At 45.2% G+C, this 72,089-nt stretch overlaps 1 protein-coding gene and 2 long non-coding RNA genes across 5 annotated transcripts; all 3 read left to right on the top strand.

Annotated features, from left to right (window-relative positions):
• The first annotated feature begins 17,258 nt into the window (after positions 1-17,258).
• On the top strand, positions 17,259-22,926 carry LOC146036648 (uncharacterized). 3 transcript variants are annotated; one of them, XR_014460899.1, is made up of 5 exons: positions 17,259-17,374; positions 18,592-18,708; positions 20,130-20,249; positions 21,471-21,590; positions 22,812-22,926. It is a non-coding gene; the product is annotated as an uncharacterized LOC146036648 (long non-coding RNA). The 3 variants fall into 3 exon arrangements; XR_014460898.1 differs by having other exon boundaries at positions 18,589-18,708; positions 21,474-21,590; XR_014460897.1 differs by having other exon boundaries at positions 18,589-18,708.
• A 1,500-nt stretch (positions 22,927-24,426) lies between these two features.
• Positions 24,427-38,126, top strand: LOC146036647 (uncharacterized). Its single transcript, XR_014460896.1, has 2 exons — positions 24,427-24,548; positions 37,887-38,126. It is a non-coding gene; the product is annotated as an uncharacterized LOC146036647 (long non-coding RNA).
• A 7,129-nt stretch (positions 38,127-45,255) lies between these two features.
• On the top strand, positions 45,256-71,815 carry RAB39B (RAB39B, member RAS oncogene family). The gene is made up of 2 exons (XM_083159351.1): positions 45,256-46,831; positions 66,174-71,815. Exons 1-2 carry the CDS (start codon positions 46,617-46,619, stop codon positions 66,598-66,600), a joined length of 642 nt encoding a protein of 213 aa, XP_083015477.1. The 5' UTR covers positions 45,256-46,616; the 3' UTR covers positions 66,601-71,815.
• The last annotated feature ends 274 nt before the right edge of the window (positions 71,816-72,089 follow it).

The raw sequence follows: 72,089 nt of genomic DNA, 5'->3' as shown, positions 1-72,089 counted from the left end.
GGTCCTGATGTCCTGTGTCGTCCTCCAGGTCCATGTCGGCTGTCTGCGTCGTCCTCCAGGTCCATGTCGACGGTCCGTGTCGTCCTCCAGGTCCATGGCGGTGTCCGGGTCCGAAGAAATCCATGTTGGAGCTGTGGAAGGAAATCCTACTCACCTGTTCCTGCGCTGAAGAAGTCTTCTCTTGATCCGACGTAGTCCAGGTAATCTTCAAAGCTGTCGGCGCTCCCCGCTGTCTCCGCTGTCTCAGCATCGCGCTGAGGAGAGATGCTGAAAAGTTTCATATTCGGCGCCTCTCCTCAGACTGAATTCTATTGGCCGCCTAGCAGGCCAATCAGGAGCCGACTTTCTCGGCTCCTGATTGGCCTGCTAGGCGGCCAATAGAATTCAGTCTGAGGAGAGGCGCCGAATATGAAACTTTTCAGCATCTCTCCTCAGCGCGATGCTGAGACAGCGGGGAGCGCCGACAGCTGTGAAGATTACCTGGATTACGTCGGATCAAGAGAAGACTTCTTCAGCGCAGGACCAGGTGAGTAGGATTTCCTTCCACAGCTCCAACATGGATTTCTTCGGACCCGGACACAGCCATGGACCTGGAGGACGACACGGACCGTCGACATGGACCTGGAGGACGACGCAGACAGCCGACATGGACCTGGAGGACGACACAGGACATCAGGACCAGAGCTACCTACGGGATCAAGAAAGGTAAGTATCAGTATGTATGTAATGTGTGTATTAAACTTTTATTTTCACGTGTGTCAGTGTGTTTTATTTAACTATTTTTTTTACTGTGGCACTATAGGACCCAGCGGGCCCTTTAATGCCCAGCAGGCTGGGACTTGTGGTTCTCCAAGTCCCAGCTTGCTGGGGAGGCTTGCTGGCACTTGTAGTGCCACAGTAAAAAACAATAGTTTAATCTATTTTTTTACACAACTATCAGCTCGATGCCCACCGCCCAGGGGCATCGAGGACAGCACCAGGCTTCAGCCTGGTCAGGTAAGTCCTGGAGGGGGGGGACCCCTTTATTGGGGGGGTCCCCACTCCCCCAGGGCCCCTGGCCAGGCTGACTGGTCGGTAGGGTTAATGCTTTGGCCGGGGGGACTTGCATAAAAAGTCTCCCCCCGGCTGTGGCATTAGCCTGCTGGCTGGTTCTTAAAATACGGGGGACCCCTACTCATTTTGTCCCCCGTATTTTGGGAACCAGCCCCAGAGCTGGAGCCTGGGGCTGGTTGTTAAAAATCAGGGAACCCCTATTTGTCGGGTTCCCTGATTTTTAATTACCGGCTCCAGCCTCTGTCAGCCTGGTGCTGGTTTCGGCTGTGGGGGGGACCCCACGCCGTTTTTTTTTTTATTTATTTATTTTTTCTATTTTTTTACACTGAAGCCTGCACGGATCTGACTGATCCGTGCAGGCTAAAACGCAAATACGACATGAAAATGGTGTTCTATTTTCCTGTCGTATTTGCGTGGGTGTTTTACACCACTAAGCAGCCGTATTATCAGTACGGCTGCTTAGTACATCAGAAACCACCATTCTTTTGAATGGTGATTTCTGTCGTATTCTATCGATGGTGTAGACATTCGTATTTGTAAATACAAATACGAATGTTCCATCTTTAGGACTACGAATTTTTGTATTTTTGGGATTGTAAATCCCAAAAATACAAATTCGTAAAAAAAAGGTGTATTTCTCCCTACGAATACACCTTTTTTCTACGAATCCATTTTGGTAAATGTCCCCCTTAGTATCTTGAAAGGTACTTGTGGAGTATCACGGCTCCCATCGCATGCCATCGCATGCCAAATGTAGTGGCATGAGATGGCATGAGATGAGATGCGATTTTTACCATTTTTGCGCTATTTTTAGCAAAAATCGCATGCAATCGCATCGCATGCAATCGCATCGCATGCAATCAAATCGCATGCGATCGCATGCTTTTTTGCACTGAAATGCATCCAAATGCATAGAAATGTGCAGCAAACATGTTAAATGCCCCAAATGTCATTTTTGAAAGTGTACCACCCCCACTATCAACGACAACCCGAAGCGTGGCGAGCGCAGCGGTACGCGTCCTACGACCTTTTCATACCCCCACTATCCACGTCGGCGTGGAGTTGACAATAGAATAGTGTGGCGAGCGCAGCGAGCCACCGAGCCCGAAGCGTGGCGAGCGCAGCGAGCCCCGCGAGGGGACGCGGACACCTGTGAAGCCCGCGAGGGGACGCGGATACCTGTGAAGGTATCCGCGTCCGCTCGCCACGCTTCGGGCTCGGTGGCTCGCTGCGCTCGCCACACTATTCTATTCTCAACTCCACGCCGACGTGGATAGTGGGGGTATGAAAAAGTCGTAGGACGCGTACCGCCGCCCCTCGCGGGCTCGCTGCGCTCGCCACGCTTCGGGTTGGCGTTGATAGTAGGGGTGGTACACTGTAAAAAATGACATTTGGGGGCATTTAACATGTTTGCTGCACATTTCAATGCATTTGGATGCATTTCAGTGCAAAAACGCATGCAATCGCATCGCTTGCGATTCGATTTTTTAGCTTGCGATGCACATCGGGGGAGCCGTGATACTCCACAAGTACCTCCCGAAAATACGGCAATTCGTATTGATAGCACATCAATACGAATACGAATTGCCGTATTTTCAGGATAGTAAATGTGAAAAATAAGTGTATTTCTGGATACAAATACACCTATTTTTTTTTTTCAAATTTCCTTTAGTAAATTCCCCCCGTCATGTCCGGATCCGCTCCCTACCTATTGCTCCTTGCGCCTGTCAGCTGTCAATCAAATGACGAACAGGCAGCAACGCCGCCTCCCCTTCCTTTCCTCTTCTCAGTGTGCTGTGCCAGTGCCACTGCCAGTCCGCCCCCTCTATCTCCTCCCCTCTTCTTCCATCTCCTCTTTCTCTCTCCTCCTTTCCCCCTCAGTCACGAGAGGGGTGTAATGGCGTCCTCAGCGTCCTGCCTAGGCAGATAGAAGAGGAGGGACTGCACAAGAGTTAAACAGCAAAAGAACAGTGAGTCTTTGATTATACATGTTTATAACAATTTTTTTAATAATTGTAGATTTTTTTATATTAATTTAGACACTTATTAAATAATGGGCTGGGTTATGTGCCTAAAGGTGGCCATACACGCTGCAATGCTTTCGGATCGCTTCGCACACACATTGCATGCATGCCTTGCGATGTGATCTAGCCCATAATGCATGCGATTCTCGCAGCGTGTATGGCCACCTTTAGTGCCTGCAACATATTGCGGACACAGCACTGAGATGGTGTATGCATACATGTACATGTACCCGAGATCCTCCATTGGATCGCATGTTGCATACACTCCCACAATCAGGCTGCAGCTTGTTGCAATGGCAATGTGAAAGGACGCAAAATGTATGGTTTGCAGGAGGGCGCCGGACACCCTAGCACCGGCCCTGTTTATACTAAAAGAACAGTCGCTGTGAGCGGTGCTGGCATTTTTAGTGGATATTCTGAGGATCGCTCTCAGCAACGTGAGGCCCTATACAGTTGTGCGAGGTATTGCCCCCACATGCGATATCTCCCCCCACAGTGGTAGAATCACAGATGCGCTCCTTTTGCATACTATGGGCAGCTTCTATCGATTATATTCTAAAAGGTACTTAATAAATAAGTACAGTAGGTGCTTATTGGTTGCTATGGGCATCCCATCTTCAGTAGAGGTTTATTTACTAAGATGGGAGTTCTAAGTGTGAACAAGAGCTACAGTGGGAGCCCACCCATGCCATGTATTAAAGTAAGGTGGTGACATTAGCAGTTCTGTAGCGGATGTGCCGGTGCATATATGCAGTCTGCTGACTTCTGACCATGCTGCCTCTTTTAGATCCCTCTCCCAGACAGATGCAGAAGGCAGCACATAGGGGGTTATTCTGGTTGTTCCGCAAGGCTGCGAATTCGCAGACTTGCAAATCCACCAAACCCCACCCGGTGAATGAACGCCCACCCGCCCCCCTCGCAGTGCAATTTCGCCCACACAGGCTGCGAATGGATGTTTAGCATAAACATCCATTCGTATGCCGCGGGTAACCTCACACATCTTTCGATGGTCACTGACCATCGAAAGTTGTGTAAGGTACTTGCATATAAAAGTGACTTTCAAGTTACTTCCATAAGCGTGCACGCCGGGGCGGATATAGGCGGGTAGCTGACATCCGGTGATGTCAGCTGCCTGCCCCCCGCACCTGCGTCATGGCGTCATGCCCAGTGTTCTTATGGGAATGCCCACATAACGCTGGGTGTTCCCATATAGTAATGGGGCAGCCTACCGCCCCCCCGCCCTTCTCCGCCCCCTGCTGGCCATGTAGGGTTCATGCACCCTACGTCTGCACATGCACAGAAACGCGCCTAATAGTTGGGAAAATTGGCTGTAATTGAATACCCCCCTATGTACCTATGCTGAGGTACTTGTATTTTTATATTCATCCTTTTATTAAGAAAGTACATTTATATTTACCTAACCGCAATCCATTGATTATAAAAGTATGTGTAATGCTGTGTACACACGGTGCGATTCACGGTCACTTTCTATCAGGGGCGGATTTAGGGAGGAGGGCGCCCCTAGGCACAACAATAATGTTTACTAAGTAGGACAGTTTATAGGGGCAGTATCTGCATGTCCTATCCATTTACACTCTATTTAAGATGGAATATGGTACAGTACAGTGGATATTTTGCAGTTATTGGTACATTTTGGGCTGACAGTACTATCACAGGCATCCAAGTGCCGCCCCCAAACATGTGCCGCCCCTAGGCCGGTGCCTCACGTGCCTAATGGAAAATTCGGCTCTGCTTTCTATCTGATTTGGACTATACAGAATTGAAAGTTATGTAGGGTACACACCAGGACGACCACCGTCGTCCACAACCGATAGACGACCATGGAACGATTTCCCTTGGACTTCCCGGGAGCTCCCAGGCAGTCCCCAGCAAACGATTAGCAAAAATTGTGTTTTTTTTGCGGAACGATCTAGATCCGATCCCGATTCGCCCGCGATGGTCGTTAAGACGGTCGGATCGCTGGTTTTTGTTTTTTTGCAAGAACACATGCGACCGTCGTCAGATTGGCCTTTGAAATTTGAATGAAGGGGCTGGACTAGCAGAGGGGGATAGGACTAGCAGAGGGGGATAGGAATAGCAGCAGCCATTTTAAACCAGTGTATTTCTGCTTTGTTACTAGTGAGGCTTGGTTTATACCTGCTGAACGCTGGACATAGCTATTTACACATTACTTTGTTTTGCCTGCCATTACAAAGTGTCTTTTAACCCTGCACTATGGAGAATGCAGTGATGGGTAGTCACCAGCAACAGTACCTGCTCTATTATGCAGTGTTGAAGCTCAGGCGTCAGAGAGCCCAGCGCAGGAGAGAAAGATCATGCTGGACAAAGCAGTGGCTACTTCAGACTCAGACTCGTTAGCACATGCCACTGCTCAGGGACATCAGGGAAAATAACCCAGACGATTTTCGTAACTTCTTGAGGATGGATGATGCCACATTCCAGGAATTGTTGCGTCTGGTGACTCCCCACATCGAGAAGCAGGATACCAAGTATCGCATGGCTATCCCTGCTGAGGAACGGCTGGTGGTGACCCTGAGGTTTCTGGCGACAGGACGGTCTCTTGCTGACCTAAAGTTTGGATCCCTCATCTCCCCGCAAGTTTTGGGCCTCATCATCCCGGAGACCTGCAAAGCCCTTGTGAAGGTGCTGCAGTACCAGTATTGCAAGGTAAGGATGAAATATACACCGTACACTTTATTGTGCAAACAAAATATTTTTATTTATAATTTAGGCCTAGGACAGAAACAGGTTTTTTAGGCCTTTCATAGGTAAAACATGTAAAATAGTAAATAGATTGTGTCAACACAAATATATTATAATACCATATATAAAAGATATTGTACAAAAACACACACTATATATAAACATTTAAGTATGTATGACCCAGTTTAAACTTTCCCAATAAGTACGGGCTACTGTGTGGCAGAGGATGTCTGCCGCAGATATGTAAAGGCTGCGGCCCACATGGCGCATGGCGCAGATGCAATGGCCCCGGCCCCATTAATGTGCGCCATACGCCAAGTGAGCAGTGGCCATCACATACCTGCAGCTGAGACCATGTCTGCCGTACAGTACCCCATACTATTGGCAAAGAAAAAAGGGCAATAAATGGAGTTTGCTCTCCAGATTGAGGAGAATCCTGTTCTCCCTCTGGTAATGCAGGTACAGGTAGCAGCATATAAAAAGAAAAAAAAAGACACTCTGGTAACTTCTGAAACAGGCCCTTACAACAGTAGGGATAAGGTACTGTGTGGCAGAGGATGTCTGCTGCAGATATGTAAAGGCTGTGGCCCACATGGCGCATGGCGCAGATGCAATGGCCCCGGCCCCATTGATGTGCGCCATACGCCATGTGAGCAGTGGCCATCACATACCTGCAGCTGAGACCATGTCTGCCGCACAGTACCCCATACTATTGGCAAAGACAAAAGGGCAATAAATGGAGTTTGCTCTCCAGATTGAGGAGAATCCTGTTCTCCCTCTGGTAATGCAGGTACAGGTAGCAGCATATAAAAAGAAAAAAAAAGACACTCTGGTAACTTCTGAAACAGGCCCTTAAGGTGCCCACAGACGCTACAATTGTACTGTGCTATGCGTTTTTGTCTGTACAATGGTTCTATACAATTTTTCTTCCAGCTTGCTATGAGATGTGCACTTGGATGCATGCGATGAGATGTGATGAACCCATGTTTGTAATGTTAAATTTCAGATGTAGTCTAAAATGTACGTGCAGCACGTACTTTTTTAGACATACAATATCGGGCCCCTGGGAACACGCATCGCATCGCACAAGCCCATAAACACCATCCAATAATTGTACATAAGATGCAATTTGTGCTTAAAAAGTACAAAACGCATTCGATAATTGATGCGTCTGTGGGCACCTTTACAACAGTAGGGATAAGGTACTGTGTGGCAGAGGATGTCTGCTGCAGATATGCAAAGGCTGCGGCCCACATGGCGCATGGCGCAGATTCAATGGCCCCGGCCCCATTGATGTGCGCCATACGCCATGTGAGCAGTGGCCATCACATACCTGCAGCTGAGACCATGTCTGCCGCACAGTACCCCATACTATTGGCAAAGACAAAAGGGCAATAAATGGAGTTTGCTCTCCAGATTGAGGAGAATCCTGTTCTCCCTCTGGTAATGCAGGTACAGGTAGCAGCATATAAAAAAAAACACACACACACTGTGGCCCTTGTGTGGCAGAGGATGTCTGCTGCAGATATGTAAAGGCTGCGGCCCACATGGCGCATGGCGCAGATGCAATGGTCCCGGCCCCATTGATGTGCGCCATACGCCATGTGAGCAGTGGCCATCACATACCTGCAGCTGAAACCATGTCGATGGTAAATGATAAAATAGCCTATTTTTTAAGACAGATCCTCAAAAACAGGAGACTCTGGATCTTCTATCAGTAAAGAACTGTAGAATTGACGGTACTGGGGGGGTTGAGAAGGCTGTGTAGTTGTTGACTGGGTATGTGTTGGAATTGTGCTCGACTGGCCTGGTACGGTGGTAGGTGGTAAGGTGGCAGGCGGAGTAGGCACTGGTGATTCTAATGACAGTGGTGTGTCTGGTGCACTACCCATGCCAACTATTTTAGTGCCACTGTTGAGATACCCTAAACTGCCATTATACACCAACTCCATGCATAACTTTTCAAAAGTAAGTTGCTGGTCCGGAGCCATGTTGCGAACACACTCTGCCACATAAGTGAAGTACAGTAGTTGTCATGTTTGTCCGGGTTTCTTTGCAGGACTTGCTGTGCCCGCATAATAAATTCTTCATGTGCTGCTGCTTCTCCTTTTTTTCCTTTGCCACGCATTTTTTGGGCACGGGGGAGTGGTGGAGTGGGTTCCAGGGTGGGTGGCGGAGTGCGTGCCGGAGTAGGAGCTTCGCTCGATGTGCATGCATTATCAGATAGGACAGATAGGTCTGGGGTTGCAGGTGGGTAGTCACCAAGCTGTAAAAAAATTGAACATGTTTACTAATCAATTCTATTTACTTCTAATTTCAGTTCCCTACCAGCGTGAATGAATGGAAAGTCATCGCAGAGGAGTTTGAACAGCGATGGAACTTTCCAAATTGCGGTGGAGCCATTGATGGCAAACATGTCCGCATAGCCCAGCCTATCAATAGTGGTTCCTACTACTTTAATTACAAGGGCTATTTTAGCATTGTACTAATGGCTGTTGTTAATGCGAACTATGAGTTTATCTTCCTGGATGTAGGAAGGAATGGCCGTGCATCGGATGGTGGCACTTTCAAGGACACAAAGTTCTAAGAAAGGCTCATAGCGAACACCCTTCACTTGCCGTCTGTCCAGGAAACTAAACAGGGGCTTAACTTTGTTTTTGTGGCAGACGAGGCTTTTGGCCTGCATGAGCATGTCATGAAACCATATGCGCAAAGGGGCCTGAACCATGACAAAAGGATCTTCAACTACAGGCTATCCAGGGCACGGCGTGTTGTGGAAAATGCTTTTGGCATCCTGGCTAGCCGGTTTCGCATTTTCCACACTGCCATTAACCTGAGGGTGGACAAAATTGACTGGGTTGTCACGGCGTGCTGTGTCCTGCACAATTTGCTCCGCAGAAAAGCCACACAGCAAAGTGCTACAGGCACAGCACTCCAAGAAGACCAAGATCTGCCAGAGGAGGTAGTGCAGATATCCTCCTTGCAAACCCCAATTCAACACTTCACAGGGAGTGCACGAGCCAAACAGGTGAGGGAAGAGTACATGGCCTACTTTAATGGGGAGGGGGCTGTGGATTGGCAGGAGGAATCAATTAGATAGCCCAACAAATAGACTCACCGATGCAGACTGCGAATTCTCCTCCTCCTGCGCCGTGACTTCTTGGTTTTCCTGTTCGACCATCAGGACTACTCCTGTCCTCATTGACTCCTGGCTGAGGGTGAACGTCAACCTATCATAGTACCAGAGCGATGTTTGATACATCTCGTCGACTCCAGCACCAGACTTCTTTGCAGCCTCCACCTTCTTGTGTTCCTTTAAGAACACTGTGCGCAGATTCTGGATGCGTTTCCGCACCCATTCAACATTGGCCTCTGGGTGAAATGGGAGACTGTAGCGAGACAAGTCCTCCAAGGCTTGGTTTCTTTTCATTTTGTTTGAATATTCTTTGGATTTTGTTCGCCACAGGCATTCATGTGAACGATATTTTTCTATAAACCCTTCTAAAAACTCATGTTCCTTTGCGTTGGACATTTGGACTGTAAAAAGATAAAACCATTTTAGTTGTTATAGTTACTGTATATCCATGTTTTGTTTCATATTTAATTTTTTTTAGTTATAGTTACCAGTTTACCTATGTTTGAAGTATTTAAAATGTTAATAAACTTTTATGAAAACCACTATACATTGTATTGTGCAGATTGCTATTCACACACACAGGTGAATGGGGCCTAGCAGAGAGGAGTGCATGGAATACTGCAATGGTGGACAATGGTTATATGTATATATACACAAACTAAACACACACACAGGTGAATGGGGCCTAGCAGAGAGGAGTGCATGGAATACTGCAATGGTGGACAATGGTTATATGTATATATACACAAACTAAACACACACACAGGTGAATGGGGCCTAGCAGAGAGGAGTGCATGGAATACTGCAATGGTGGACAATGGTTATATGTATATATACACAAACTAAACACACACACAGGTGAATGGGGCCTAGCAGAGAGGAGTGCATGGAATACTGCAATGGTGGACAATGATTATATGTATATATCAATATATACACAAACACACACACACAGGTGAATGTGGCCTAGCAGAGAGGAGTGCATGGAATACTGCACTGGTGGACAATGGTTATATGTATATATCAATATATACACAAACAAACACACACAGGTGAATGGGGCCTAGCAGAGAGGAGTGCATGGAATACTGCAATGGTGGACAATGGTTATATATATATATATATATACACACATGAGGCCCACCCGAGCAAACAGTGACATGGTCGGGTGCACGGTTGCCAAACCAGTGCTCTATACACACTATATACATTGGTGGCAACAGTGGGCATGCATAGGAGAGCATTGGGAGTGCAAACATACCAGGTTGTTGTTCTGGGAGATGAGACAAGAAGGAGAGTCCAACTGCTGCGCCAGCACTGTTTGCTATGTGGAAAAACATGGCGCAGGGGGAGTGTTTAGGAAATGCCACTCAAATAGGCTGGATCAAACGACGGACGCACCGACGGACGGACGACGGAGGCGGCAAAAAACACTCACGATCTGCATACGATTGACGGTCGGTCGGCCTGGGATTGCCGGATCCTACCTGCAGCACGTAGGACCAAAGATGCGACCAAACGAGTGGCGTGTACGCGCATTGGATCGGAATCGGATCAAATAAATGTCAAAAACACACGATAGTACATACAATCTGCATACAACCGGTCGGAATTGGATCTAAATTGACAGAATCGGGCCCTAGTCGTCCTGGTGTGTACCCAGCATTAGTCTGAATCGCACATGTACAACCACTTTCAATGGCGATTCGAGCCCAAAGCGTGTCCTCACTAGATTGGGATCGAATGGGCATATAGACTATTCAGTCAAAATCTAATGTGCTTTGCTTGCTGTCGGATCCGATCCAATCGGGATTGAATGGAAAGATAATCGCACCGTGTGTACACACTTTAAGACACAGAGTAATGGCAACAGAGTTTAGGAAATGCTGAAAACTACAATCTCAGATATACAAAGATGTAAAATGTTGTACCTTTGTCATGTGAAGTGGCAGCTAACTGTCATCTCTCCAGTAGGTTTCCCTATAATTCGGTTTCCCTCTTCAGTATTCCTGTGTTGGGGTACGGCTATATGGGGGGCCACTGTGACAAATACCTTTCTGATTAAAACAAACCTCTTCAGTTTCTGCTTCCTTCCAGGAGAGTGTAACCGACTGTCTGCGCCAAGCAATTACCCAGCATCTCAGGTGGCAGTTGGGGAAGTGGGCGGGGCTTATGTGCAAGTGTCCTATCACTGCAGTTGCCATGGTAAACAGACTGTCAACTATGAATCACTGCCAGAAGTTAACCTGGGGTTTTGGGGGGCATGTTGGAAACTGACAGATTTACTAAATATTTGATTACATAGTTTTACACTAACACCTGCACTGATAATACTGTGAGTGTCAGTGTTGCTGTGAGAGATCCTCAAGATATCCATAAAAAATGCCAGCGCCGCTCACAGCTTTTCTTTTTTGGGTGCAATATTTATCTAAACTTTAATGAATTTACTTGGCTGTATCTGTATTTATTTATACTAAAAGAACAGTCGCTGTGGCATTTTTAGTGGATATTCTGAGGATCGCACTCAGCAATGTGAGGCCTTATACAGTTGTGCGAGGTATTGCCCCCACATGCGATATCCCCCCACAGTGGCAAAATCACATACCGTACAGCGCATGCGCTCCTTTTGCATACTATGGGCAGCCAATCAGATTCTATCGATTATATTCTAAAAGGTACTAAATAAATAAGTAGGTGCTTATTGGTTGCTATGGGCATCCCATCTTCAGTAGAGGTTTATTTACTAAGATGGGAGTTCTAAGTGTGAACAAGAGCTACAGTGGGAGCCGACCCATGCCATGTATTAAAGTAAGGTGGTGACATTAGCAGTTCTGTAATAAACAGAAGTGTTTTAAATCCTGCACCTAAAGAACAGAGTGTAATGCATTGTTACTGAACTTACTGGAGCATTCAGTAAAGAGTTTGTTGGGCATTAGAAGACACATACAGATGGGGCATGGCTCATCTTTGCAGGGGATGGGGATGGCGACGCCAGCCGACATCTGTATAACGAGAAGGGGACGCGCGCGCGTCCCACTTCCAGCGCTTCCCCCGGGTCACCGCCGGCACCCCCCCCCCCCCCCCCCCTAACCCTGTCCGTCTCCCTGAAGCGGAGACGGACAGGGTTCCCGTCGCCTCGCCAATGGAGATTGAGACGCACGTGCCTGTTAGACGCACGCGCGTCTCAGTCATGGGCGAGCCGGGCTGCTGGCGGATCGCCAGCGGTGACGTTCTGGCAATTCGCCAGCAAAGAAGAAGAGCCCGGCCCCATCTGTAGGTGCACTATTCTAATAAAGGCAAACAAAAGGGATTTAACCTGCTTTTTTAACCAAGTTTCTTTTCTTGATCACATCAATTACTTCTTACCTATGTAAGTCCTATCACATATAATTTCCCCTATCCCTTTTACTATCACTTTAATTTCACACTAATGTGATGCCATGGGGTGGTTCTGCTGGGATGGCCTAGGGGGCCCTGTGCCCTGGACCTGTCCCAGAGTAGTGTTAGGGACTTGTCCTATTGAGGTAACCTGAACGCGGTGGACAAGCCGATACTAATGGCCATTACTATGCTAATAACCTCAAATGCAATATAGCAAGATATTAAAAGGTCTAGCATATATATTTAGTGTGCACCTGCAAACTCCTCCTCCTGCTTGCTGCACTACAAGTCTCAGCAGGTAGCACCTCATATGTCCAGGGTGTGCAGTTTAGGGCCCCTCCCCCTATGTACTATATATTGTGTATTCATACACACTGGAAGGAACTAGAGACGCCTTCCTCCTTAACTTGCACCCCACCCACCTGTCCCAAATTGATTTTAATTAGGTTGGAGTCCCAACATTCAAGACTGCACACCTCAGCTTGGCACTATGAGGGTAAGTCCTACTATACATATATGCTGAGTGTTAGTCTGTGGGACTGTGTTTGGGGCGCAGGGCTCTTTGGGCTGCTGTTGCTGGGCTGCTCCATGGCATCATATCGTATACTTTCAATCACCCCTTTAGTTTGTTTAATATATATGTAGCACCCTTCACATTTATTATTACTTCTTACCTATGTAAGTCCTATCACATATAATTTCCCCTATCCCTTTTACTATCACTTTAATTTCACACTAATGTGATGCCATGGGGTGGTTCTGCTGGGCTGGCCTGGGGGGCCCTGTGCCCTGGACCTGTCCCAGAGTAGTGTTCGGGACTTGTCCTATTGAGGTAACCTGGACGCGGTGGACAAGCCGATACTAATGGCCATTACTATGCTAATAACCTCAAATGCAATATAGCAAGATATTAAAAGGTCTAGCATATATATTTAGTGTGCACCTGCAAACTCCTCCTCCTGCTTGCTGCACTACAAGTCTCAGCAGGTAGCACCTCATATGTCCAGGGTGTGCAGTTTAGGGCCCCTCCCCCTATGTACTATATATTGTGTATTCATACACACTGGAAGGAACTAGAGACGCCTTCCTCCTTAACTTGCACCCCACCCACCTGTCCCAAATTGATTTTAATTAGGTTGGAGTCCCAACATTCAAGACTGCACACCTCAGCTTGGCACTATGAGGGTAAGTCCTACTATACATATATGCTGAGTGTTAGTCTGTGGGACTGTGTTTGGGGCGCAGGGCTCTTTGGGCTGCTGTTGCTGGGCTGCTCCATGGCATCATATTGTATACTTTCAATCACCCCTTTAGTTTGTTTAATATATATGTAGCACCCTTCACATTTATTATTACTTCTTACCTATGTAAGTCCTATCACATATAATTTCCCCTATCCCTTTTACTATCACTTTAATTTCACACTAATGTGATGCCATGGGGTGGTTCTGCTGGGCTGGCCTGGGGGGCCCTGTGCCCTGGACCTGTCCCAGAGTAGTGTTAGGGACTTGTCCTATTGAGGTAACCTGGACGCGGTGGACAAGCCGATACTAATGGCCATTACTATGCTAATAACCTCAAATGCAATATAGCAAGATATTAAAAGGTCTAGCATATATATTTAGTGTGCACCTGCAAACTCCTCCTCCTGCTTGCTGCACTACAAGTCTCAGCAGGTAGCACCTCATATGTCCAGGGTGTGCAGTTTAGGGCCCCTCCCCCTATGTACTATATATTGTGTATTCATACACACTGGAAGGAACTAGAGACGCCTTCCTCCTTAACTTGCACCCCACCCACCTGTCCCAAATTGATTTTAATTAGGTTGGAGTCCCAACATTCAAGACTGCACACCTCAGCTTGGCACTATGAGGGTAAGTCCTACTATACATATATGCTGAGTGTTAGTCTGTGGGACTGTGTTTGGGGCGCAGGGGTCTTTGGGCTGCTGTTGCTGGGCTGCTCCATGGCATCATATCGTATACTTTCAATCACCCCTTTAGTTTGTTTAATATATATGTAGCACCCTTCACATTTATTATTACTTCTTACCTATGTAAGTCCTATCACATATAATTTCCCCTATCCCTTTTACTATCACTTTAATTTCACACTAATGTGATGCCATGGGGTGGTTCTGCTGGGCTGGCCTGGGGGGCCCTGTGCCCTGGACCTGTCCCAGAGTAGTGTTAGGGACTTGTCCTATTGAGGTAACCTGGACGCGGTGAACAAGCCGATACTAATGGCCATTACTATGCTAATAATCTCAAATGCAATATAGCAAGATATTAAAAGGTCTAGCATATATATTTAGTGTGCACCTGCAAACTCCTCCTCCTGCTTGCTAAGCTGTTGAACAAACTGAAGCCTGTAGGGGCGTGGAGGAGGAGGAGCCTGGGCTGCACTCGAAGAACTCTATTCTACTTGGTGCCTGTAGCTGAAGCTCCACCCACACCCCACTGTCCCAGTGTCCACCATGGATTCAGAAAAAAGGATTTTACAGGTAGGACCAAAATCCCCTTTTTTCTGCTTATTTTGGCTGTACTAAACTTCCCCGTGATCCCAGATGTTTTGCCAGGTCATGGAAAGCGCTGAGATTGATTAAATATTTGGTTAGTAGTAAGAAAAATGCAATCTCAATGACGAAGATCCTGGACGTTCTTTGTCTTGATGATTGCAATCATTCTACACTTAAAGAACTGGAATAGTTTTGAACAAGATGGAGACGCAATCTCCGGCCTTGCTGTTAAACACTTACCCCCTGCATGTGTTCAAAGTTTAGGTCTTCATCTTCATAGAATCTGGGCCCATCTGTGAGTTGGTCTGATAACTTTTCACCCTGAAATAAGGATACAATGACATTAGTTTCCATTTCAGAAGAGAAAAACATTAGTAACAATATAGTCTTACTACATAGTGAGGTACAGGTAAACTTACGATGGCTTGGGTATTTCAGTAATCCTGTTAATCGTTGGCTTTTTAGATTGGGAGACAGTTTCCGATCTTGTAAAAAGTTCCCTGAGCTCTTCTGCTTGTTGTACGCTGCAGCCGATTTGGGACAGGTGCAGAGTGAGCGCTACACTAGTTTTCATAGTGTTAGCTGCGGGACATCACTCTGTCTTTGCATGACCCAAAAAGCAGGTGCATGCAGTTTAAGAGGTGCGATTGCCCTTTTTAAAATGTCCGCTGACCAGAACACAAAATAATACGCCTCTGAGAACGTATTTTTAGTTGGTGGTCAGCACCGAGTTGGAAAATTTTGGACAAATGATAACCATGGGCTTCATTTCCCAGCAACCAATTTGCAATTAATTTAGCAACGAATATTACGCCGGTGTTGAAGGTATTAGTCTTTGGCCGTATTTTATGTTTGTGTTTATGCAACAACAAAAAGTCATTTGTGCACGCAAGATCATTTGTTACCGGTGTATTGGAGAGGTTTTAGTGGATTTTGTGGCACTGTTATTACAAATTCTTTTTTAGGGAGTAACAAATAGTTAGCCCCTATAAAACTCCCATGGTTCCAGGAGCTTGCTCGTTTATGCATTCTAATAGTGTTTTGGTTGGAAACTAAATGAAATGTACCTCTTTCCAGCAGGAGGGTGTTTTCTGCCAGGCCAGAAAGGATACCGCGGCTTCCCCGGCACCTTTCTCTTCTCCCAGGGGGATACAGCAGGGCTTCGTTTACCTATTGGTTAAGAAGAAAAGTAAATAGGTAAGTGAATGCAATCAATTTTCCATTGCACAGAAGGAATAAGTTTAAAATATACTAAGTAAAAATGCACTTACATTCTTTTGGGACATTGTAACAGATATTTGATTTACTTACCAGAGTCAGCATGGTAGCTACATTTTTCTGCTTATTTTGGCTGTACTAAACTTCCCCGTGATCCCAGATGTTTTGCCAGGTCATGTAAAGCGATGAGATTGATTAAATATTTGGTTAGTAGTAAGAAAAATGCAAGAAAAATGCAATCTCAATGACGAAGATCCTGGACGTTCTTTGTCATGATGATTGCAATCATTCTACACTTAAAGAACTGGAATAGTTTTGAACAAGATGGAGACGCAATCTCCGGCCTTGCTGTTAAACACTTACCCCCTGCATGTGTTCAAAGTTTAGGTCTTCTTCTTCATAGAATCTGGGCCCATCTGTGCGTTGGTCTGATAACTTTTCACCCTGAAATAAGGATACAATGACATTAGTTTCCATTTCAGAAAAGAAAAACATTAGTAACAATATAGTCTTACTACATAGTGAGGTACAGGTAAACTTACGATGGCTTGGGTATTTCAGTAATCCTGTTAATCGTTTGCTTTTTAGATTGGGAGACAGTTTCCGATCTTGTAAGAAGTTCCCTGAGCTCTTCTGCTTGTTGTACGCTGCAGCCGATTTGGGACAGGTGCAGAGTGAGCGCTACACTAGTTTTCATAGTGTTAGCTGCGGGACATCACTCTGTCTTTGGATGACCCAAAAAGCAGGTGCATGCAGTTTAAGAGGTGCGATTGCCCTTTTTAAAATGTCTGCTGACCAGAACACAAACTAATACGCCTCTGAGAACGTATTTTTTGTGGGCGGTCAGCGCCGAGTTGGAAAATTTTGGACAAGCGATAACATGTGGGCTTCATTACCCAGCAACCAAATTGCAATTAATTGGCGACGAATGTTACGCCGGCGTTGAAGGTATTAATCGTTGGCCGTATTTTATGTTTTTGTTTATGCGACAACAAAAAGTAATTTGTGCGCGCAAGATCATTTGTTACCGGTGTATTGGAGAGGTTTTAGTGGATTTTGTGGCACTGTTAGTACAAATTCTTTTATAAAGAGTAACAAATAGGTAGCCCCTATAAAACTCCCATGGTTCCAGGAGCTTGCTCTTTTATGCATTCTAATAGTGTTTTGGTTGGAAACTAAATGAAATGTACCTCTTTCCAGCAGGAGGGTGTTTTCTGCCAGGCCAGAAAGGATACCGCGGCTTCCCCGACACCTTTCTCTTCTACCAGGGGGATACAGCAGGGCTCCGGTTACCTATTGGTTACGAAGAAAAGTAAATAGGTAAGTGAATGCAATCAATTTTCCATTGTACAGAAGGAATACGTTTAAAATATACTAAGTCAGAATGCACTTACCTTCTTTTGGGGCGTTGTAACAGATATTTGATTGACTTACCAGAGTCAGCATGGTAGCTACATTTTTCTGCTTATTTTGGCTGTACTAAACTTCCCCGTGATCCCAGATGTTTTGCCAGGTCATGTAAAGCGCTAAGATTGATTAAATATTTGGTTAATAGTAAGAAAAATGCAAGAAAAATGCAATCTCAATGATGAAGATCCTGGACGGTCTTTGTCGTGATGATTGCAATCATTCTACACTTAAAGCACTGGAATAGTTTTGAACAAGATGGAGACGCAATCTCCGGCCTTGCTGTTAAACACTTACCCCCTGCATGTCTTCAAAGTTTAGGTCTTCATCTCCATAGAATCTGGGCCCATCTGTGAGCTGGTCTGATAACTTTTCACCCTGAAATAAGGATACAATGACGTTCGTTTCCATTTCAGAATAGAAAAACATTAGTAACAATATAGTCTTACTACATAGTGAGGTACAGGTAAACTTACGATGGCTTGCGTATTTCAGTAATCCTGATAATCGTTGGCTTTTTAGATTTGGACATAGTTTCCGATCTTGTAAGAAGTTCCCTGAGCTCTTCTGCTTGTTGTACTCTGCAGACGATTTGGGACAGGTGCAGAGTGAGCACTACACTAGTTTTCATAGTGTAAGCTGCGGGACTTCACTCTGTCTGTGCATGACCCAAAAAGTAGGTGCATGCAGTTAAAGAGGTGCGATTGCCCTTTTTAAAATGTCCGCTGACCAAAACACAACGCCTCTGAGAACGTATTTTTTGTGGGTGGTCAGCGCCGAGTTGGAAAATTTTGGTCAAACGATAACCATGGGCTTCATTTCCCAGCAACCAATTTGCAATTAATTTGGCGACGAATGTTACGCCGGTGTTGAAGGTATTAGTCGTTGGCCGTATTTTATGTTTGTGTTTATGCAACAACAAAAAGTCATTTGTGCACGCAAGATCATTTGTTACCGGTGTATTGGAGAGGTTTTAGTGGATTTTGTGGCACTGTTATTTCAAATTCTTTTATAGGGAGTAACAAATAGTTAGCCCCTATAAAACTCCCATGGTTCCAGGAGCTTGCTCTTTTATGCATTCTAATAGTGTTTTGGTTGGAAACTAAAAGAAATGTACCTCTTTCCAGCAGGAGGGTGTTTTCTGCCAGGCCAGAGAGGATACCGCGGCTTCCCCGGCACCTTTCTCTTCTCCCAGGGGGATACAGCAGGGCTCCGTTTACCTATTGGTTAAGAATAAAAGTAAATAGGTAAGTGAATGCAATCAATTTTCCATTGCACAGAAGGAATACGTTTAAAATATACTAAGTCAAAATGCACTTACCTTCTTTTGGGACATTGTAACAGATATTTGATTGACTTACCAGAGTCAGCATGGTAGCTACATTTTTCTGCTTATTTTGGCTGTACTAAACTTCCCCATAATCCCAGATGTTTTGCCAGGTCATGTAAAGCGCTGAGATTGATTAAATATTTGGTTAATAGTAAGAAAAATGGGTACTTATGTAATATCTGGGCTCCCGTTTTTCTTATGAGACCGCGTCCCCTCGCGGGGCTCGCTGCGCTCGCCACGCTTCGGGCACGGTGGCTCGCTGCGCTCGCCACACTATATAAAATCAACTCCATGCGTAGTTGGATAGTAGGGGTATGAAAAAATGGTGTGCATTTAACATGGGAGCCCAGATAATACATAAGTACCGAAAAATGCAATCTCAATGATGAAGATCCTGGACGGTCTTTGTCGTGATGATTGCAATCATTCTACACTTAAAGGACTGGAAAAGTTTTGAACAATATGGAGGCGCAATCTCCGGCCTTACTGTTAAACACTTACCCCCTGCATTTGTTCAAAGTTTAGGTCTTCATCTCCATAGAATCTGGGCCCATCTGTGAGCTGGTCTGATAACTTTTCACCCTGAAATAAGGATACAATGACGTTCGTTTCCATTTCAGAAGAGAAAAACATTAGTAACAATTTGGTCTTACTACATAGTGAGGTACAGGTAAACTTACAATGGCTTGGATATTTCAGTAATCCTGTTAATCGTTGGCTTTTTAGATTGGGAGATAGTTTCCGATCTTGTAAGAAGTTCCCTTAGCTCTTCTGCTTGTTGTACTCTGCAGACCATTTGGGACAGGTGCAGAGTGAGCGCTACACTAGTTTTCATAGTGTAAGCTGCGGGACTTCACTCTGTCTGTGCATGACCCAAAAAGTAGGTGCATGCAGTTAAAGAGGTGCGATTGCCCTTTTTAAAATGTCCGCTGACCAGAACACAAACTAATACGCCTCTGAGAACGTATTTTTTGTGGGTGGTCAGCGCAGAGTTGGAAAATTTTGGTCAAACGATAACCATGGGCTTCATTTCCCAGCAACCAATTTGCAATTAATTTGGCGACGAATGTTACCCCGGTGTTGAAGGTATTAGTCGTTGGCCGTATTTTATGTTTGTGTTTATGCAACAACAAAAAGTCATTTGTGCACGCAAGATCATTTGTTACCAGTGTATTGGAGAGTTTTTAGTGGATTTTGTGGCACTGTTATTACAAATTCTTTTATAGGGAGTAACAAATAGTTAACCCCTATAAAACTCCCATGGTTCCAGGAGCTTGCTCTTTTATGCATTCCAATAGTGTTTTGGTTGGAAACTAAATGAAATGTACCTCTGTCCAGTAGGAGGGTGTTTTCTGCCAGGCCAGAAAGGTTACCGCGGCTTCCCCAGCACCTTTCTCTTCTCCCAGGGGGATACAGTAGGGCTCCGTTTACCTATTAGTTAAGAAGACAAGTAAATAGGTAAGTGAATGCAATCAATTTTCCATTGCACAGAAGGAATATGTTTAAAATATACTAAGTCAGAATGCACTTACCTTCTTTTGGGGCGTTGTAACAGATATTTGATTTTCTTACCAGAGTCAGCATGGTAGCTACATTTTTCTGCTTATTTTGGCTGTACTAAACTTCCCCGTGATCCCAGATGTTTTGCCAGGTCATGTAAAGCGCTAAGATTGATTAAATATTTGGTTAGTATTAAGAAAAATGTAAGAAAAATGAAATCTCAATGATGAAGATCCTGGACGTTCTTTGTCATGATGATTGCAACCATGCTACACTTAAAGGACTGGAATAGTTTTGAACAAGATGGAGACGCAATCTCCGGCCTTGCTGTTAAACACTTACCCCCTGCATGTCTTCAAAGTTTAGGTCTTCATCTCCATAGAATCTGGGCCCATCTGTGAGCTGGTCTGATAACTTTTCACCCTGAAATAAGGATGCAATGACGTTCGTTTCCATTTCAGAATAGAAAAACATTAGTAACAATATAGTCTTACTACATAGTGAGGTACAGGTAAACTTACGATGGCTTGCGTATTTCAGTAATCCTGATAATCGTTGGCTTTTTAGATTTGGACATAGTTTCCGATCTTGTAAGAAGTTCCCTGAGCTCTTCTGCTTGTTGTACTCTGCAGACGATTTGGGACAGGTGCAGAGTGAGCACTACACTAGTTTTCATAGTGTAAGCTGCGGGACTTCACTCTGTCTGTGCATGACCCAAAAAATAGGTGCATGCAGTTAAAGAGGTGCGATTGCCCTTTTTAAAATGTCCGCTGACCAAAACACAAACTAATACGCCTCTGAGAACGTATTTTTTGTGGGTGGTCAGCGCCGAGTTGGAAAATTTTGGTCAAACGATAACCATGGGCTTCATTTCCCAGCAACCAATTTGCAATTAATTTGGCGACGAATGTTACGCCGGTGTTGAAGGTATTAGTCGTTGGCCGTATTTTATGTTTGTGTTTATGCAACAACAAAAAGTCATTTGTGCACGCAAGATCATTTGTTACCGGTGTATTGGAGAGGTTTTAGTGGATTTTGTGGCACTGTTATTACAAATTCTTTTATAGGGAGTAACAAATAGTTAACCCCTATAAAACTCCCATGGTTCCAGGAGCTTGCTCTTTTATGCATTCCAATAGTGTTTTGGTTGGAAACTAAATGAAATGTACCTCTGTCCAGTAGGAGGGTGTTTTCTGCCAGGCCAGAAAGGTTACCGCGGCTTCCCCAGCACCTTTCTCTTCTCCCAGGGGGATACAGTAGGGCTCCGTTTACCTATTAGTTAAGAAGACAAGTAAATAGGTAAGTGAATGCAATCAATTTTCCATTGCACAGAAGGAATATGTTTAAAATATACTAAGTCAGAATGCACTTACCTTCTTTTGGGGCGTTGTAACAGATATTTGATTTTCTTACCAGAGTCAGCATGGTAGCTACATTTTTCTGCTTATTTTGGCTGTACTAAACTTCCCCGTGATCCCAGATGTTTTGCCAGGTCATGTAAAGCGCTAAGATTGATTAAATATTTGGTTAGTATTAAGAAAAATGTAAGAAAAATGAAATCTCAATGATGAAGATCCTGGACGTTCTTTGTCATGATGATTGCAACCATGCTACACTTAAAGGACTGGAATAGTTTTGAACAAGATGGAGACGCAATCTCCGGCCTTGCTGTTAAACACTTACCCCCTGCATGTCTTCAAAGTTTAGGTCTTCATCTCCATAGAATCTGGGCCCATCTGTGAGCTGGTCTGATAACTTTTCACCCTGAAATAAGGATGCAATGACGTTCGTTTCCATTTCAGAATAGAAAAACATTAGTAACAATATAGTCTTACTACATAGTGAGGTACAGGTAAACTTACGATGGCTTGCGTATTTCAGTAATCCTGATAATCGTTGGCTTTTTAGATTTGGACATAGTTTCCGATCTTGTAAGAAGTTCCCTGAGCTCTTCTGCTTGTTGTACTCTGCAGACGATTTGGGACAGGTGCAGAGTGAGCACTACACTAGTTTTCATAGTGTAAGCTGCGGGACTTCACTCTGTCTGTGCATGACCCAAAAAATAGGTGCATGCAGTTAAAGAGGTGCGATTGCCCTTTTTAAAATGTCCGCTGACCAAAACACAAACTAATACGCCTCTGAGAACGTATTTTTTGTGGGTGGTCAGCGCCGAGTTGGAAAATTTTGGTCAAACGATAACCATGGGCTTCATTTCCCAGCAACCAATTTGCAATTAATTTGGCGACGAATGTTACGCCGGTGTTGAAGGTATTAGTCGTTGGCCGTATTTTATGTTTGTGTTTATGCAACAACAAAAAGTCATTTGTGCACGCAAGATCATTTGTTACCGGTGTATTGGAGAGGTTTTAGTGGATTTTGTGGCACTGTTATTACAAATTCTTTTATAGGGAGTAACAAATAGTTAGCCCCTATAAAACTCCCATGGTTCCAGGAGCTTGCTCTTTTATGCATTCTAATAGTGTTTTGGTTGGAAACTAAAAGAAATGTACCTCTTTCCAGCAGGAGGGTGTTTTCTGCCAGGCCAGAGAGGATACCGCGGCTTCCCCGGCACCTTTCTCTTCTCCCAGGGGGATACAGCAGGGCTTCGTTTACCTATTGGTTAAGAAGAAAAGTAAATAGGTAAGTGAATGCAATCAATTTTCCATTGCACAGAAGGAATACGTTTAAAATATACTAAGTCAAAATGCACTTACCTTCTTTTGGGACATTGTAACAGATATTTGATTTACTTACCAGAGTCAGCATGGTAGCTACATTTTTCTGCTTATTTTGGCTGTACTAAACTTCCCCGTAATCCCAGATGTTTTGCCAGGTCATGTAAAGCGCTGAGATTGATTAAATATTTGGTTAATAGTAAGAAAAATGCAATCTCAATGATGAAGATCCTGGACGGTCTTTGTCGTGATGATTGCAATCATTCTACACTTAAAGGACTGGAATAGTTTTGAACAATATGGTGACGCAATCTCCGGCCTTACTGTTAAACACTTACCCCCTGCATGTGTTCAAAGTTTAGGTCTTCATCTCCATAGAATCTGGGCCCATCTGTGAGCTGGTCTGATAACTTTTCACCCTGAAATAAGCATACAATGACGTTAGTTTCCATTTCAGAAGAGAAAACCATTAGTAACAATATAGTCTTACTACATAGTGAGGTACAGGTAAACTTACAATGGCTTGGATATTTCAGTAATCCTGTTAATCGTTGGCTTTTTAGATTGGGAGATAGTTTCTGATCTTGTAAGAAGTTCCCTGAGCTCTTCTGCTTGTTGTACTCTGTAGACGATTTGGGACAGGTGCAGAGTGAGCGCTACACTAGTTTTCATAATGTAAGCTGCGGGACTCCACTCTGTCTGTGCATGACCCAAAAAGTAGGTGCATGCAGTTAAAGAGGTGCGATTGCCCTTTTTAAAATGTCCGCTGACCAGAACACAAACTAATACGCCTCTGAGAACGTATTTTTTGTGGGTGGTCAGCGCGGAGTTGGAAAATTTTGGTCAAACGATAACCATGGGCTTCATTTCCCAGCAACCAATTTGCAATTAATTTGGTGACGAATGTTACGCCGGTGTTGAAGGTATTAGTCGTTGGCCGTATTTTATGTTTGTGTTTATGCAACAACAAAAAGTCATTTGTGCACGCAAGATCATTTGTTACCGGCAGTGGTCGAAGTGGAAATTTTGAAGTGGGGGTATGGAAATTTTGAAGTGGGGGTATGTAAAAGTAAAGAGTGAATATAGTGCGCACCTTCGGACACCCCCCTGTCCATCAACGTCCCCTGCCAGACTGCCCCGTTGTACAGGGGTATTACAAAAGCACAATATGTGCTGCTGAGTGATCAGAGAGCATCCTGAGGGGGAAAATTTTTTTTTTTTTTTTATCTTCAGATTAAATTGGGGGTATGCCATACCCCCGTATACCGCCCCACTTCGACCACTGGTTACCGGTGTATTGGAGAGGTTTTAGTGGATTTTGTGGCACTGTTATTAAAAATTCTTTTATAGGGAGTAACAAATAGTTAGCCCCTATAAAACTCCCATGGTTCCAGGAGCTTGCTCTTTTATGCATTCTAATAGTGTTTTGGTTGGAAACTAAGTGAAATGTACCTCTTTCCAGCAGGAGGGTGTTTTCTGCCAGGCCAGAAAGGATACCGCGGCTTCCCCGGCACCTTTCTCTTCTCCCAGGGGGATACAGCAGGGCTCCGTTTACCTATTGGTTAAGAAGACAAGTAAATAGGTAAGTGAATGCAATCAATTTTCCATTGCACAGAAGGAATATGTTTCAAATATACTAAGTCAAAATGCACTTACCTTCTTTTGGGGCGTTGTAACAGATATTTGATTTACTTACCAGAGTCAGCATGTTAGCTACATTTTTCTGCTTATTTTGGCTGTACTAAACTTCCCCGTGATCCCAGATGTTTTGCCAGGTCATAGAAAGCGCTGAGATTGATTAAATATTTGGTTAATAGAAAGAAAAATGCAAGAAAAATGCAATCTCAATGATGAAGATCCTGGACGGTCTTTGTCATGATGATTGCAATCATTCTACACTTAAAGCACTGGAATAGTTTTGAACAAGATGGAGACGCAATCTCCGGCCTTGCTGTTAAACACTTACCCCCTGCATGTGTTCAAAGTTTAGGTCTTCATCTCCATAGAATCTGGGCCCATCTGTGAGCTGGTCTGATAACTTTTCACCCTGAAATAAGGATACAATGACGTTCGTTTCCATTTCAGAATAGAAGAACATTAGTAACAATATAGTCTTACTACATAGTGAGGTACAGGTAAACTTACGATGGCTTGGGTATTTCAGTAATCCTGTTAATCGTTGGCTTTTTAGATTGGGAGATAGTTTCTGATCTTGTAAGAAGTTCCCTGAGCTCTTCTGCTTGTTGTACTCTGCAGACGATTTGGGACAGGTGCAGAGTGAGCACTACACTAGTTTTCATAGTGTAAGCTGCGGGACTTCACTCTGTCTGTGCATGACCCAAAAAGTAGGTGCATGCAGTTAAAGAGGTGTGATTGCCTCTTTTACACAAACTAATACGCCTCGGAGAACTTATTTTTTATGGGTGGTCAGGGACGAGTTGAATTTTTTAGACAAATGATGACCATGGGCTTCATACCCCAGAAATCAATTTGATATTTAATGGCAATGAATGTTGAGGTTTTAGTCGATGGCCGTATTTGATGTTTCTGCCATATTGAAGAGGATTTAGGGATTTTGTGGCACTGATAGTACAAATCCTTTTGTAGGGAGTAACAAATAGTTACCGACTAGGGCAGTCACTTGATAAATACTTAATAAGTTGCATTACAAAATACTTGCCATTATTGTTAATATTCAACCTAAAACAGATCAAGAAAACAAAATAAAGATAGGAAGATGGAAATCCAATAGTGTAGTTACTCTTACTAGTTTGTGAAGAAACATAATGCCCTCCAATAGTACACAAGTGACACACACACACACACACACAGTTGGGGGATTTCATTCATTAGTTAGGTTTTTCAAAATAGAAATGCTTTTGCCAGGTACGTGTGCTCCCGATGCATGTAGTATACACTGAAATTATAGTTGCTGGAGTGTTTTCAGTGATAAATGCCCTTTGACAATAGTGTAAAATAATTATACTCCCCACAAGCTTTACACTGAGGAGAGGGCTGCTTGGCGACGCACTGGCTGCTGGGAGATGTAGTTCACCTAGCGACCGGCTCCAAACATACATACAAACATTACTGTTCTCACCGCTGCTGCAGAAGACAAAGGGGCCTATTCAGACCCTTTCATTCAATGCGTGCTCGGGGTGGGTTCCTGACGTCACATGACCTCAGCGCCCGCCCCGAATTCGGCCATCTCTGCCGGTAATAAAAGTCAGTTCAGACTATGGTCGTCAGCGACCATCGAATGATTTCTCTCCCCTTCGGCCCTCTCATGCTAGCTGGTGCTGCTGGGGGCTGCGCTTTCCTGTTCGCTAGGCTGCGAGTATACACCTAGCGAACTGGTCTGAATCAGGCCTAAAGTCTCCTCTGAATACAGATAACACCGCTGAGGAAGGTGAGTAATTACAGACTACACTAATTGCATAATTAGTCCGCAGAGTAGTGCCACCGGGCTACCATAGGAAGTCCCTAGTATTTTTCCTAAAATTAACTATTTTACAAAAATATATATATAATGATATTAATATTTGGTACTTATGTATTATCTGGACTCCCATGTTAAATGCACCCCATTTTTACATACCCCTACTATCCAACTACGCATGGAGTTGAATTTATATAGTGTGGCGAGCGCAACGAGCCACCGTGCCCGAAGCGTGGTGAGCGCAGCGAGCCCTGCGAGGGGACGCGGTCTCATAAGAAAAACGGGAGCCCAGATATTACATAAGTACCTAATATTTTTAACTGAAGGTAAGTTATTGCTATGGGGCTGATATTGGAGTTCATTCTCGTGGGCCATTAATTAGCATCACTGTGCATCAGGGGCTGGGGCCAGCTCTCTCATTTACATCATTAAGCCCCCTGACCACCCACTTCTATCTATGGGAAAGTATCCAGGGCGGCAAAAAAGTGCCGATTTTTCAATAGTTGAGAATGTCCAGTGTTCTTATGGGAATGCCCATGTAATGCTGGGTGTTCCCATATGGTTATGGGGCAGCCTACCGCCATCGAAAGTTGTGTAAGGTACTTGCATATAAAAGTGACTTTCAAGTTACTTCCATAAGCGTGCACGCCGGGGCGGATATAGGCGGGTAGCTGACATCCGGTGATGTCAGCTGCCTGCCCCCCGCACCTGCGTCATGGCGTCATGCCCAGTGTTCTTATGGGAATGCCCACATAATGCTGGGTGTTCCCATATAGTAATGGGGCAGCCTACCGCCCCCCCGCCCTTCTCCGCCCCCTGCTGGCTATGTAGGGTTCATGCACCCTACGTCTGCACATGCGCAGAAACGCGCCCAATAGTTGGGAAAATTGGCTGCAATTGAATACCCCCCTATGTACCTATGCTGAGGTACTTGTATTTTTATATTCATCATTTTATTTAGAAAGTACATTTATATTTACCTAACTGCAATACATTGATTATAAAAGTATGTGTAATGCTGTGTACACACGGTGCGATTCACGGTCACTTTCTATCTGATTTGGACTATACAGAATTGAAAGTTATGTAGGGTACACACCAGGACGACCACCGTCGTCCACGACCGATAGACGACCATGGAACGATTTCCCTTGGACTTCCCGGGAGCTCCCAGGCAGTCCCCAGCAAACGATTAGCAAAAATTGTGCTTTTTTTGCGGAACGATCTAGATCCGATCCCGATTCGCCCGCGATGGTCGTTAATCGGATCGCTGGTTTTTGTTTTTTTGCAAGAACACATGCGACCGTCGTCAGATTGGCCTTTGAAATTTGAATGAAGGGGCTGGACTAGCAGAGGGGGATAGGACTAGCAGAGGGAGATAGGAATAGCAGCAGCCATTTTAAACCAGTGTATTTCTGCTTTGTTACTAGTGAGGCTTGGTTTATACCTGCTGAACGCTTGACATAGCTATTTACACATTACTTTGTTTTGCCTGCCATTACAAAGTGTCTTTTAACCCTGCACTATGGAGAATGCAGTGATGGGTAGTCACCAGCAACAGTACCTGCTCTATTATGCAGTGTTGAAGCTCAGGCGTCAGAGAGCCCAGCGCAGGAGAGAAAGATCATGCTGGACAAAGCAGTGGCTACTTCAGCGTCAGACTCGTTCGCACATGCCACTGCTCAGGGACATCAGGGAAAGTAACCCAGACGATTTTCGTAACTTCTTGAGGATGGATGATGCCACATTCCAGGAATTGCTGCGTCTGGTGACTCCCCAGGAGTCCAAGTATCGCATGGCTATCCCTGCTGAGGAACGGCTGGTGGTGACCCTGAGGTTTCTGGCGACAGGACGGTCTCTTGCTGACCTAAAGTTTGGATCCCTCATCTCCCCGCAAGCTTTGGGCCTCATCATCCCGGAGACCTGCAAAGCCATTGTGAAGGTGCTGCAGTACCAGTATTGCAAGGTAAGGATGAAATATACACCGTACACTTTATTGTACAAACAAAATATTTTTATTTATAATTTAGGCCTAGGACAGAAACAGGTTTTTTAGGCCTTTCATAGGTAAAACATGTAAAATAGTAAATAGATTTATTGTGTCAACACAAATATATTATAATACCATATATAAAAGATATTGTACAAAAACACACACTATATATAAACATTTAAGTATGTATGACCCAGTTTAAACTTTCCCAATAAGTACGGGCTACTGTGTGGCAGAGGATGTCTGCCGCAGATATGTAAAGGCTGCGGCCCACATGGCGCATGGCGCAGATGCAATGGCCCCGGCCCCATTGATGTGCTCCATACGCCATGTGAGCAGTGGCCATCACATACCTGCAGCTGAGACCATGTCTGCCGTACAGTACCCCATACTATTGGCAAAGAAAAAAGGGCAATAAATGGAGTTTGCTCTCCAGATTGAGGAGAATCCTGTTCTCCCTCTGGTAATGCAGGTACAGGTAGCAGCATATAAAAAGAAAAAAAAAGACACTCTGGTAACTTCTGAAACAGGCCCTTACAACAGTAGGGATAAGGTACTGTGTGGCAGAGGATGTCTGCTGCAGATATGTAAAGGCTGCGGCCCACATGGCGCAGATGCAATGGCCCCGGCCCCATTGATGTGCGCCATACGCCATGTGAGCAGTGGCCATCACATACCTGCAGCTGTGACCATGTCTGCCGCACAGTACCCCATACTATTGGCAAAGACAAAAGGGCAATAAATGGAGTTTGCTCTCCAGATTGAGGAGAATCCTGTTCTCCCTCTGGTAATGCAGGTACAGGTAGCAGCATATAAAAAGAAAAAAAAAGACACTCTGGTAACTTCTGAAACAGGCCCTTAAGGTGCCCACAGATGCTACAATTGTACTGTGCTATGCGTTTTTGTCTGTACAATGGTTCTATACAATTTTTCTTCCTGCTTGCTATGAGATGTGCACTTGGATGCATGCGATGAGATGTGATGAACCCATGTTTGTAATGTTAAATTTCAGATGTAGTCTAAAAAGTACGTGCAGCACGTACTTTTTTAGACATACAATATCGGGCTCCTGGGAACGCGCATCGCATCGCACAAGCCCATAAACACCATCCAATAATCGTACATAAGATGCAATCTGTGCTTAAAAAATACAAAACGCATTCGATAATTGATGCGTCTGTGGGCACCTTTACAACAGTAGGGATAAGGTACTGTGTGGCAGAGGATGTCTGCTGCAGATATGTAAAGGCTGCGGCTCACATGGCGCATGGCGCAGATGCAATGGTCCCGGCCCCATTGATGTGCGCCATACGCCATGTGAGCAGTGGCCATCACATACCTGCAGCTGAGACCATGTCTGCCGCACAGTACCCCATACTATTGGCAAAGACAAAAGGGCAATAAATGGAGTTTGCTCTCCAGATTGAGGAGAATCCTGTTCTCCCTCTGGTAATGCAGGTACAGGTAGCAGCATATAAAAAAAAAAAAAACACACTGTGGCCCTTGTGTGGCAGAGGATGTCTGCTGCAGATATGTAAAGGCTGCGGCCCACATGGCGCATGGCGCAGATGCAATGGTCCCGGCCCCATTGATGTGCGCCATACGCCATGTGAGCAGTGGCCATCACATACCTGCAGCTGAAACCATGTCGATGGTAAATGATAGAATAGCCTATTTTTTAAGACAGATCCTCAAAAACAGGAGACTCTGGATCTTCTATCAGTAAAGAACTGTAGAATTGACGGTACTGGGGGGGTTGAGAAGGCTGTGTAGGTGTTGACTGGGTATGTGTTGGAATTGTGCTCGACTGGCCTGGTACGGTGGTAGGTGGTACGGTGGCAGGCGGAGTAGGCACTGGTGATTCTAATGACAGTGGTGTGTCTGGTGCACTACCCATGCCAACTATTTCAGTGCCACTGTTGAGATACCCTAAACTGCCATTATACACCAACTCCATGCATAACTTTTCAAAAGTAAGTTGCTGGTCCGGAGCCATGTTGCGAACACACTCTGCCACATAAGTGAAGTAGTTGTCATGTTTGTCCGGGTTTCTTTGCAGGACTTGCTGTGCCCGCATCATAAATTCTTCATGTGCTGCTGCTTCTCCTTTTTTTCCTTTGCCACGCATTTTTTTGGCACGGTGGAGTGGGTTCCAGGGTGGGTGGCGGAGTGCGTGCCGGAGTAGGAGCTTCGCTCGATGTGCATGCATTATCAGATAGGACAGATAGGTCTGGGGTTGCAGGTGGGTAGTCACCAAGCTGTAAAAAAATTGAACATGTTTACTAATCAATTCTATTTACTTCTAATTTCAGTTCCCTACCAGCGTGAATGAATGGAAAGTCATCGCAGAGGAGTTTGAACAGCGATGGAACTTTCCAAATTGCGGTGGAGCCATTGATGGCAAACATGTCCGCATAGCCCAGCCTATCAATAGTGGTTCCTACTACTTTAATTACAAGGGCTATTTTAGCATTGTACTAATGGCTGTTGTTAATGCGAACTATGAGTTTATCTTCCTGGATGTAGGAAGGAATGGCCGTGCATCGGATGGTGGCACTTTCAAGGACACAAAGTTCTAAGAAAGGCTCATAGCGAACACCCTTCACTTGCCGTCTGTCCAGGAAACTAAACAGGGGCTTAACTTTGTTTTTGTGGCAGACGAGGCTTTTGTCCTGCACGAGCATGTCATGAAGCCATATGCGCAAAGGGGCCTGAACCATGACAAAAGGATCTTCAACTACAGGCTATCCAGGGCACGGCGTGTTGTGGAAAATGCTTTTGGCATCCTGGCTAGCCGGTTTCGCATTTTCCACACTGCCATTAACCTGAGGGTGGACAAAATTGACTGGGTTGTCACGGCGTGCTGTGTCCTTCACAATTTGCTCCGCAGAAAAGCCACACAGCAAAGGGCTACAGGCACAGCACTCCAAGAAGACCAAGATCTGCCAGAGGAGGTAGTGCAGATATCCTTTTTGCAAACCCCAACACAACACTTCACAGGGAGTGCACGAGCCAAACAGGTGAGGGAAGAGTACATGGCCTACTTTAATGGGGAGGGGGCTGTGGATTGGCAGGAGGAATCAATTAGATAGCCCAACAAATAGACTCACCGATGCAGACTGTGAATTCTCCTCCTCCTGCGCCGTGACTTCTTGGTTTTCCTGTTCGACCATCAGGACTACTCCTGTCCTCATCGACTCCTGGCTGAGGGTGAACGTCAACCTATCATAGTACCAGAGCGATGTTTGATACATCTCGTCGACTCCAGCACCAGACTTCTTTGCAGCCTCCACCTTCTTGTGTTCCTTTAAGAACACCGTGCGCAGATTCTGGATGCGTTTCCGCACCCATTCAACATTGGCCTCTGGGTGAAATGGGAGACTGTAGCGAGACAAGTCCTCCAAGGCTTGGTTTCTTTTCATTTTGTTTGAATATTCTTTGGATTTTGTTCGCCACAGGCATTCATGTGAACGATATTTTTCTATAAACCCTTCTAAAAACTCTTGTTCCTTTGCGTTGGACATTTGGACTGTAAAAAGATAAAACCATTTTAGTTGTTATAGTTATATCCATGTTTTGTTTCATATTTAAATTTTTATAGTTATAGTTACCAGTTTACCTATGTTTTAAGTATTTAAAATGTTAATAAACTTTTATGAAAACCACTATACATTTTATTGTTCAGATTGCTATTCACACACACAGGTGAATGGGGCCTAGCAGAGAGGAGTGCATGGAATACTGCAATGGTGGACAATGGTTATATGTATATATACACAAACTAAACACACACACAGGTGAATGGGGCCTAGCAGAGAGGAGTGCATGGAATACTGCTATGGTGGACAATGGTTATATGTATATATACACAAACTAAACACACACACAGGTGAATGGGGCCTAGCAGAGAGGAGTGCATGGAATACTGCAATGGTGGACAATGGTTATATGTATATATACACAAACTAAACACACACACAGGTGAATGGGGCCTAGCAGAGAGGAGTGCATGGAATACTGCTATGGTGGACAATGGTTATATGTATATATACACAAACTAAACACACACACAGGTGAATGGGGCCTAGCAGAGAGGAGTGCATGGAATACTGCAATGGTGGACAATGGTTATATGTATATATCAATATATACACAAACAAACACACACAGGTGAATGGGGCCTAGCAGAGAGGAGTGCATGGAATACTGCAATGGTGGACAATGGTTTTATATATATATATACACACATGGGGCCCACCCGAGCAAACAGTGACATGGTCGGGTGCACGGTTGCCAAACCAGTGCTCTATACACACTATATACATTGGTGGCAACAGTGGGCATGCATAGGAGAGCATTGGGAGTGCAAACATACCAGGATGTTGTTCTGGGAGATGAGACAAGAAGGAGAGTCCAACTGCTGCGCCAGCACTGTTTGCTATGTGGAAAAACATGGCGCCGGGGAGTGTTTAGGAAATGCCACTCAAATAGGCTGGATCAAACGACGGAGGCGGCAAAAAACACTCACGATCTGCATACGATTGACGGTCGGTCGGCCTGGGATTGCCGGATCCTACCTGCAGCACGTAGGACCAAAGATGCGACCAAACGAGTGGCGTGTACGCGCATTGGATCGGAATCGGATCAAATAAATGTCAAAAACACACGATAGTACATACAATCTGCATACAACCGGTCGGAATTGGATCTAAATTGACAGAATCGGGCCCTAGTCGTCCTGGTGTGTACCCAGCATTAGTCTGAATCGCACATGTACAACCACTTTCAATGGCGATTCGAGCCCAAAGCGTGTCCTCACTAGATTGGGATCGAATGGGCATATAGACTATTCAGTCAAAATCTAATGTGCTTTGCTTGCTGTCGGATCCGATCCAATCGGGATTGAATGGAAAGATAATCGCACCGTGTGTACACACTTTAAGACACAGAGTAATGGCAACAGAGTTTAGGAAATGCTGAAAACTACAATCTCAGATATACAAAGATGTAAAATGTTGTACCATTGTCATGTGAAGTGGCAGCGGACTGTCATCTCTCCAGTAGGTTTCCCTATAATTCGGTTTCCCTCTTCAGTATTCCTGTGTTGGGGTACGGCTATATGGGGGGCCACTGTGACAAATACCTTTCTGATTAAAACAAACCTCTTCAGTTTCTGCTTCCTTCCAGGAGAGTGTAACCGACTGTCTGCGCCAAGCAGTTACCCAGCATCTCAGGTGGCAGTTGGGGAAGTGGGCGGGGCTTATGTGCAAGTGTCCTATCACTGCAGTTGCCATGGTAAACAGACTGTCAACTATGAATCACTGCCAGAACTTAACCTGGGGTTTTGGGGGGCATGTTGGAAACTGACAGATTTACTAAATATTTGATTACATAGTTTTACACTAACACCTGCACTGATAATACTGTGAGTGTCAGTGTTGCTGTGAGAGATCCTCAAAATATCCATAAAAAATGCCAGCGCCGCTCACAGCTTTTCTTTTTTGGGTGCAATATTTATCTAAACTTTAATGAATTGACTTGGCTGTATCTGTATTTATTTATTATACTAAAAGAACAGTCGCTGTGAGCGATGCTGGCATTTTTAGTGGATATTCTGAGGATCGCTCTCAGCAACGTGAGGCCCTATACAGTTGTGCGAGGTATTGCCCCTAGATGCAATATCTCCCCCCACAGTGACAGAATCCCATACCATACAGCATATGCGCTCTTTTTGCATACTATGGGCAGCCAATCAGATTCTATCGATTATATTCTAAAAGGTACTTAATAAATAAGTAGGTGCAATATATATATATATTGGTTGCTATGGGCATCCCATCTTCAGTAGAGGTTTATTTACTAAGATGGGAGTTCTAAGTGTGAACAAGAGCTACAGTGGGAGCCCACCCATGCCATGTATTAAAGTAAGGCGGTGACATTAGCAGTTCTGTAATAAACAGAAGTGTTTTAAATCCTGCACCTAAAGAACAGAGTGTAGAGCATTCAGTAAAGAGTTTGTTGGGCATTAGAAGACACATACAGATGGGGCATGGCTCATCTTTGCAGGGGATGGCGATGGCGACGCCAGCCGACATACCCCGCCAGCCGACATCTGTATAATGAGAAGGGGACGCGCGCGCGTCCCGCTTCCAGCGCTACCGCCGGCACCTCCCCCCCCCCTAACCCTGTCCGTCTCCCTGAAGCGGAGACGGACAGGGTTCCCGTCGCCCCGCCGATGGAGATTGAGATGCACGTGCCCGTTAGACGCATGCGCCTCTCAGTCATGGGCGAGCCAGGCTGCTGGCAGATGGCCAGCGGTGACGTTCTGGCGATTCGCCAGCAAAGAAGAAGAGCCCGGCCCCATCTGTAGGTGCACTATTCTAATAGAGGCAAACAAAAGGGATTTAACCTGCTTTTTTAACCAAGTTTCTTTTCTTGATCACATCAATTACAGAGCATCCTCTGCCCCCCCCCCCCCAAAAAAGAAACACGTTCCGGAGAAAACACCATATTCACAATTGAAACCATGAAAATGGGTGATTTATCAGGGATTTTTTCTCCCGCCAAAGTCAGTCACTTTGCACTAGGACAATCTCGTACTCTCTTTTACTATGCTAAAGTATATTAATGAACCACTCTAAGACATCCTGACATAATTATAACTAGATCGGAGCATCTTCATAGTTTTCATCATTTTCACCTAAAATGTGAAACGTCAGGCCTCTTGCCAGAACAGAAGATGTTGACTCAGATCAAAGAAGCTTTTGCACGTTTCTTATTCAGGTGAAGTCACAACTTTCCCACACTAGCCGATTTAGATTTTCTCAATTTCAGTTTTTCACTCCGCCCTAGTGTATACCCCTGTAAATGTGTACCCAGGGAGATGATAATGTGTGCCCAGTGGGTACACCCCTGAAACGTATATGCCCAGTGAGACGATAATGTGTGCCCCGGTCTATATCTGTAAATGTGTCTATCCATGTAAATACAGAGTGTGCCCAGTGTGCCAATGAATACATGCATAGTGTATTTATTCCTGTAAATATGTGACATGTTCCCAGCGTGCCAATCTCTGTAATATGTGCCAATGAACGGGTGCCCAGAGATTTTACATTGGCAGTGGGTTCCTGGGATGGTGTCCTGTGGGATAATATATTCTCGATTATGATTGCCGTGTATTGTGCATATTTGAATAGGGAGAAGGTCTAAATTACCCGTTTAATATAGAATAATGACACTAGGCACTGCTGCGCCGTCATGGAACACAAATTCCTGTTACTGTGTGCGCTTCATCCTTTCCCCCACAAATGTGTGCGCTTCATCCTTTCCCCCACAAATGTGTGCGCTTCATCCTTTCACCTATAAATGTGTGCGCTTCATCCTTTCCCCCACAAATGTGTGCGCTTCATCCTTTCCCCCACAAATGTGTGCGCTTCATCCTTTACCCCACAAATGTGTGCGCTTCATCCTTTCACCTATAAATGTGTGCGCTTCATACTTTCACCTATAAATGTGTGCGCTTCATCCCTTCCCCCACAAATGTGTGCGCTTCATCCTTTCCCCCACAAATGTGTGCGCTTCATCCTTTCACCTATAAATGTGTGCGCTTCATCCTTTCACCTATAAATGTGTGCGCTTCATACTTTCACGTATAAATGTGTGCGCTTCATCCCTTCCCCCACAAATGTGTGCGCTTCATCCTTTCCCCCACAAATGTGTGCACCACCCAGGTGGATTTTCCACAGGGCAACCTAGGCACCTGGCTAGGCCCTAGAAGGTCACAGGGGGTCCTATAGATATATCCTGCCAATCCAAAACTTCCCCGGAGGAGCATTGTGTGACTACCTCGTGACATGACATCACATGACACTCTCAAAGTCCCTTTCATAGGTTAAAAAATATTTGGACACACAAAAATTGTTTAATCTCCTATATGTGTGCAGCTAGTCTACTTGCAATGGGCGGAATGTATTAATATACATCGCCGCCCTTCGCCGGGTGTCCGCCGCATATGTACTCACATATGCGGCTGGCATTGCGGAGCGGTAACGGAGACCCCCCACGATACCTGTACTGTGGTCTGCGGTGGGGCTCCGTCTCCTCCCTGCCGGCTCCTGATGCCTACACGCCAGGGACAGCTAAGCAGGCTGTCCCCGGCGCCTCCCCCCCCCCCCCTCAGCTGAAAGGATGTCCGGCTGCATTGATAGGGGGAGGAAGGGCTTACCTTCCGGGGTCCTAGAGGACTTGCAAGAAGGTAAGCCCAAGGGAGGGGGAAAGGGGTTGCGGCGGCCGGCAAAAAGAAGCCCATAGGCATCTATAGGGTGGCGATACCCTGCCTGGCGCAAACGGAAAAAAACGGCGGACGGGTAATAGTACATAGGAAAATGCGGTAAAACCTCAGTTTTACCGCATTTTCCCTTTAGTACATCCCGCCCAATGTGACACAAGTATTAAGCTACTTCCATAAGACCTAATGCCTGATTCAGATTTGTACGCAATGACCAGGTTTTTTTCACCCGGTATTTCTGCAACCAGGACCGGCTCAATGAGCCCAGGGCTGGTAATTACCGGGCAGGGTGACTGCACCATATTTCTTTTATTATTATTTTTTTATTTTCCTTATATATTCCCTATCTATCTGACTGATCCATGCAGGCTTCAGGCACATACTCCACAAAAACATGGTCTACTTGTTATTCATATTTACTGCTGAAGTCATATCTGAATTCAGCAATACAAATAATTTTACATTTCCTGATCACATACAACACAATGGCCATATACGGCCATGTTCTATCAACGGTGTATACATTCGCAAGCCAAAATCAGCTGACCTTGCCTTATAGAAATATGGCAAATCAACCGAATTCGGCTGATTGCAAATGTGCCAGGCATCGAGTACCAGCCGTAGTTCACATGGAATGGGTGCATTCGTACCCATTTGATTTTAGTAACTTTACCACTAATAGGTCCTAATTCTGATCTGATCGCAGTACAAATTTGTTTGGAAAATGGGCAAAACCATGGTGCACTGCAGGTGGGGCAGATGTAACATGTGCAGAGAGTTACATTTTGTGTGTTTTAATTTGTTTCTGTGCAGGGTAAATACTGGCTGCATTACTTTTTACACTTTTTACACTGCAATTTAGATTTCAGTGTCAACACACCCCACCCAAATGTAACTCTCTCTGCACATGTTACATCTGCCCCAACTGCAGTGCACATGGTTTTGCCTATTTTCCAAACAAATTTGTACTGCAATCAGATCAGAATATGGGCCATAGTGTGCCGAGCGTAGCGAGCCATGCAAGGCGACACAGTACACTTACAGGGTGTCCATGTCTTTATAGACCTCCATATCGTGAAAAGCTTGTGTCGTCCTAGTGACTATAACATTCCAGGCGACAATTACTGTCTATCACGTTCCTGTCTATCACGATTCCTGTCTATCACGTTCCTGTCGACCTAACACTTGCGTCTATTTTTAGACAACTGACTAGAGTGGTCGAACACATGATTTTCGCTGCAGATGCGGTCGATCCACTATACCAGAATCACCAATACTGCAAAAACCAAAACCTTCCCTGTGGACACCCAATGGCTGCTGGGAGGAGCAACCACCAGGAAAATGTAATTGTGATGGTCCAATATATTAACCAGTGATGTATGTACTGATGTTTATTAAAATTAAAAAGTGTAAATTATTAAAAATAAAATTATTTTGTTTATGTTTTTTTTTTAAATGTTCTTAATTTAATCATTAAAAAAAACAATATCTGAGTTTTTTGTGGAGAAATATTAGAAGGCTAAGTGGCAAAAGAATGATGGCTTCGGCTGACTTATTGTCAGTGGTATTTATTAGCATTTTGAACGCCGGCATCCCGACCCCCGGGATTTACACTGCATCCCAGGTGTTACTTGTGCAGAGATAATTAGATTTGGGTGGGGGTTTACACCTGCCTCACCTGCAGTGCAAATGGTTTTGTCCATCTAAGAAATATTTTGTCAGAAAGAGTGAACTAGAATAAGGGCCTCAGTTCCTGCTGGAGCCTGCTGAAAAATAGCCCTGCCTTACGGAGGTATAAGCTCGTCCCAAATGCCCAGAGGAAAGTGGAAGTTTGGTGTCCCCTCCCTCCTTAAAAACTAATGGTGTGTACATACAGTATCACTCTCAGTCGGTCTATAGGGACCAGAGATCACAGTGAATTGTCATGGCTCTAGCTAGGCGGTGTGACAGCGGGTAGGTCAGAATCAGACTCACAAGATCGAGCTGTCCGCAGCCCGCTGTATCAGTATTCCCTGGTGGGTCCCATTTACAGATCAGCAGGCTCAGTGGTACCAGGCGCAGGGGCGGATTTAGGGGTCAGCCCGCTTCTAGGCACAAACATTTTGGCCACCCCGCTTGCCGGTTACCTTCTGTGTGCACCTTCCGTTGGTGGTGTAGTGTGCTTTGGACTCCCCATGTCTCCCGATCGTTGGTGGCATAGTGGTACTCAATGCACGGGGAGGCATCCTCCTGCGTCTCCCCTTCAGTGCGCACTGTACTTCCGGGTCCTGCAGTGCGCATAGGCACAGTATATTACTCGGACTGGCTCCAGTCAGCTGTGCGTGCACACAGTGCGCTGCGACCGCGTCACTGTCCTCGGCTCTGCTCTCACGCAGACATTCCCTCAGCCGAGCCTGCACGCACCATGATTCCTTCTGTCAGGGCCATCCCGGGGTGGGCGGACAGTGACACGGACACTGTGGCCTGCCAGGCTCTGGTGTGGGCCTGATCAGTGGTAACCCTAATTGTGCCGCCCTTAATAGGTGCCGCCCCTAGGCCCATGCCTCACGGGCCTAGTGGCAAATCCGGCCCTGACCAGGCGGGAACCATCATAACCCCTATTGCAGGTGATAGCAGGGTTCCTGGGAATCGGTACATCTGTCAGACCACACTTAGGTCTACAGTCATTAGGTCGACCGCACTACAGTAGGTCGACTGGCAGGAAGGTCGACCTGACTTAAGGTCGACATGGGCCAATGTCGACATGACTTAAGGTCAAATTTGCATAAAGGTCGACATGAGGAAGGTCAACTGGTCATAAGGTCGACATGGGTTTTTCACTGTTTTTTTTACCTGAATGTCGACACAGTCGACATGGACACAGTTGGCAATGAGAATCGGACCCTCGCATTGTTCGCAATGCTTCGGGCACGGTGGCTCGCTTCGCTCGCCACAGCTTTAATAACCTCCTCCACGCCCTAGTGGATGGTAGGGCATGAAATACCGCCTGTCGGCACATGTCGGCTCAAAAAACAGTGAAAAACCCATGTCGGCCTTATGACCAGTCGACCTTCCTCATGTCGACCTTTATGCAAATTCGACCTTAAGTCATGTCGACCTTGGCCCATGTCGACCTTCCTGCCAGTCAACCTAGTGGGGTCGACCTAATGACTGTAGACCTAAGTTAATTCTAATAGATGACTGCTTCTGGTTCCTGGAACAGACAAAGCCCAGCTATGTGATATTGATATACCACAACTGCAGCTGGTTTGGGATTACCAAACCCTTATAGTATGTGACAAGCGCTGTTTCTCTTTTGTATTTTTCCTGGGACAGAGCCGGTTATCTCTGCAGCAGTGGGTGTGCTGCAGAGCTCTATTAACATAGCTGGAACCACGCATGTGCTGCTGTACCTTTAGAGCTTGGAGAAAAAGATTTTGTACCTAGGTATATATAAGCATAGGGATGTATAGTGTATCAGTTCTACATGGCATTAGCATCCCCTACTCCACTTGTCATCACATAGACCCTTGAACATTTCCAGCCCCATGTGGCCCTTAATCTGGCACTGGTCACTGCACAGCATTGCAGGGCAGGGATAGTACATAATCTGATCAGCAGTGTTGACTCTCAATCCCTGCCCGATGTGCCACTCTGCTGCCATACAGCCGCCAGTGGCAGTGGGCAGTGTAGAAATGTTACAGGAGCACCATTCCCTTATAGTTGCATGACAACCTTAGCATACCTCCCAACATGACTCTCTCCAGGAGGGACACAATGCTCTGGTCTGGACCCTCTTAATGTGTGATTGCCAGGTGCACTCATTACTCACTAACACATTTTAAAAGATCACATGTCCTGTGAGGAGATCTGGAAAACTGTTGGTAGCTCTCGAGGACTGGAGTTGGCTACCCCAGGCATAGGCTAAAGCTGTGTGTGTACACACACACACACACACACACACACACACAGATTTAGTTGGCCAATCTGCCTGGTGGGAACAAAAATCTGAGTATGGGAGAAAATGACAAACGATCAATTGCTCCCAAATACTGGAAAATGGATAAAATATATTGATTGGTTTAATTTGATATATCAAATGACTTTAACCAATTTATCTGAATTACTACTTACAGCATTCTGGAGCAAATGGGCGAGTTTTATATGCTCCCATACATTGCCAGATTTTTATTCCAACCAGATATATTGGACAGATAAATATGTATGTGTGTACCCAGCATAATACGCTGCTTCCTACATGGCTGAGATCTGTCCAGGGGTGGGACCATTGACATTGGGACAGGTGGTAGACCTTGGCTGTTACCTTACACATGTGCATCCTAAACAGCAGAGACCTGGGAATAACCTGAGCCATGGTGAAAATCGGTCTGTCCTGGGTCTGACCCGGTTTGGATCTATTATGTTCCAGCTCTCGGGTCAGACCTGGGGCTTTGGTGTAAAAGAGGTGATAGTTGTAAATACATAACTGCAGTTAAAACCCTCCAACGTGTATCAGGTACAACAAGCTCTGTTCCTGGGATTCCCTCTTCCCTGATATATAATTACCATCACCTGTGTTGAAATACCTTTCTAATGCTGTGTACACACGGGGGAGATAGGTGCTATAATCGCTGGGAATATGGTCGCAGGCGACCATATTGCCAGTGATTGGGAGTGTGCCCCGGCGATAAATCTCCGGGTGCGCGCTCCCGTTTTCTGCCCCATTGTAATCGCTGGTCGCAGGAGCTTGCTCCTGCGACCAGCTAATTACCTCTGCGGCACCACCGGCAGAGGTTCGTTTTCAACAGCGACCATCTCTGGTCGCTTGTTGAAAAAGAGACACTGAGCAATATATTGCTCAGCAATATATTGCAAGCAATATATTGCTAGCAATATATCTCCCCCCGTGTGTACGCACCTTTAGACGTGAACTGCAGTAGTTGAACTATGTATAGGAGCATATTGTTCCTTTATTGAAAGCTCATCATTTCTGCAAAAATGACTTATGTTTATATGTTGCTATTTGTCCTTCTAACCGTAATCCTGTGAGCAGGGTGATTACACACTTCAGTATAGCGAGACAGAATTCCAAGTTCTCACAATAAGGCGATCCTCGGAAATTGTATAATGAAGCTTTTGTTTTCTCACTTTAAGTATTGCATAAGAGAACAGAGAGGGTATTGTTTAATAAAGCACAAGATCCAGGTTGGTGGGGAAAAAATGAGTTCGGTTAACTGTTACACACCTTCATTGTTTGATTCTAAGGGTGAAATGTTTGGGAAGAATGAAGTTTTGGTTACCCTCTCACTGGCAGATGTGCTATGCATGCTAAGGGTATCCAGGCATTAGGTCTACAGCAGGGGTAGCCAGCTCCAGTCCTCGAGAGCTATTTATTATTTATTTATTTATTAACAGTTTCTTTTATATATATATATATATAGCGCACACATATTCCGCAGCGCTTTACATATTAGTATACTTGAACAATCACATCAGTCCCTGCCCCGGTGGAGCTTACAATCTATATTCCCTACCACATATACAGGCACACAGACATTTAAGGGTTAATTTTGTTGGGAGCCAAATAAGCTACCAGTATATTTTTGGATTGTGGGAGAAAACTGGAGCACCCGGAGGAAACCCACGCAAGAACGGCGAGTATATACAAACTCCACACAGCTAGGGCAATGGTTTGTATTGAACCCATGACCTCAGTGCTGTGAGGCAGTAATGCTAACCATTACACCATCCGTGATGCCCGAACCAACAGCTCACATTTTCCAGCCCACCCAGCAGGTGCACAGGTGCACTCATTACTCACTGGTACGTTTTAAAAGATCCACAGGTGGAGCTATATATTTCACTTGTGATTCTGTGAGGCGATCTGGAAAACATTAACTGTTAAAATCCATGTCAACATTTTGATTGTGTCAACCTCTTGTCCATGTCGATCAATAGTGGTTGACCTTTTGACTGTAGCCCTAATATACCATAACCATGCTAAGTATGGCATCATCCCATTATGTGCAAGTATGACATCATTACATCACGTGCCATATACGAAGAGACCCCAGAAATATTACAGCCAAGGAATATAGGGGGTGATTCTTGTTGACTCGCAATGTAGCAAGTTGGACCCCGCCCGATGTTTTGGGGATTGCACATGCTCCATGTGCAGCCCCCCTTTGCAAATGGCATTGGCGACTTGCATAGTTGCCAAGCTATTCGCAAGCATCGGGATGGGGCAGGCGCATGGGGATGGCCAGCGTTTCCTGGGCGTTCCCACAAAAACTGCCTGCTGGGGGTGGGTGGCTGATGCCACAGGACGTCACCCGCTGCCCCATCTTTGTCCAGGTGCATGCAAATAAACGTCAGTTTTCACTGACTTCTATTTGCGAAGGCAGGAGAAATCGTTCTATGGGCGGTGACCATGGAAGGATTTCTCCTGCAGCGGAGGGATGTGTTCTCATTACACATCCCCACGCATAAGATGAAAAGATAAGTGACTTTGTGCGCTGACACCTATCCAACAGATGTGAGGGAAAAGAAGTAAGTGAAAAAAGGAGATATAGAGATAATAAATAAAATCAAGGTTACACTCCTTGTCCTCAGTCTCTTCGCCAGGGGCGTAACTATAGCACTGCAGCGGTCGCGGGGGGAGCTGTGCATGTGGGGGGGCTGCGGTGCTATAGTAATGCTCCCGCCCCCCATCCCCCGCAGGCTTACCTGTCTGCGCGTCCCGGCTCCCCTCCTGGCTTCAATCAATTCTATGGAGACGGCAGGGCCAGATTTGTGCCTAGGCCCGTGAGGGCGGCACCAATTAAGGGCGGCAGGCAGGCTGACATTCTGTTAAATAGCAGCATGGCACAGCGGGTGGGCAGCGGCGAGTGACGACATGAATTATCATATGTAGACGGCAGCGCCGCTCGTCACCCGCCACTGCCCACCCACTCTGCCATGCACATTACATCACCACTTAGTGGCTGGGTCCGTTGGTCCCCCTGCGCGTCCGGAAATGGCTCAGGCTCACTGCTGCCGGCTCCCGCCCATTGGCTACTCTATACACACACACACACAGTCTATTGGCTGCTGTGTATCCAGCAGCTGAGCAGAGCGGCGCGCAGATCCTCCCTGCGCTCAGTCAGTCACAGTGCGAGAGACTGACAGAGACACTGTGCTAATCACTGTACTAATAAGCAATGTTCCCTCTAATTTTACGAAGGCTGTGTGCGGCTAAAGATTTTGGCTGTGCAACTTTGGAATGAAATTTACATTTTTGTGCGTCACTTATATATAACTGGAAAATGACGTTCAGCATATGTGTTAACTTTACTTCAAAATGATATTAAACATTTAAACATTCAAAACACAGCACACAATGTAGTTAATGGGTGAAACACACATTAATTGAGTCCACAACTGCAAAAAGGACTACTGCTGCTTTGTGCGCTCAGTTGTAATGTCTGTGCGCACACTCATCGAGGTGTGTGCGCGCGCACGTGCGCACAGCTTAGAGGGAACACTGCTAATAAGTGCCTCCCTCCCTCCGGGGTCCTCCATACAGTGAGCAGTCCAGAGTGCTTAAAAAAATATTGAGGGGGGCTACACTCAGTTAAATTTTAATGAAATATATAAATAACAATGTATATACATATATGATTACATTAAAATAGAAGGGATGGGGGGGGGCGGACACAAAAATGACCCCTAAATTCGCCCCTGGGAGACGGACCACGATAAAATGGCCGCCCCATAAATCAGACAGTTCTCTGAAACTGTCTGCGGTATGGGGCGGCCATTTTATCGTGGTCTGTCTGCATATAATTATTAATTGAAGCCAGGAGGGGAGCCGGGACGCGCAGACAGGTAAGCCTGGGGGGGGGGAGGAACCGGGGGTGGGGTGGGGGCGCCCCCCCATTAACAGCGGGGGGCGCCCCAAACCAAGCTACAGCACTGCTATTCGCCTAACTAGAGGCTCTCCAGTAGTTAGTATGATGGAGACATATGAAAGATAAAATATTCATAATAGTATGCTGGTTCATACATCTGCCCCAGAGTCACTTATCTTTTCATCTTATAAGTCTATTTCAACTACTTTGGGGAGTAATTTTTAGTGACCAGTGCTGCAGACACTCAGTTCAGCATGGTAAGCTGCGATGTTTGCTCCTAACTTAATTACAAAGCATGAAAGAGGAAGTATTGATCAGCATGGGTGAGACATAAACTTTGTAATGAGGTCAGTTTTTGAGTTTGCTCATAGCATCTTCTAGCTGTGATTTAAAAGATTGGTTGCTATGGGAAACGTCTCTGCTTGTCTTCCCTAGAGAGTTTGATATATCTCCACCAAAATGACAATGATTTACTCGAAAGAAAAATGGTTTCTATATATAATACTGTGCATCTGGTCATTTTATTTTCTATGTACAGTATGAAGAAAATAACAACTGGGTCAATGGCCAATAGTCTGCTTGTATAATAAACCGCGTGGGGGGTAGGGAAGCTGGAGCAATTGATGGGAAGGTGACGTCAGCACGGAGTGTGCGCTGCTCCTCTGATGAATACGGTAGGGGTTGGCCTGGCCCTAGTAGGCTGGTGATTACGGCCGGCTGCTGATGCCAATGATGAGTCAGAGTGTTTGGTGCTGATGTTGCTGCCATTTCATCATCAGCTCGGTGTAAGCCCAGCAGCAGCACATCTCCATCTTACAGCAGCCGAGGCCTTCCCGTTACTGCACCCCATTGTCTCCCGGGTTCTGTACATCCTGCAGGCGCCCTATTGTGGCTGAGTGCACCGACACTGACTGGCCGTCCTCCTGCACAGAGAAAGGAAGGGGCTGTTTATCCCACGTAATGCTGAGCATCCACCAGACCCGGCCGAGGCTGCACAACGGGGGCTAATGGAGCATCCTGCGCTGTATTACCCAGTGTAGAGAGGAGGTAGGTGCCTCGTCTAGCCCTGCACCTGGATCTAGGGCTAGGCAGGGTGTCTGCATTGTGCATGGGGTGTGTGGGCCAGGCCTTGCATTGTCTGGAGGAGAGACCCGGCCTGGCCTTGCAGTGACCAGTACAGCAGCCTCTTGCACAGGGCCCTGCATTGTGCAATCCTGCCTGCCTTTGTCTGTGCAGCATATATACCAGCCTAGCGGCACAGTCCCTGCTGATCGCACTAGGCTGTCCATATGCAAGGCCAGCACATCCCATTATATACACATAGAATAAGCAGCTGCTGCAAAATGGAGTCTGCCTGACCTCAGGATAACACCCCCACTCTCCCTTCTTCCCCTGCCTGTGATCAGGAAGCAGAGACCTCCCTTCCTAATTCTGCACATGGCTGTTCCCAGTGCACCCAGCACACCCACAACCTAGTGTCAGCCCCTACTCCCCTCTACCTGCCAGATCATCCTGTATAATGCACATCGCCCCCTGCAGGTCACCACTGCTACTGCACTCAGCATGCTATTTTGGAGCAACAATCTGAGCCAGTTATACCTTAGGAAAGCTTTTGGGACATTAATAAGTAGCAGTGGCACCTTTCCCATGGAACAGTGACTCTCTCTTTTCTATCCATTACTATTTAATCGCAGGAAGTAGATACATAAAAGGAAACAGTTGACATATTTTTATTGCACTGCTGATGAGAGGTCTTTCCTGAAAGCCAGAGACATTTGGATTACATTTGCACTGTGCTGGGTCTAAAGAGAGTCATAAGTTGAGTAATTACTACAAGAAAAAGCTATATAAATACCCTACTCCTGTGTATGTAGTATGCAGTGGGCTGTAGAATTAACTTTCATTAACTATTACTAGTTGACAATTGTGGCACTTTAAGAAGCAATAAAGAGAGATCTCTTGGAATAGAACTAGAAGCCAGTGGATTCTACAAGAAAGGATCACGTTGGTAACTTAGGAGGCTCTATAGCGCCATAAGTGCTGCTTTACTTTCATCCTGAATAATGGAAGCAATCTGGTTGTACCAGTTCCGTCTCATCGTGATCGGGGACTCCACAGTGGGGAAATCGTGTCTGATCCGGAGATTCACAGAAGGCCGCTTTGCCCAAGTGTCTGACCCGACAGTGGGAGTGGATTTCTTTTCACGATTGGTGGAAATTGAACCAGGCAAGCGAATAAAGTTGCAGATCTGGGACACTGCTGGACAGGAGAGGTTCAGGTAAGGAGGGGTCTTACCTCTTCAATGTGTACATGCTCTTTGTACTACTTTGTGGTGAAAAATCTTCATATATATATATATATATATATATATATATATAGTATTTTGTTTAACTACTGTATCTGTTTCTTACATTCTAATAATGTTCTTATATACCAACAAATTAGATTTCCCTTACTGTGTGCTTTTGATTCAGCCTCTTGCCTTCCATATTACAGAGCCCCATGACTCAATCTCAGCAGCCCAACTGTATAAAAGTAAAATCTATTTATATAAAATGGAAAGTTAAACTATGAGCGTTTTATACACACACACCCACACAAACATGGTAAGGTGACTGAACAAGGGCTAAGCTGTCTACCCTGCCTTGTTCCCATACGAGGCCAAAACCTAAGTTGTCTTAAAAGAATTCCTTAATAATAATATAGGAATATGATAAGTATTAATGGGAATCTTGGATTCTGAAGTGGAAATAAATTATTAGGCACCTGCTATTTGTAGAGCAACCATGCCAAAAGTCTTCTCTAGGGCCATGTTCGGGAACATGAAAAGTTCTAGGGCTGGATTCCTGAACAGGGGCAATGACTAGCAAGTCGCCAAAACCTCAGTAGTTTTACATCCATCTTGGTTGCCATATTTTAAGCTATTCAATTAGCAAACAGAAGCCCCCTCATGCACCACTATATGCCAGAACCTACTCATTTCATGAAATATCTCCTCATGCCTCTTACAAGCCATAGCCCCATTCTTATGTAACACCAGTGCCCTCCCCCTTATGCCAGGACATCTAGCACCCAGATTATGCCAGCAGACCCGGGTCTGCCTAAATTCATCACACAAAGAGACACTGGCAGAGCCTTACCTGTCCATCACCAGTCCAGAGTTTCACTCCATCTCAACAGCTGTGCCAGGCCAACACCACTCTCCTTCCAGTCTGGCATCACAGTCACAACTGACTTAAGCCCGTCTTCTACCTACTCTTCTGCTGGTACTGCCCCGCATTGGATGCAGCAACTACCCACAGCGCGACAGTTACCCGGAGGAGGATATAAACAGCCTGTCATAGAGTTTGGGCCAAAGATTTCTGGATCCTTCCTACCCGTGAAAGACCAGCCACGAAGAGATACTGTGATTCCCTGAGGAATCCCAGACAAGCCACTAATTTGACATGGCTGTTGTAGAGAGGGTCTGTGATCTGTATCATTGCTCTAATACTGTGTTCCCATGTTGCAGTCAACATGGTAATATAACTCCCAATATTCTGATTACTTGCAGAGCATAGATTTGGTGAAGTAAAAGTGTTAAGCATTTATTCCCTCAAACGCTGTGTATTCAGATGCATTAATAATTGGTCTTACGACCTTTAGCAGCAAAAATTGAAACCATAAGTGGAGATCCATCTTTCACATCGCTGAATTGCTCTTTTAGCATGAACAGCCTTTTAAAGGCCGTCCACAGGATCCCAATTGGTTCCAATTCAGGACATTGACTAGGCCACTCAAACTTTAATTTACTGTGTTTTGAGCTACGTAGAACTGGACTTGCTCTTGTGCTTTGGATCATCTGCCACAATGGCCCTCAGCTGGACTGCCCCCTCCTCCCTTTTGGTTGTGGACCCTGGATCTTTTAAGAATACTTAAGATTAAATATTCTGATCAATCAGGAAACATGAACATCAGTTGCAGGTCCAATCAATAAGTCCAAAATCATCTTAACTTCTACTCCTTGCTTGCGTTTGTACTTGAGGAGATAATGGAGAAATATGGAGATCATGTTAGGCATATGGAGATGGGCTAAGGGATTGACCACTTTAGTTATAGGATAAGGTCAGGGAGCAAATTTCATGCTGGGTACTCGGAGTCTTTGATTTTTAGGTAACTTATATTTAGGTGAAGTACAACCCTTATTTTCTGATTGCCAAGGGGCTTTAAGTGGACTGTGGATTTCTATAAGAAAGAGTGTACTAATCTCCAAATTTCAGAAAACTTCCATAAAGATTCTTGTACCGCTGAAGTCTCTATCACTGGTACTGATTGGAATTCTGGTATGTGAGGATGGAGTAGTGGGGTAGCATTGGAAGAATAATGGAAGGAGTTATTGTGCGCAAACTCTGCCCAAGAAAGAAGATCAATTGATTTGTCATGGTATGATGAAATAGAAAAGCGAAGGAATGTTTCCAAGTCTTGATTTACTCATTCAAGATGACCATTCGTTTGAGAATGGTAGGCGGAAAAGATCTTTAGTTTGATCTGCATGGTAGAACAGTGATCTTTTCAGAATTTTGCTACAAATTGTACTCCTCCATCTGAAATTATTTATCCAGGAAGACTGTGTAACTTGAAGATGTGTGAGATGAATAATTGAGCCGAGGTCGAAGAAGTAAGACCAGTTAAAGGGACGAAGTGTGCCATCTAAGAGAGTTATAGTGGAAAAAAATCATAAAAAAAAAAAAACATACAAAAAAAGTGGTATAAAATATGAATCGATGTGTGTAAGTAGTTATGCGCTGAAGTGCCCAGCCAGACAAGCTCAGGGGGCTCATGTTGGCTTACTCACTTTTCAAGGCCCTACATGACCAGGGCCCAAGGTACCTGCAGCAGCTTCTTATTCCTTAATGTCCTACTTGATTACTTTGATCCATTGAAGGAGGACTACTAACAGTACCCAGAGTTTCCCTGAATTCATCTGGGGGTCGAGCTTTCAACTTTCTCTTCCTCCCACAGTGCGAGAAGCCCCCACTGTAGAATCCTTTAAAAATAGACTAAACACGTACCTATTTACTCAAGCATTTTACTAATATTTTTTCACCTTTGCAACACTTTCAATACTAGTAGTTGCTTTCACATACCTCACATTCTATAAGATTCTGAACGTTGTCTACCACTAATCTTCCTTACATATCCCGATTATAGTCCCTCTTAAATCTAAATCGGAGAAAACTAATGCTCCCTCCACAAGGTGGAAGAGTTCTGTAATCTAGGGTAGTAGATATCAGTTCTTGACTATTGTTTTGTTTAAGCCTCTATAAACTATACAAGGCTGAGACTACCATCTTTCTTCTTCACAAACAAAAAACAAGCACCGTCTGTAGACAAAGAAGGATGGATGAAACCCTTCTCTAAATTGTATTTGATCAGACATTGCCCCTTTTTCTGGCACTGAAAGGGGGTAAGTCTGTTCCCTAATTGGCATCTTTTCTGGCACAAGATCGATGGAACAATCACACTCCTTATAGGGTGGCAGAATGTTACAGTAGCACCTGATTTGGTAAATGCATCTGCAATTTCTTGCTATTGAGGAAGTTGATTCACCTCTAGAGATTTAAGAGATAATGGGCGGTATTCAATGAGGCTGATTCGCCATGTTTTTATGGCGATTTTGTGCTGTAAGGCGAATTTTTGACTAAAACGGTGAATCACCCTATTCAATGACCAGATGGTGAATACATTTCAAGGTTTTTTTCGCCATGATTCACGAGTAGCAATCGCTATCTTTTTATGGTGAAGTGGAATGTGAACTTTTAAAATAAAGTGTTTTGTTTTTTACATTTGGTGTCAAAAAATCAGGAATTTTATTCTGAGGAGGGGCATGCTATTTTTATTCATGTGCTGTAAGCACATGAATATATATTTAATTTAAAAAAAAAAAAAAATTGTTACACAGACCAGCCAGCAGGGGGCCGGGAGCCGAGCCGCTCATTAGATATTCATATATTCACTTCACCCGATCATTACATATGCATGATCGGGTGTAGTGAATATACCCGGTCCCCTGCTGGCACCCCCGGGGGCAGCCTGTGCTGCCTGGCACCCGGGGAGCCCACCTCCCCCCCACAAACGTTCTGGGGCAGGCAGGGAGACTTCCATCTCCCTGCCTGCCACCGTCCTCAGGCTCCCTGCAGCGTCCGCCGCAGGAGCTCAAATTCGCTGGTCAGGGGCAGCGAGCCCCTGACTCGTTGAATACTGGAGCCGGTGAGGCTCCGGAACGTGGCGGGCAGTGACGAATGTGCAGCGAATCCTAAACAGGATTCGCTGCACGTCGCCAGTATTCTCATTGAATACTGCCCAATGGGTGAAAAGCTCTGGGAATAATTATCAAGAATAAAGTCTCAGAATGTAAGACCGTTACTTGCAGTGTCTAAGGGGAAGTTTGATGCACAATTACTGCTTCAGGAATTTGACTCCCATCAAAAGGACAAGCTTTTACCAAATGTCCTGACTCCCTGCAATATAGACAGAGGTTGGATTGGTGATATTTCTGACGTTCCTCTGGTGAGAGACAGGACCGGCTAATGTCTATAGCAGGCATGTCCAACCTGCGGCCCTCCAGATGTTGTGAAACTATACATCCCAGCATGCCTTGCCATAGTATTGCTATTAGGGAATGCTAAACTATTGCAAGGCATGCTGGGATGTGTAGTTTCACAACATCTGGAGGGCCGCAGGTTGGACATGCCTGGTCTATAGGTTCATTGTCGGAAAGAGGGGTACTGGGCCGAGATATAGGACGGAATTTTGGTCGATCTGCCTTGCTCCATTCCACTGCTTGGTTTACTAGACTTAATTCTACTTCTCCAAATAATCGGGAAGACAGCTCATCATTCAATTTCTCTGAAAGACCTCTAAAAAAGGCGGCCATTGAGGCATCTTCATTTCATTGCAACAGTGAGGTGAGGGTCCCAAATTGCACAACATACTGCCTGACCATTGTGCTACCCTGCTGTAATCGCATAATCTCAACAGAGGCCGATGGAAAAACCTTCAGTTTCAACAAAAAATCTTCAGAATGTAGACACGAAATCAGCATAATTGGGCAGGGGAGAATCAGATATTTCCCAAAATTGTGAGACCTAATTTAATGCTTGACTAGTCAAGAGAGAAACTTTGTATGCTATGCATGTCTTGGCAATAGGGAAGTTTCCTAGAATGTGAACTTTGCACTGGTTCAGGAAGCTGCGATAAAGATTTGGATTGGCACTGGTAAATGTAGTTGGAAAACAGGAGATGCTGCTGGAGGAGACATAGGTCTGGATGCTGACAGAGGCAGTAACAAAGTAGTCACAACTTTTCCCAGTGTTGATTGGAATGTATACTGACGTGTTGATATTTCATGAAGACACTATGCTAGTTGGCGCTGGGTACTTTCTAGCTGATTTACTACCGGTATACCGTGTTTCCCCGATAATAAGACCTACCCCGAATATAAGCCCTACCCTTGATTTTGGACACTGGTCCAAAATAAGCCCTACCCCGAAAATAAGCCCTAGTAAAATTTCATTATCTGGCGTTCAGACAATAGATTCTACCCCTGCTAAACCCCCCTGATCCCCCACTCACCACCCCTAACCCCCCTCACCTCCGCTGTGTAGGTAAAGCACAGGCTTATTCTGAAGCCGCTTCGATTCCCGGTCCCAGGGATGCATTGCGGTGCAGCGCGTGACGTCACCGTACACATCACGCGGCTGCAGCACGGAGCTGTGGCACAGCAAAGAAGAGCCGGACATCATTGTGACTTGAAGGAGTACTGGGGTATGTTTACCTTTATCACGGAGGACTGGGAACATGTTTATTACCGTAAGGAGGACTGGGGGCATGTTTACCGGTATAATGGAGGACTGGGGGTATGTTTATTAAGTAGTACTGGGGTATGTTTACCTGTATCAAGGAGGACTGGGGGCATTTTTATTAAGGAGGACTGGGGGCATGTTTATTAAGGAGGACTGGGGGCATGTTTTTTGACATTTACTGTCAATGTTCATTAAAATAAGCCCTACCCCGAAAATAAGCCCTATGGTGTTTTTTGTTCAAGAAAAAAAAATAAGACAGTGTCTTATTATCGGGGAAACACGGTATATTAGCTTTGCTATAGTTCCACTCCTAACTTAGAATCCAATTGCAATAATTGTGTTCTTGCTAATGGGGCAATGGGGGTATGTAAGACTTAAATATTAGCCTTTCTCAGTCTTCGATTCCTGCTGCCTGTTTGTTTATGGTTATGTTTTGCAGATTGCCAGTCTATTTTACAATTGATATCTATTTATATTTCATCTCCAAACTCACATGCAGATGTGCCATCCAGGATCTTGGAAACACCAGGCATGTCTGGAAGGGGCATGTTGGACGATGACCTGACACCTCCAAACCCAGAAATGGGGGCTAAAATCACATGTGTGACTGAGATAACGACAGTTGCCGCCACTTGGTGTTTCCCTTCCTGGATCTTTTAGCTGTTGTGCGCAGAGCTTTTTCTCCAGGTGGTGCGGTCCTCTTATTCCTATAAAACATAAGTATCCATTAGAAACACAGCAAGTGTATAATACGAGGTGATCCTCCTATGCAGTTCTTTGTGCTACTACTTTCCTGGCTGAATGGGTCCTATGTGTATTATTTGGATTCCCTTCTCAAGGCAATGTATCAGGATACTGCAGCATTTTGTCATACTTCAATGAGTCCAAGATAACCGAATGGACTGGGCTTCAGAAGAAGTGTTTTTTTTCCTTATCTCAGTGGGCAGGTTAACTCACTTTCAGATCACTCCACCGCACACCTCTTTATGTAACACTTACCATTTGGAAGTGGTAGAGGGAAAACAATTGACCATTCTCTTGCGATAGGGGAGACACTGCTACCAATTGGTCATGAGTTCTTCCTTTAAAAAGTCATGGTAGATCTAATCAGATAGTAGAAATAACATTAAGCTTTGATCCCAATCTCCAAATTATATCAATGGTGACATACTTGATAGGGATATGCAGAATAATAAAGAAGAATGTTTTCTTTTGCAATGTAACATAAGAACATGAAAATTAGCTCCTATTGGTGGAGTACAGATGCCTGAGTAATCCCCTCCTAACCCATGCTGCCCCCACTGCTTAACCCATTGACACCATCACCCACACTGCATTATTCTCTTGTGTTTCCTGATGTCACTGGCTTGTGCTGACACCAAGCACCCAGATACAGGCACACTGATCCCGTCTCCTGGAGGCAGGGCAGCTGGGGGGACACATTTGCCAGTGTACCCACTGGCGTGTCCACTGAGCAGCTGATCTAGGTAATCCTATACAAATACTGATTGATCATCCTCCCTTCTACTCCTACACATTGCTGTCTGGGGTGTCAGCCTCTTTCGTCCTAAAGATTACTGACTAGAATGTAAGCCAACCCATGACATGCCTGTGTTTGTCACAACTGAAGGGCTGGATGAAGTCGTGTGGTGTGTAGCAACCGGAGACGGACCAGAGGAGGAAGGATTAAATCGTGCAGGTTTAATAATAGAATTCATAAATGGAACAATACACACTTGAATACTTTCTTTAAGTGGCAGTTAGTGGTAAATAATAATTGAGCCAGCACGGCACTTTGAAAGAAGAAAAGTTCATTTAAATAATGAAAGTTCAAGGCACTGAGGACGGCAGGCTAGGGTCTTGAAGAATGAGAGGATCCGGAAAGAGAATGTACTTGATGGTATGAAGGATCCTTGAAGACTGAAAGAAGATGGATGATGACTGAAGAAATGAAGAATTTGCTTGGAAGCAGAAGACTTGAAGAGCGAGGCCAGGGAGCTCAGGGATGCAGGCAGGAACCAGACTGTGGAGAGAACTGGCAGCGATGGGGTTAAGCAGAACCTGGATCAACCACAGAGCACTGGAAGCAAGGTACCAAGTCAGGAGAGGTGAGTCAGAGAGCCGGAGTCAGCTGGGAGCTGTGAACGCCTCTGGAGACTCTTTGTACTGACACTGAACAGGCCTAGGCAGATCCCCTATATCCCTAGAGGGCGGCTGCCATTGGCTGTCAGGTCAGTATGGGCGGAAACCTCAGACATGAGCCAATCTGCTATTTGCCCTTACCCAAGATGGCGGCGCCGGCCTCCCGGCGCCCCTACAGCACACACCGCTACACTTGCCAGCGTCCCACGCTGCCTGCTGCCCACCAGACTGCCGCTGCCTGCTGCCGCTGACCTGGAGACCACTACACGCTAGCCGACGGCGGGCGCGGACGGGTGAGTAGTATGCCCGCCGCGTACCACCGCGGCTGCGTGTGACAGTGTTTTTGCCGCCACTCCCCATTACCTCCCATAAACAGTCTCTTCCTGACAATCAATCTACAGTGAAATTCTCCTTGCAAGAGGACTTTCAACGGCACCTTTACACATGTGCAGTGCAATTGCAGCCTGCCGATAATCACTCACTTGCAAAAACATTGGCCTAGCATAGAACTCTGAATCAGGCCCATTGCTGACTGGTTTGTCAGTCCTCCCTCTCCTCCCACATGAATAGGCACTTAATAGCTGATTCTATACTTACAGTAATATTAGCGCTGGTCAGCCTGTGCTCTAAGGTGTTCTGTATCTCAGACACGTATATGTAAGCATGAAAGAAATGAGATTGTTATAATAAGAACAATACAGACATTACAGTCATTAACCCCCCTTCAGTAGCAGGTTAATAAAAAAAAAAAACCTGGGGGTTATCACAAGCACCGATCCGCAGCATTAGCGCTGATTCCTGGCCACCTCCCTGTGCCCAGGAATCAGCATAATGCATTATACGCTAAAGGCACCCCCCACCACCACATAAGGGGTTAAAAATAACTGAGATATAGGTCTCTAGATGTGAGCTACACCAAATGAAAGGGAACATTCTATACTGGGTACTCTACTATACAAATACTACGTACCATGAGATAATTGCTGAAAAAGGGTTTTCATTGTTCAAAGGAGGTGTGAGTATCACAGCGGGTTGGGGGGGGGGGAATAACCTTGTTTCCTACTGCTACATCTACTGCTGCAATAGGCATACAAGCAATCACCTACTCAGTCACAGACTCTTCTAGCACCGGGTTAGCAGCACAGATACGGCCTATAGCACCTCTGTTAGGTTCTACCTGGGCATCTGCTCTAGGATTGGTCTGCTCAGCCTGATGAAACATCCGTCGCCAAACTGCTTCTCCTTCTGGAAGTATCTGGCACCCCTGAACACAAATCGCACATGAGTCTATGGACCTGATGCAAAGGCCTATGAGGAGGTGAGACGTCAATGTAGAGACGATGCTTACATTAGTGGGAACATTAGCAGTTCTACACACGTCAATAGGTGAGACTGTGGGGCTCTTACTGTATGTAGGTTATAGAGCCACACATGGGACACTATAAATGTATACAGATGCCTATCTGTGTGTGCAAGTATAATGGGAGATCCATATACCCATTTACATGCTATTATTAGTAGTAGAGTATTATTAGAGTATTATTAGAGTATTCCTGATGCCAGACAGAAAGAGCAATAACAGTTCTATGCCCAGTGAGACATGAACAATGTATTACTATGCGATGCTGTCAGTGTTCTGAAGAGTATCTAAATGCATGGACTGTAAGGGCGTGCTTATTTTAATATAAATGTCATTAAAGGTGTCACTATTAAATGTTGATACATATTGTACAGTATATCTTAGCAGGAATGTCATATAATAAACGGATCTGACAGTAACCATACTCAGCCTACCGCTATGGATAATGTCTGTCTGAAAGTATCGCTATTCTCATCAGTGCAATCCCAGACCATCATGGTCACCCATCTCCATGCCTGCCTAGAAGGGAAGAGACGCCGAGCTAGAGATAGCCAGGGAAGGAGGGGTCCCTGCGAGTGCATGGTGAGCACATGGACAGGGGCTCCCTGCTAGAGCACTCCACCTGTCCCCAGTGGCAGATTCATAGCAGCAGCATATACCTGACAGCCGGGAAAGATTTTCCGGTACTCTTTACCTAGAAGGGCGCCCATCGCGGGCATCGCGGGCAGTACATTAACGGCCGCGACGCGATGCCCGCGATCACCGCGATTTCCCATAGGGGTCAATGTTAAATTTAGTGGTGACCGCGATTTTACATTCAATGCTTCAATGGCCGCGATTTGGACATAGTAATCAATGTTAAATGGGCTACAGAGCCCAAATAGGCACAATTAACCCTTAAATGTCCCCCCAAATTTTTAACGCCACCCCACGATCCACGCCAACCCGAAGCGTGGCGAGCGCAGCGAGCCAGCGAGGGGCGGCGGTACGCGTCCTCCGACCTTTTCATGCCCTACTATCCACGTCGGCGTGGAGTTGAGAATAGAATAGTGTGGCGAGCGCAGCGAGCCACCGAGGCCCGAAGCGTGGCGAGCGCAGCGAGCCCCGCGAGGGGACGCGGATACCTTCACAGTTATACGCGTCCCCTCGCGGGCTTCACAGGTGTCCGTGGCGACGCGGACACCTGTGAAGTCCGCGAAGGGACGCGATTACCTGTGAAGGTATCCGCGTCCCCTCGCGGGGCTCGCTGCGCTCGCCACGCTTCGGGCCTCGGTGGCTCGCTGCGCTCGCCACACTATTCTATTCTCAACTCCACGCCGACGTGGATAGTAGGGCATGAAAAGGTCAGAGGACGCGTACCGCCGCCCCTCGCGGGCTCGCTGCGCTCGCCACGCTTCGGGTTGACGTGGATCGTGGGGTGGCGTTAAAAAATTGGGGGGACATTTAAGGGTTAATTGTGCCTATTTGGGCTCTGTAGCCCATTTAACATTGATTCCTATGTCCAAATCGCGGGCTTTGAGGCATTTTACATTAAAATCGCGGTCGATCAGCCTTTTTAACATTGTTCCCTATGGGAAAATCGCGGTCATCGCAGGCACCCAATTTTTATGTACCCGCAATTTACCCGCGATGACCGCGATTTTTTACCCCCGACGCCCGCGATTCCAATCGCGGGCGCCGTTCTAGGTAAAGAGTACCGATTTTCCATCTGCCTCCAGGCTGTCAGGGTTAGGCTACTGCAGGGTGATAACGCCTAGATATGACTGATAACCCAAACTTATATATATTTACTTTATAACCTTTAAATTTAATGGCAATGCTGAAATGATTGCACACCAATACAACCTTGTTATAAAATGTATGACAATGCTTTACTTGAAAAATAGCTTCATTACAGGTATTTGCAAATGCAGACTAACACAAGAAACATGAAATTGATTAGCTAGTAATTCTGAATCAAATCAAAATGGAAACCTTTCAAGGACAGTGATCAGCCATTAAACCTCCTTCATAGTTACCTCCAGCCCCCTGTGCTTGTGTTAGGACTCTGTAGGAGGTCAGTAGACCTGCTCCCTGACTCTGTTGTCCCAACCTGGAGTCCAGGAATACATACAGAGCTAGGCTTCACCTTTAACCGTCCCGGCTGTAAGGGCAAATTAGGTCCGCCCAGACTATGTTACAGTCAGGTATTAGGAGGGAACAACATATTTGTGGAGACAGACCAGTAGCAAAAGGATATCTAACTAACCCCGGAATGTGCAGGCCTATGACCCCTAAGGCAAAACAATATGCAACAATGCACAGTGGTGGAATATAAAAATACAAAAGGCAACAATGCTCAAAGGGTGGTATGAGATAATAACCAATAGCAACAATGCACTGAAGATGGAATAATCTGTAAAATAGTAGCAACAATGCTCAGCCGATGGTACCAAATATACAACAACCTCTACTGAACTACCCTGCACTGCTAGGGACAAGCCCCACAGTGCAGATACCCAAGATGGTAACTGGATAATCAGAAGACAGGAAGATAGCAGGAATGGAACTCGTAATAAGAACTTAGCTGCAGCAGGAACAGAATCTCTGAGACAACAGCAAGGGAGTTCAGGAACCAGGGACACCACTGGAAATGCGAGGCAGGGTCCAAGTAGCTATAACCGGCATCAGTGCCCAGCAGACGCCGGCTATTTATTCAAATCTCCCGCCCCCGGCGGCTGCTGACGTCAGCCGCATTGGGGAACGCTCGCCGGCAGAAGTTCGGGCCCTCACTCTCCCTGCTGCTGGGTGTCCCCGACACCTCCTCTCTGCACTGCGCATGCCGCCCGTCCCGGACCTGCTAGAAGCAGGAGAAAGTCTGGGACAGTGGCGGCTAACAGTACCCCCACCCCCTTGAGGAGAGGTCCACCGACCTTGGGCCCCTGGCTTCCGTGAAAATTGTCTAAAAAAAAATCTTTAAGGAGGGAGCATGGAGATCTTTCTCCAATACCCAGGACCTTTCTTCAGGCCCATAACCCTTCCAATGGACATGGAAAAATAACTGTCTGCGGACAATCTTGGAGTCAAAATACTGTCGACAATGAATTCTTTGACACCTCGATGTATGACTGGGGCTGGTCTGCGACCCATTGGCTGAAGAGCAGGCTTGAATAAAGAACAATGAAAAGTGGTATTGATCTTTAAAGACTGGAAGAAGAAGTTTGAAGGCAACCGGGTTGACTTTCTTTATTATTCTGTAAGGTCCAATGAACCGGGGCCCTAATTTCTGCGAGGCCTTTGATGTTCTTAGGGGATAACCATACCCAGTCTCCCACGTACATGGTTTCCGGTGACGGTCGGAAAAGCGCCTTGCGGCCGTGGTCGCAGAGAGGAGGGCCCTATGGACCATGGTCCAGGTACTTCTCCTACTCGCTACCCACCTGGAATTACCTGTTTTGGCAGGAACAGGATAAAAAGAATTTGCCCGAGGATGGAAACCAAAATTACAAAAGAAAGGAGACATCTTGGTGGCAGCATGCTATAAGCGAACTCCGCAAAGGGTAAATTCTCCACCCAATCACGTTGAGATTTGGACACATAACATCGCAGATACTGCTCTAACGTTTGAGTTACTCGTTCTGTCTGCCCATTAGACTGAGGATGATACGCAGAAGAAGGGCTAAGAGTAATCTGTAAAGCCAAGCAGACCAATCTCCAGAACTTGGCTACAATCTGGACGCCTCTATCAGAGACAATGTCGGAAGGCAGTCCATGCAAGCGAGACAAGAATAAAGAAGCCAACTTTTGGGCAGAAGGCAGACCAGCCAATGCAACAAAATGTGCCATCTTGCTAAACCTATCCACTACTACCCAGATGGTGTCGTGACCTGAGGACTGTGGTAAATTGGTGATAAAGTCCATGGAGATATGTGACCATGGTCTCCCATGGAACAGACAAAGGAACCAGCTGACCAATGGGGTAGCTGCGAGGGGATTTATTTCTGGCACATACATCGCAGGATTATACAAAGACCTTGACGTCCTTTTTCATAGAAGGCCACCAGACAGCTCTGGACAGAAAAGAAAATGTCTTCTCCACCCCAGGATGTCCCGCAGACTTGCAATGATTAAATTCAGAAAAAAATTTTTTACGAAATTCCAAAGGAATAAAAAGTCTACCCTCTGGACTGGACTTGGGTGCTGTAGACTGAGCAAGAAGAACCTGATCTAAAAGATTTTGTGTAAGACCAACAATGATACATGAGGGTGGAATGATGGGTTCCTGCTGAATGTGAGGATCCTGGACTGCAGCAAAACTTCTAGAGAGGGCATCAGCAAGGATATTCTTTGAACCCGGCCTGTAGGTAATGATAAAGTTGAAGTGGGCAAAAAACAATGTCCACCTGGCTTGTCAAGCATTAACCCTCTTATCTGACTGGAGGTACGCCAGATTTTTATGATCTGTGTATTTGGTGACCTGAAAGTAGCTCCCTCCAGCCAATGTCTCCATTTTTCAAGGGCAGACTTGATGGCCAGGAGTTCCCGATTACCCACATCATAATTGCATTCATCCGAGGAGAACTTTCTGGAAAAGAAGGCACAGGGATGCAGGAGACCATCAAGCTCATCTATCTGAGAGAGAATGGCTCCGATGTCAATCTCTGAGGCATCCACCTCCAGAACAAAGGGGAGATCCGGATTGGGATGCCTCAAGATCATGGCAGACACAAAAGCAGATTTCAACTTCTTAAATGCCTCAATAGCGGAATCAGGCCAGAAGGAAGGATCCGCCACGATGTCCAAAAATTAAGGAATGAACCTTCTATAGTAGTTGGCAAAGCCTAAAAATCTCTGTGTGGATTTGAGGTTGGAAGGCTGTACCCAGTCTTTTATGGCTTGGACTTTCACTGGGTCCATTAGGAAACCCTTAGAAGAGATGATATACCCTAAAAAGGAAATCCTCTCTACCTCAAATTCACATTTCTCTAACTTAGCATAAAGATTATTCTCCCTCAACTTTTGAAGGACAGCACAAACGTGAAGACGGTGCTGTTCCAAAGAAGATGAAAAAATAAGAATATCGTCAAGATATACTACAACAAAATCTCCCAAAAAGTCCCTTAACACATCATTAATCAGGTCCTGGAAGACAGCAGGTGCATTAGCCAACACAAAGGGCATAACAAGATACTCGTAATGTTCTGTAAGAGTGTTAAATGCTGTCTTCCACTTATCTCCTGCCTTTATACGAATCAGATTATAGGCACCTCTGAGATCTACTTTAGAATAAATAGAAGCCTTGCGGAATTGATCGAATAATACTGATGTTCTTTATGGTGACAAGATTCAATTGTCTGTAATCTATACACGGACGCAAGGAACCGTCTTTCTTTCCTACAAAAAAAGAAACCGGCTCCGACGGGAGATTTAGAGGGCTTAATTAACCCTTTCTTGAGGTTCTCCTCAATGTATTCCTCCATGGCCTTTTCTTCAGGCAGAGATAGGGAACACAATCGACCCTTGGGCAATTTGGCATTGGGGAGAAGGTTAATGGCACAGTCATAAGGCCGATGAGGAGGCAGGGTATCGGCCTCTTTTTGTAGAAAAAACATCGGTAAAGGCAGCATATGGTTGGGGTAACCGTGGGACTAATGGGGTAGTCATGCGAACAGGGAGAACTAAACAGTTTGTGGCACACTGTTTCCCCCAGCAGAGTAACTCCCCCGTTTGCCAATCAAAGCTCGAAATATGTAACTTAAGCCAGAGTAGTCCAAAGACTACAGGAGCTATGGGACAATGAAAGACAAAGAAAGACAGTTTCTCAATATGAGTTACCCCAACATGCACATTCAGAGGAACCGTACGATGTGTAATAGCCCCTGATGGCAGACGGTTACCATCCAGACCATGGACAGAAATCTCTGGGGTAATGGGAATGAGAGGGATCCCGTGATCTCTAACTAAGAGAGAGTCAATTAAATTCCCCGCAGCCCCGCTGTCAACAAATGCCTAACCCTCCCACTTATGTACCCCCCAAAAAAATACAAACGGGAAGTAATAGGGAGTTATAGGGAGATATTGCTGATAGGCCTGACAGGATGTCTCCCCGCATCCTCAGGCCTTGGCGTCTCCCTGACGCTCTGGGCAAGCATTCAGCAGATGCCCTCTGGTCCTACAATAGAGGCAGAGTCCCTGGGCTCACCAGCGTGCCTTCTCCTGAGAAGACAAGCGGGTCGACCCAAGCTGCATAGGCTCCCCAAGGTGGGTCCTCAGAGGCACTGGGGAATGGAGCCAGAAATGGACTTCGCTCAGCGCGTCTCTCACGAAGTTGGCGATCAATGCAAATAACCAGCTGCATGAGATCATCCAAGGAGCCGGGTACTGGACCAGACAGTCCTTAATTTGGTCGGCTAACCCCAGCCGAAATTGGGAACGCAATGCTGGGTCGTTCCAGCCAGAGTCATTGGCATAACGCCGAAACTCTGACCAATAGACCTCTACCATACGACGGGACCGGAGGTGGGCCTCAGCTGAGGCTGCCTTATCTGGGTCATCGTATAGAATGTCCATTGCTTTGAAGAAGGAAGGGCTGGGCTGTCTGCCTTGAGACCAAAAGCCCATGTTTGTGGATCCCCCTGGAGGAGGGAAATTATTAAACCTACCTTCTGGGTTTCAGATCCCGAAGAGATCAGACGTACTTGAAAATACAGTTTACAACTCTCTTTAAAGTAAAAAAACTGATTCCTGTCCCTGTGAACAGGTCAGGAAGGTTCATCTTAGGTTCCCTAACCTGAGCTGACATGGCGGGTACAACTCTCTTAATCTCTTCTTGTGATTCAACCCTCAAAGTGAGATCTTGTAATTTGTGAGTCAGAAGGTGGAATTGGTCAGCAAAAACCTGGGCTGGCAGCCCCGTCTGGGAATCCATGACAAAACAAAAAAGGGTATAAATACTACGACCAATTTCTGTGATGTAGTTATATGACTGGTTATAATGTTAGGACTCTGTAGGAGGTCAGCAGACCTGATCCCTGACTCTGTTGCCCCAACCTGGAGTCTTCACCTTTAACCGTCCCGACTGTAAGGGCAAATTAGGTCCGCCCAGATTCGGTTACAGTCAGGTCTTAGGAGGGAACAACGTATTCGTGGAGACAGACCAGTAGCAAAAGGATATCTAACTAACCCCGGAATGTGCAGGCCTATGACCCCTAAGGCAAAACAATATGCAACAATGCACAGTGGTGGAATATAAAAATACAAAAGGCAACAAAGGGTGGTATGAGATAATAACCAATAGCAACAATGCACTGAAGATGGAATAAACCGTAAAATAGTAGCAACAATGCTCAGATGATGGTACCAAATATAAAACAACCTCTACTGAACTACCCTCCACTGCTAGGGACAAGCCCCACAGTGCAGATACCCAAGATGGTAACTGGATAATCAGGAGACAGGAAGATAGCAGGAATGGAACTCGTAACAAGAACTTAGCTGCAGCAGGAACAGAATCTCTGAGACAACAGCAAGGGAGTTCAGGAACACCACTGAAAATGCGAGGCAGGGTCCAAGTAGCTATAACCGGCATCTGTGCCCAGCAGACGCCGGCTATTTACTCAAATCTCCCGCTCCCGGCGGCTGCTGACTTCAGTCGCACTGGGGAACGCTTGCCGGGCGTAAGTTTGGGGATGTTGCTGAGCAACGCCCAGCAGCAGGGAGAGTGAGGGCGGAAGTTCGGGGCGTTGCTTGGCAACGTCCCCGACACCTCCTCTCCACACTGCGCTTGCCGTCCGTCCCGGACCTGCTAACCGCAGGAGAAAGTCCGGGACGGCGGTGGCTAACAGCTTGCTTGTTCTTCCTCAACTGCCTTCCTCTTCCTTCTCTAACTCTGATATTTAAACCTTAATCACATTAATTAATTAATTACTCATAAGCATTGAGTCTTATTGGCAAGCTCTGCTTTCAATCATGATGTCATAATTAACCCAACACCCAACTTCCTTGTTACTAGGCAAAGATTCAGTGGCCTTGGGGTCTACGCATGTGTGGCCCTGTTCCCATATTATTGATACGTTTTGTGGAGACTAGCTGTCTGTCCTTGCTCCATTATACTGTCAACATCACATTCTTAAGCTTCTAAAACCAAAAACAATTCTCTTTAAGAAATCACTTTTACAGCACTGTTCTGTATCTTCAGCCATTTTATAATATTTTTATGCAAGTCATGGTTGCCAAAATGGTTGCTGCTTCTAACAAACACCTGCTGCTTAGTGCTAACGCCACCTGCAGCAATAAATAACAATATTTGAGAAAACAGAGTTTAACAAAAGCATAGAATTATTGATGTGTTATTTCTGTTTTAACAAGGGGCTGAATGCTGTGCCCAGTATCTACATGAAGAAAGGGTACAGTTAGGGCACGATGGGTGCTGCTTCGTGGGCCATGGTGGGCGGGGTTTAGTGGAATGTGCAGAGAGGGTGGAGGTTAGGGTGTCCCACTACCCAGCATGTGGTGAGCAGCACTGAGCACTGTCTGTGCCTGGCTATGTTGAGTGCAGGCAGAAAACTTCCTTTCCACTGTCCACTCCAATCAGCATACAGTAATAAGCTCCACCCCCAAAAGCACTGAGTAGCTGATGCCAATACATCCTATCAGTGCTGCTCTCAGCATGCAGCTGCTACCCACAGTAAGATGTTGGGGTTTTTTCCCCCCACTCAACAGCTGTAGGTTATGCACATGTGCAAGGCTGGTGTGGGGCCTTCGGAGACTTGCATCGTCTCCATGACGCTCGCACATGTGGGGCGTGATGGAGGCGCATGCGAATGGCCTGCAATTCCTGGGTGTACCCACGAAAATGCTGCGTGCACCCAAGAAAACACTGGGCATCCCCATGCAAACGCAGACAGGGACCTGCTTGCCAGGGGAAGGCTGCTGACACTGTGTGATGTCAGTCGCCCACCAAGTTCTCAGACCAGGACGCCACATATCAAAGTCAGCCGAGACTGTTCGGCAACCATTGATGATGAATGATTTCGTCCCCGCATGCAATCCTGCGAATGGATGTTTATGCAAAACATCCATTTGCAGTGTCGCAGGGATATTCGCTAGGCAGTGGGGGGCGGACATTCGCACGCCTGTGGGGCGGCGTTACATGGTGAACCAGAATTAGGCCCATAGAGCAGGAAAGGGCTGTTGCACTCTATGGCAATTCTCATAAGAAGAAAAGGCTGTTTATTCTTATGCCAACGTTTCAAGTGTGTGTCACACCTTTTGTTAATGGAAGGATACTTGACAAAAGGTGTGACACACTTGAAATTAAGGCATAAAAATAAACAGCCCTTTCTTCATATGTGGATTGGCGTGGAGTGCAGCCATATTTAATTTCCTTCATCAAACTCTTGCAAAGGTTGCTGCCACCTGCAAGAGGATCAAAACGAGCCTTAACCTAGCACGTTAGCTAGTACTGTAAAAGCATACAGTTATATAAAGGATCTGGGAAAGGTGGTATAAACTTACTTTCTTCAACTTAACATTATTCTTTCACTTTATGTAGTTATAGTGCACAGAGCAGTCACTGCAATGTGTTTCAAATGTGAGACAGGAAAACTGATTATAAATGTAAGGATTTATCATAAATTGTGGAGAGAAATAAAGGGATCAAACACATCCGGTAAAATGAGAAGCTAATTTGTTGCCATTACCGCTCTGCACTTTGGGTCCGATTCAGACCCATTCCGACAGCAGCGAATTTGCAGCCCATCTGATAATTGAAAGATTTCTCATGCGCACAGTCCACAATGCACATGTGCTGGGTCCCCCGGCATACGGTTCATGCGAAGGTTAGCCTTTGCTGGCTGTATGCAAGGTGATTGACAGGCCCCGCGTGTTTGGGAGTGAAACTTTGGTGTTTTCTGGGAGTGTCCCATAAATTGCAGGTGTTCCCTGGCCGTTGGCAGGGTTGCTGATGTCTGCAGCGGCCTCCTCCCCATGGCATTTGCAGCGCTAAGTCTAGACTTACGCAGCGCTGCCAGCAGGGGGAAAGTCTTTTGGTGGTGAGTGATTTTTCCCCTGTGTGCACGGCTGCAAAACGTATTCGTGGGCGGGGGAGGCAGCTCGATGGGGGGTGGAGTTTAAGTGTTACCTGGGCTATAAGCACTCGCAGCCCAGCAAGAAGGTCTGAATTGGGCCCTTTTAATCTATCCAAATTTGCTTGATCTCCCACCAAAAGGTGTTAATTGTTCTTTCACTTTCTTGCATTTCACTTTTCTTTAAATACATGTTCTGTCTCATTTCAGGTCTATCACACGTGCCTACTACAGAAACTCTGTTGGAGGGCTCCTGCTGTTTGATATCTCCAACCGTCGCTCCTTCCAGAATGTCCACGAATGGTTAGAAGAAGCAAAGGCCCACGTTCAACCCTATCACATTGTTTTTGTTCTGGTGGGTCACAAATGTGACCTGGACACACAACGGCAAGTGACAAGACACGAGGCTGAGAAACTGGCTACTGCTTATGGCATGAGATATATTGAAACCTCAGCCCGGGATGCCATCAATGTAGAGAAAGCATTCACTGATCTGACTCGCGATATATATGAGCTTGTTAGAAAGGGGGAGATAAATATCCAAGAAGGCTGGGAGGGGGTAAAAAGTGGCTTTGTCCCAAACGTAGTGCATTCTTCTGAGGAGGTCATCAAATCAGACAGGCGGTGTCTTTGCTAAGCAGTACAAACTAATAGTATGGCCTCCTTTGTGAACTCTACTAATCTTACACAGTCGTACACAAAAGTAAGTAAAGGGTACCGTGAATTTGCTCTGATTACCATGGTGTGAAGGGAGGTCGGACAACGGAAGTAAAAATAGTTTGTAAAATCAGAAAACACATCTCAATCTAATGGAAGTTCTTACATCTCCGGCAAGTGTGCATGTCTGTGTGTGTAGGAGCTGGGATCCATAAGTCAATGACACCAGAGTTCAGATACATCCTAATTCATTTGATAAGTTCTGTGTAGTTTAATGTTGGTAGTTATATGCAGTGAGTTAATACCACAGTGTAATGGTCATGATATATATAGTTCTAGGAGAAACAACCCTTTTGTTTACTGTACTTTGAAAGAAAAAAAAAAAAAAGACAGTGAAGATTATGTTCTAGCTTCTAATTATAAACTGTCTAATTGCTGTGATAATAACTAATGCAATGGCCTTAACGTGTGCCTGACGCTTAAACGAAGTGGGGGCAGCTATTTTATGGACTGAATCAATATTTGTTAGAATTCAGTTTACCAAGTCATTAGAGACATTGCTGAGCCTTGGGGACTGTTTGTCTCATGATTCATTGATGTCACTAGCGGCCTAAATATTGGCACAGGGTGACATAATGGCTGCTTTGTATGGAGGCGATGGTCACTTTATGTGTACACACGGGCGGTGTTTACTCAAAATGTAGATACTTATAGGTGATTATGGAATATCTAAGTGGTTATACTGCTATAAAAAGATGATACATTGACAGCTGGATGACTAATTTCTATTGCATATGTCAATTGCCAATCTAAGTTCAATTTTAATTATTTGTGTGGTAAATAGTTCTTATATTCTAGACTAAAATATGTAATCAGACCAAATATGATAATACGTTGCACTATTCCAGAGGAGGAATCAATTAAATAAGCAATAGGTCAAAATTAATTTCCCATTTTACCCTGAGGCAATACAGCCGAGATGCAGGTTAATGTAAGGTAATATGAAACCGAAGAAGCGTTATGTTTATTTTCTTGCCTAGTCTCACATTTTGTTAGCATACAATACCATTTTGCCTTGGTACCAGGTATTCCTTAGTTTTAAAAATATAATTTAAAAACATGTCATAAGGTAGTGTAATGAAATGTCACAACAGTAAAATAAAGAAATAAAGTCTACATGTATCTGGGTATAAACTACTTCAGATGAATAATCTCTATTGCAGTTTTAGTATTCAGTTGTATCGTAAGGCTGCGAACCATTAGCCAAATCTCAATTTTTCTCCTATGGGCTTTATACTGGCCAACCATTCTGGGCCTGATTCAAAAAGGGGCACTGCTGTGTAGGCACCTTTGCCAGGTTATCAGGTGTGATCCTGTGCTATTTGTTTTTTACTTGGGCATTAGTGTACTCTGGAATGTGCAAGCACTGAGATATCCATTTTCTATCCCTGTATGCAGCAGTACCACCGGAGATTCCAGACAGTGCATCATTGATGTACCATCGAGTCCACCATTAACACTTGCATCCTAACCTATGGCAGATGAGCTCCTGAGCATGGCCTCTGTGGAAGCTGCTCTGCGCCTCCGACTGTGGGCTGTTTTCAGTGACCCGCACGCAACACTCCCAAAATATGCCCACAAGACGTATGTTTATGCATTCTCTTCAGGCCACCTACCAGAAACCACCCAATAAAGCCCATTGCTACTCCGGTTTCGACACCAGCTCTCCTGTACGCAATAGTGTATTTGTGCTCAGGGTAACACATGCTCTGTAGCAGTTTCCAGGGTATTTTACACAAGCGCAGTAGCAAGTAATTACTGAATTGTGCAAACCAGCATTTATTGTTTGTGTCCACCTCTGAATCAAGCCCTATGAATCTAATGAGTGGTTGCATGCCAACATGCCAGGAGTTGCTAAATGCATTGGGGAAATGACCATGATTGGCCTGTGCAAGTGGTCATCTCCAAGCCTCTGTTACAGGCCCCAAAGAATCCTGAGGAAACCCAGCAGAGGAGAGACATGCAAGTAGAGACTTGGCTAATGGCAGGATAGTTTCATAAGAATTTTGACTTTTGCATGTTAACCAAGCTACTGTATACTCTAACTCAGGGCTGGGCAACACCGGCCCTCCAGATGTTGATGAACTACACATCCCAGCATGCCTTGCATCAGTTTCAGCATGGCACATAGCAAAACTAATGCAAAGCATCCTGGGATGTGTAGTTCATCAACATCTGGAGGGCCGGAGTTGCCCAGCCCTGCTCTAACTACTTGCAGAAATGTCACAATGAGCTCCATCAAAATCCTGTGTGCAGCTCTAGCCACATAAAACCATGACAGGGGCTTGAACCTTGTAGAAGCTGAGTTTTGAGGGGCTAGATTAAAAAGTTTCTCTGCATACAGTTATAAATGATCCAGTATCCTGTGCTTGTGGGGAATAGCCCCAGGCTGTGTATTTAGGGGAACAACTTAAGTTGTGGTTAGGTGTGCAGCCAGCATGCAGAGGGGTCCAGTTAGCACAGGCACCAGGAGGGCTCAGACGTATTTGCCTTTGTGTGGTTGGCAGGTAGCTGGAAGCCAGTCTCTACTGCTCACAGGAAGTACATCACTTACATTCTTTAAATCTGGTTAAAGCCCTCTAAGCTTACTTTTTATAGCTCATGTCCACTAATTGCTGTTAAATTGATTATCAGGTGATTATTATTTCATTTTTCTTCTGCCTTATGATCTGGAAAAAAAAATGCCTGAGCAGCGCTCATTCACTCACCTGAGGAAAATGCAGATGTCAGCGCTAGTGGTGAATGGTGGATGGTACATGGATGCCTGTCCTATTGTCTTGCCTCCATGTTCCATCCAGCATTAATACTGATGTTGACACTTTCCTCAGAGAATGAGCCCTGTGTGAAGTAACGATGTACAAGCAGTGAATGTACTACAGGGGCAGGAGAAGCACCTGTGTGTGTTATAGTTCTCTATTCTCACAGAATGTTTGGGAGACATGGACTCCCAAGATAGCAGGCCACTCGTGTGGGGAGCACTTACCTATAACAAGGTGGGTAGAGACATGACTCCGATGGCAACGCCGCCCCGTCTACTGTAGTAAGCACCGCGTAGGATCTGTAATGACCTGACAGCACCAAGCCCCTGCTGCACTATGCAGGGGTTACACAATGTGATTGCCCTACTTACTTGAAGCCACCATTTGCATCTTCTAGTTTGCTCATCCATTCTCTTCATGCCTCACCTCCAACAAGTGAGGTAGAAAAGACAAGGAAGTATGGAATGATGACATATAGGACCAATATGGAGGAGATAAAACAACTCCATTTCAGAGTAGCCTGAACTTATTGTATATATATATATATATCTCCACAGTTCACCAATAACTGGTCATGTCATGGTGCTAGATTGAATTGGCATTTATTGTTCAAAGAAACAATTTACTCCTTGTCCATGATCACATCCATCCTGTTTGAATTCAGTCTTAATTATCATCAATAGTAATGTTTCCAGTTACTGGGAGATGTCCTGCTCTGCAGCGGCTGGCACATTGCTACCAGGGACACCGATAATCGTCCTTCTTACCCTATAGATGCTTGCAGAAGATCTACATGCAGTTGCCATAATATACAATGCTGAGTGCATCTGAACACCCTGGTTTTACATCGAGCATTGAATGTTCATCTTAATGTTTAAATTTTAAATCGTTTTTAAAGGCATCTTTGAATTCTGTCCCCTCATACAGTATGTTGGAGTGCCAGTGAAAAGACATTTAATTGTGGCATTCAGCCTCCGGGTCCGACACTGGGCTATAGTTACATGGGCCATAATGTCACCATGTCGGACTGTGTGCAGCCCTACAGCCAAAAGCGACAATCCTGGTTTTAAAAATACAAAAAAATTTAACACTGCAGCATAATGTGACTTCCTACACAATACACTTCCTTTTCTCAATAGAATTAATAAAAATTAAAAAAAAAAGTGTTAATAGATGAAGCAGTGGTACATTCCTGTCATCGGCTAAGAAGATCTCAAAAAAAGTATGGAAAGGTCTGTGGTGCATAAAGTCTCAGTCAGGGAAGTGCATTTATACATAACGTGCCTACATTACACCTTTGTGGCAAAGAACAAGACTCAATGAAAGAGCTCATTAATCAACAAGTGATAAAACATGTGAATGATAAAATGTGTTGTGTATGATAATTGGTGTTCCAGCCAAACAGCTCCTTACAGTCATGTGTTTGCAAACTGACAATTGGGAGCTGATTGGCTGGAAAACCATTTATCATACACAAGTTTTTTCTCATTTACAAGTTTTATCAATCAGTTGTGTGAGCCCCCAAGGGGGGGGGGGGGGGGTTGCAGTTGGGAGTTCCCCCAGCCTGAAGGAACTATTCAGTGTCACATGGCATAAAATGGGACGTGGCTTGGTGGTGGCCTCATTTGCATATGACACACACCCTTTTCGGTGTGGACGTGGCTCCAACGCTCAAGTATCCCTCTTTTGAAGATAAAGAAGTAGGGAGGAATGGATATGTGTACAGCATTAATCTTTATATCATGAAGGGAATAGTTTCACAGAGCAATGACACATTTACCAGAGATTAAAGATTCAGGAGGGATATTTGTTGAATAACAAAAAGAAAAGTGTACAGGAAGATGAGCTATATCACAAAGCAACCAGATTTATTATTCTAAAACGTGCACCAGAAACACTGAATTCGGTTACGGTACCTTATTATAATGGACTGACTTTTATAAATGTGCCCCATAGAATATAATCCTGTTTATATGATCTATTTAAGTGTTACATTTGGCTACTTTATTCTGAGAACTTGATTTATAAATATAACTTATTGTCCCTTATCAAAATATACATTTAATACTAATGGTTAAAATGAAAGGATTTTCATTTGAAATGACTGCCAGTTTTTCCTCTAGGAACATGCTAAGTATGGGTGTACTAATTCCTAGGAAAGACTATAAAGAAGAGTTTACATTCTCACATGTACAAAATCTGCATGTTGGTTGTGCATTCCTCAGAATCTCCAGGATATAAAGTGTAGACTTCCTTGCTTTCTGTTTTGCACTGTAAATGTGAACATATGCTATCTAGCTGTATGTGAATGACAAAAACATGCTTGTATCTAGAACCAACTGTTAATATGTGAAATGATAAAACTTGTAAAAGGTCTCTGTGTTTATTCTTATATTGAACAAAGGGAAAGGATGAATGCACAGCACAACAGAGCTGGATGCCATTGGCAAGGACACACATATAAATATAGTTGCTGACTTCAATGCTGCCCTCTTTGATTTCCGGGCCCCTCCCGGCCATTCCGGGAGGGTAGGCAACCCTGCATATAAACATTACCAAAAACAGCCAATTCTATAACATAAACTGGGAGATGTATACAAATAAAATAGACATACAATAGTCTGCAAGTTCTAAAATAAGTCTGGCACCT

This window comes from Crinia signifera, chromosome 9 (assembly GCF_055691185.1).
Source record: "Crinia signifera chromosome 9, ASM5569118v1, whole genome shotgun sequence".
Lineage (NCBI taxonomy): Eukaryota > Metazoa > Chordata > Amphibia > Anura > Myobatrachidae > Crinia > Crinia signifera.
Note: the sequence above shows the minus strand (reverse complement) of the source record. Positions and strands in the feature narration are given on the sequence as shown.

Excerpts from the sequence above, each read along its gene's own strand:
- RAB39B (XM_083159351.1), top strand. The coding sequence starts at position 46,617 with ATGGAAGCAATCTGGTTGTACCAGTTCCGTCTCATCGTGATCGGGGAC. Across the intron at positions 46,832-66,173 it reads GCTGGACAGGAGAGGTTCAG|GTCTATCACACGTGCCTACT; the intron begins GTAAGGAGGGGT and ends GTCTCATTTCAG.